The sequence below is a fragment of the Zingiber officinale genome, chromosome 7A, assembly GCF_018446385.1.
Source record: "Zingiber officinale cultivar Zhangliang chromosome 7A, Zo_v1.1, whole genome shotgun sequence".
Classification (NCBI taxonomy): Eukaryota; Viridiplantae; Streptophyta; class Magnoliopsida; order Zingiberales; family Zingiberaceae; genus Zingiber; species Zingiber officinale.
Genome location: NC_055998.1, coordinates 131,326,412 through 131,398,500, shown reverse-complemented (window position 1 = coordinate 131,398,500; position 72,089 = coordinate 131,326,412). Strand labels below are relative to the sequence as shown.

Here is a 72,089-nt window from a genome sequence, read left to right as displayed (position 1 = left end):
TGTATCTATAAGGTCTTGTCTGGGGTTCGAATCTCGGCAAAGCAGAGGTATATGTGCTAGTCACTATTCCAAACTCTAGTAGCCACCCGTGATTTACCTCCTCCGTGTTGGCCCTGGGACGGATTGGCGGGGGCGCTGAGGGCGAGCGTATTCGCCTTTTGCCACTATTTATCTATAAGCTCTTAGGGTCGAAACTCGGCATGTTCAAGTATGTCTTCCTCATATGTTGCCACTTATACTAATGGCTAGTAGTCACCCGTGATTTACCTTCTTAGTGTTGGCCTAGGAACGAAATGACGAGGGGGCTGGGGTGAGCGAATCGTCTTTTGCCACATGTACATGTGAAATGTTGTCCCCTTAAGGAGGTACAGTGGTTAAGACATCGGATGTTGTCACTTAAGGTCTTGGGGTCAAAATTCGACACTAGAGGTGAGTGAATCACCTTTTACCATATGTCACATGTACTTATGAAATGTTTGCCCCAAGACAGGGTTAAGTTAGTTACTGCAGGCAGAACTTGCTATAATGAGCAAAAGGTCAATTCTTGACAAAGTTGAATGAATAATCCTCCTTCGTAGTGACTAACCACTGTTTCTCGATTTATCTCCTCATAAATGGTCATAGGATCGACTGTGTAGGGCCGCTGAGATGACATATTCCACCTTTTACTATAATGCACCTATGAAATACTTCTTTGTATGGAGTTGATTACCATCGTAATTTTCATCCTTTCTAACCCCAACGAAGTGATCTCTTACTCTTGTTCTTATGTTACCACATGTGCATATGAAATATTGCCCCCTCGGAGAGGTACCGTGGTTGAGACATCAGATGTTGTCACCTGAGATCTTGGGATCGAAATTCGATACTAGGGATGAGCGAATCAACTTTTACCACATGCCACATGTGCTTATGAAATGTTTGCCTTGAACTGTTGAAGGCATATACAGGGTTTTATAGTCATCGCTCAACTATTGAAGGCGTAGACAAGGGTTTATAGTCGTCGCTCGACTGTTGGTGAAGACTAGGGTTTATAGTCGTCGCTCGACTGTTGGTGAAGACTAGGGTATATAGTCCCCACTTGACTATTGGTGAAACTAGGGTTTATAGCCGCCACTCGATTGCTGGTGAAGACTAGGGTTTATAGTTACCGCTCGACTGTTGGTGAAGACTAGGGTTTATAGTCACTGTTCGACTTTTAACTTAGCCAAACGACACAAGAGTCTAGAACACTTAGGAGTTTTATTCATTGTCTTCCTGCATCCACAAGACCTACACTTACACAAGTACATTCGGATTTAACCATGCACCTCTCACCTGGTCCTATATAACTGGAGACGGTTCGCGCTCCAAGGTCGCTCGAGTTTTCACCCATCCTCATCCTGTAGGCAGTAGGCTCCCGAGCGGTGCTTCTGAATGACTTTAAAAGGTCCTCCCCATGGAACCTCCAATTTGATGACATCGTCGACCAACTTCACTCTTTTTTAAACCAGATCGTTGACCTGAAATGATCTTGGGATCCCCCTGCGATTGTAGTTCTGCTTCATGCATTGTCTGTACGCCATCAACCGGACGACGACCTTGTCCCGGGCTTCGTCCACTAGGTTGAGCTCCATGAGTCTCTGCTTGGCATTTCCATCATTGTAGAGATCCCCAACTTCCACTGGAACCATCGCCTCACCGTCGTACACCAGGTGGAATGGTGTGATGTCGGTCGCCTCTCTTGGTGTGGTACGATGAGCCCACAAGATATTTGGGAGCTTATTGACTGAGCTGCCTCCAACATGATTGAGCCGAGCCTGTAAACCCCTAAGGATTTCCTGGTTGATGACTTCCACCTGGTCGTTGCTCTGAGGATAGACCACTGAGTTGAAAGCCTGCGTAATGTCGTAGCCCTTAGTGCCTCCTTGGGTCCTTGTTTCAAGGAAAATAGGTTGACGCTCATCTTCTAGTAGAGGTGGTTGCTGGCGAAGTGGTGTAAGAATGTCACTCAGAAGTCTTTGAAGCTATGAATCGAGTCGATCGACATTCGTCTAAACTAGCGCTACACTGACCCATAAAGTGTAGTGAGGAAGACCCGATACTTCACCCTATCGGTGTACTGATGAAGTGTGGCTGCGTTATCAAACTGAGCCAGGTGGTCGTCCGGATCGATCGTTCCATTATACTCAGCGATCGTCAGTGCGGTGTAGTGCTTTGGGAGAGGGTCGTCCAAGATTCCTTGAGAAAACTATTAATTGATCCGCTCAGGTGAATCATCACTCCTTGGTGCTTTCCCTTTACGTGCGTACCGAACGAGCACGTCATTCGAGGGGCGCGTCTCTGTATGTGTCGACCAGCTTCTTACTATGCCCCCCAACAGGTACATGATTCGCTCGATCTCCATATCTAGCTGGATGACTCGCTGCTGAGGTCGCGGGCTCCTATAACTAGCGATCGGCTAGCACTTATTGCTGTTGTTGCTCCACTATTTTTGTCGCTCGGGCTTATATCAATGTATCCAGCTCCTTCTTTGTTAAAGTAACAGTGGCAAGTCATCCAGCGTCCTCCATCTTCACGTTTTGGATTCAGGCTATGTTCCCACAGACGACCCCAATATGATTCTGTCTGAAAATCGTAGAGATGGAAAGCTGGGAAAGTGGCTACTGCGTAAGCTAGGGATGTGGCTACTGCGTTGGCTGGATGTAGATCGCGCTCTAATCTACAAGCACAAGAAATGTCAATGCCGAGCTAGGGAAGAGATTCCCGGCGTTGGCCCTCTGACGCTCAAGTCAGTCATCGGCACGAAGAAGAAGACGGAGCAACAATAGCACAAGCGTAAACAGTGAATAATACATACCTCCGTCGGTGTACGGACCCCCTTTTATATAATACCATAGTGGGTGATGTGTGCGCTTGTCAAGGCGTGGACACGTTCTCCCATTGATTGCAGACACGTTCCTCAATTAGTCCTGGCCACATGGTCATGAACATGTTCTCCAATTGGCCATGGGCACGTCCTCTAATTTATCCATCATGCGATCTGCCTATTGTCCATGCCCCGTGTCGCGCGACACCATCTCCCAAAAGTATATCCAAAGACACGTCAGCGTTCTCGTTGATCGACCGAGCGGGATAGCCGCTCGGCCAAGTACTCCTCTGATTGGCCAAGTACTCCTTCGCTCAGAAGGACTCGACTGCTCTTCCATGCGACGACGAGTTTCGATAGTACATTCTTACCTGACCGGAATAATGTTTCGATCATCTCCAGGCTCCTTTGCTCCGTGACGAACTTCTGGTGATCTTGGCTGCATGGGCACTTCGCTTGGCTCACCTCTTTGCCGGTCGAGCAACATATGCCCGGTCGGCCCTTGATGTAGGGCTCCGTTCGGCCGCCCTTCGGTGGGTCTGTCGGTCTTCTGGAGTTGACCATCTTGGCTTTGACCTCCACGTGGACTGCTATCTTCCTCCTTTGACCCACACTTAGTGGGTCTCCTTTATCACCGCATCAAAGAGTGTAGAAAAGTTTTTTAAATATGATTAAATAATCGGATATTTAGGTATGACTATGGAGACAGATGTAATAAAATCTATCTATATCTTATCTAATACTATATATATATATATAAGCTTTATGTTTTATTGAGAAACAAAAAATTTTAGCTCGCTTACTATATAAAAATTTAATTTATTATCCAGTCATCAACATGTATTTAATATTCTTTTCTACAGAAATCTTCATCTACATTTATTTTTTAATGATTTAATAAATATTTTATTAAAAGTTATTTATTAAAAAAGAGAGTGATAATTAGTAATAGGATGATGGTAAAGTATGAATACTCAACCCTCTAACGGGTATAAGATGAAGACGAAAATTAAATACTTGATGGATATGGAGATGAGTATAGGAGTGGATGTAATAGATAGAGATAAGTATATGAAATTCTACCTAAATATGATCCATTGTCATCCACCTAGATGATTGCTATAATAAATTCTAGAGTTAATTTCCAGTAGATACAAAATATCTTATTCGGTATCTAATCTCACTCATGCAAAGGATTATCATGTTAGAACAAATATCCCTATGATAGACGGTTAAGATGATAATTTTATCTTTTGTTTAATACGATTAAATCCATTTTGCTCATGTAGATTAGCACGGTTGATTTCTATATGGGTGATTGATTAAAGTCAATTCTCAATCGCATATAAAATATTTTATTGATATCTGACCTTTCTCAATGTAAAAAATCACTACGGTAGGTCTTACGACAAATATCTCCTATCAAGTGTGACGACAACCTCACTGTTTTTTTATTTTTTGTATATTTTATTTCTGCAATATGATTGAATCCATTTTGAATGCGAAAGCCCTTTAAGTGTTTCTCAAGAGTATTTGTGAGTAACAAACTTATTTAATTATCGATAGGGATGAAATTATCAAATGTGCTTAAGAAGATTCTATAAAAACAACCACAAGGATCAAGTCCTTTTCTGTTTCACACCGATGATCTTTTTCTTAGTTATTTATCATTAATTTCATTGTGTAATAGTATCTTTATCTCAGAGAAAATTCTAGTTTTGCGACATCAAATCTAAATGAAGAAACCAAGAAACAAACCAAATCTATTGTTTTTTTAGACAAAATCTTAACTCATTGCAGCGAGATTAGATTGTAATTTATTGACAAACCATGGTGATTAACAGAGATAGTCCTCTGTTTCAAAGCTCCATAAAGGTCTCCGCGATGCTATCCAGGTGCGGCCATCACACGCCCACACGACCGCACCACCTCCCCCTTCTGACAGGATCTCCGATAGGTACTGTTCGTCGAGCACCCGCATGGCCTTCTTCACGGGCGTTGCGGCAGCATTGGTCTCCACCTCCTCCTTCCTCCTCCCTTTCCTCAGCTACCACGCCACCGTCTCCGCGGCGGGCACCAGGAAAAAAATTTCCCCTTCTCGAGCTCTAGTGGAGTGCACGACGTGCACCATGTCGAGCGCGCCGCACGGCAGGATGCAGGCGATGCAACACCGATAGCTTCCCTCATGGCCTCCAAACAAACAGGAGAAGAAGGCACTGAACTGAAAAAAAAAGACAAACAAACAAACAAAAAGGACTTCACTCTCTACAAGCAACTGACTAAAAGACTCAAGAGCTCAAGCTCGGGCTCGGGTTCAATTCATACTCGTCCTATTAGTAATTACGCATCGACTGAAAGCCCTTTCGAGTAGGTTGGATTGGAACGAAGAGGGTCTTCCTCCTAGTTATACCTCACAAACCCTAAAAAAAGATGGGTCAAGTCGATCGAAAATCACATATTGAGCTTTATGTGATTGATAGAAGCTGAAGAGCCAAACTCAAGTAGAAAAATGGCTGCGGCTCTTTGGGCACATAGATGTGGAGAAAGCAATGCATGAGAGTGATCGCAACTCTGCTCAATGCAATGCATGAGATTTGTGGATCATGAGGAGATTGTTGATTCTCCCTGTCAACATTAACAACCATGGAGACTGATCAAGGTCACTGAAATCACTGACTTGTTTAATGGAGTGCAGAAACAGAGGCCAACCTGCCAAGGACAAATCCTAGTGTATTGTAGTTTAGCTCACATTTTTTTAAAAATTTGTTTGTTCTAGAATAGTGCTCCCAAAATTTGGAGACTTAAATAAAGCCACTCACTCTTTCCTAAGCAGTGGGGTTTATTTTATTTATGCAGATCTTGTAGGTTTAGCAGTTGAGTTAAATTAGTAGGGGGCTATCAGGATGCAGGATTTCTTGGACTATTTTTTTTTTTTATGGTGTAGGAGATGTGTCATTTGTATTTATGGTTGGATCATAATCACGATCCGGTTATAAATTGTTGTGATTCCTTGAGTTCACCGTCCCCATCAAGTTATAATTTTTGTTCGGAGCGGGTATCCGGAGGTCGTCCGGAGGACATCCTCGCTCGACGCCCAATGATCTGGCCACTTATTTGTCACCGGAAGCCTTCGGGCGGACTCCGGCCGCTCACTCCAAATAAAAATTATAATCTGATGGGGACGATGAACCCAGGAAAGGATTGTAATAATTTACGACTAGATCACGATCATATTTTAATCGTAAATACGAATGATACATCTCCTAGATTATAAAAAATGATCTAAAAGATATGTGCTCGACAATCGGAGACATAAATTATCCAAAAAAAAAAAATGTACAGTGATAGAAGGACAGATGTCTCATTCAATTATTTTATTCATCAAAAGTTTTAAATAATATTTTATAAATCAAAAGTTTGATATCAATTATTTTATATTTTTATTTGATATATACATTTTTTTTTTAGTAGGGTAAAAAGAGTATTTTATTTGATTTTTAGCGCCACCTTATTCTAGTGATGGTTATGGTTGATGTCATACTGCGAAGTAATTTTAATAAAATTAGAATGCTTTCAATTAAATTTGAGTAATTTAAATTAAGTTATTAAAATGTATTTTGATATAAAATTTGATGTATAGTAATTTTATTTTATATTATAATTAATATTGAGGTAAAAATTATAAAATACGATACCATAATAAATACATATAGAAAATCAAAGAATATTTGATTAATAATAATAAAATAAAATTTATTTAAATATAAATGAGAATGATAAAATTGAGTAAAATGTATTTAAGTATATATAGGAAGACATAAGAAAATTTATAGAGTTAACTCTATTTAAGTAGATAATAAGTTGATTATTGTGGTTGTTATAGCAATGAGGTGGGTTGTTTTTTTCAAAAAAATTAAAAATAAATAAATAAATAGTAAAACATTTGGTATCATGTTTTTCTAAAATGGAATTTCTACAAAAATGTGTGTCAAAATAAAAAAAAAACAAAAAAAAAGGTATTTTATTGCAATCAGTATCATTTTTTTCTCAAATACAAAATTTATTTTCAAATTTGTTTAAAATAAAAAAAAAATCTCCGACCTGCCGGATTCGAACCAGCGACCTAAGGATTACCTGCGTCAACTACAGTCCTCCGCTCTACCAACTGAGCTAAGGTCGGCTTTGCATAAAAGGTAGTTGTTAAATTATAAGTATTAAAGGTAAAGTCACTAGTAATTTGTTATAAATGATTGTGAAATTGATCTGGCCGGATCAACGTATAACTTTTATGCCACTAAAATCTTTGACAATTATCTCATAACAAAAATATAGTATATTGATCGATTCAGAATTATCGTGATCTTGACATTACTATGACTATAGATATTCAATAATATTTACCCAAATGTATCACTATTGTTTACTATTTTAATTATTAAAATCATTTAATTACATGAGAAAAATTAAATAATTTTAAAATTAATCATTAATAGTGCAACTACAAATTGTGTGATCATAGCAAAATAATATAATTTACTATTATATTACAAATTAGAAAGTGATCCTGTCCGAAAGTCGGGAAAGTAGATACTGGAGACGTGACGCTTCTGTTGACCTCTGATGGACTCTGCGCCTGCCTGCAACACAAGCAACGTAAGTGCCGAATTAGGAAGGGATCTCGGCGATGACCCTCCGACTCTCAAGTTAGCCTCTGGTGAAGCAAGAAGCAATGAAAACTATTGAACAACTGTAGAGATCGCGAGAAAATCATACCTCCGTCGATGCCTGGACTCCCTTTTATATAGAGCTCCTGTAGCGTGTGTGCACGCTTCTTAAAGCGGGCACGTCATCCCAAGCTTTTTGTGAATAGTCATGTCAGTAAAGTGTCCTTAACACAATACCTTAACGAGCCAAGCATATATCTGAAGTGACAGTAGAAGTTTCCGCTGTACGATCTTCTGCCTGATCATGCCGCCCGTCGGCGACACTAACTCCCAAAAGAATGTTGAAGGATATCCCTTGGCGTCAGTTGCTCTCCCGAACGGGATGGTCGCTTGGCTGGAATCTTCGTTGTTTGGTTGATGAATCTACTACTTGGCCGAGCGGGTTAGCCGCTCCGTCGATGCCTGGAATCTTTGTTGCATGTGTCTGGACCGAGCAGGATAGGCGTTTGGTTGTAGTAGCGTTATCTGCGTGTATCTTCGCTCGGCCATGACTCTACTCTGCTGATCTAGTCATTGGTGTAGAGCCAAGCAAGGTGGCTACTTGACATGCTTCCACAGACATTTCGACGTTTATTCCTGTCTTGAGTGTCTAAGCTCAGCCGATGGTCGAGCTAGGGATGATGTTGGATCGGGCCTTTTACATCTTGGCCAGGTGAACCATCGCTCGCCCCACCTGTGATAGGGGTCGTTAACCGTCTTGACTTTGACCTCTATTATAACGAAGACCTTTCCCGAGATGAGCCTCTCATCACCACATTCAGAAAGTATATATAATTTGAAAATCACTAAATGCAAGCATTCATTATCTTTATTAATGCTTCCATACATTGGTGACGAAATTTTGACAACTTAGCTCGCAAGAATTTCTCAAATGGTACAATGTTGAATGAACTCTTTCCCTATCTCCATTGCAATTCTTAATCACCTTCCACTCTTATATCTCCCAACTAATTGAAAAGTTTACGTCCCAATTTGACAATTCCAACCTAACAAATTATTAATCTCATTACTTATCATACAACTTTATCATAATTAATGAGGTATTGGGGTCCAAATTTGGCATGTGGTAAGAAATGGGAGAAGGTATGCTCGAATACCCCGAGGTATTGGGGTCCAAACTCGGCGTGTTCAAGCATACCTCCACCCATATCTTGCCACCTGCACTAATGGCTAGTAGTCATCCGTGTTTTACCTCTTCCGTGTTAACCTAGGGATGAGTTGGGGAGGATGCTTGGGCGAACGAATCACCTTTTGTCACATGCACCTATGAGATCTTACTCGCCTTTTGCCACATGTACCTATGAAATATTATCCTCCCCAGGGCGATGCGGTGGTTGAGACATTGGGCGTTGTCACATGAGGTATTGAGGTCGAAACTTGACATATCCGAGTATGTCTTCCTCATGCCTTAGCTACTTGCACTAATAACTAATAGTCACCCATGATTTACCCCCTTCATGTTGGCATAGGGACAGGTTGACAGGGGCACTAGGAGTAAGCGAATCATTTTTTGCCACATGTCACATGTACCTATGAAATGTTTGCCATGAGGCAGAGTTAAGTTGACTACTGTAGGGCAAAACTTGCTATAATGGGTAAGGATCGATTCTTGACAAACTGAATGAACAATCCTCCCTTATAGTAGTCAACTATTGCTTCTCAATTTATCTCCTCATAAATGGTCGTAGGACCTGTTGGTTGCTACTCGGAAAACCTAGAGGTTCCACTGTACAAAAATTTTGTACAAAGGTCTGAACCTTTTCCTAGCTACCATGTGTTCTTTTAAATTAAATTTTGGATCGCCTGCGGAACTTAACACGTTTGATCCAAAACTTAATCTATTTGTTCTTTAAGGTTTAGACTTGGATCTCCTGCGGAACTTAACACGTTTGATCCAAATCACCTAAGTTATTAATTCCATTAAATATTAATTTCCATAATTGGTTCCCAGTACTGACGTGGCGAGGCACATGACCTTCTTGGATATGGGAACAACCACCACCGACTAGACAAAACCTTTTATGGAAAGCTAATATTTAATTTCCTAAAATAACTTTAGGTCAACCAAAAAGAACAATCAAATCACAAGGAAAAGAAAAATAAAAGAACACAACTTCGAAAAACATATTCGAAATACTAGAATCGTAAGCCTCTTGTATTTGGTATTATTTCCATAAATAACTAGCATGATGCGGAAAGGAAAAATTACTAGTTATACCTTCTAAAAAGACCTCTTGATCTTCTACCGTATTCCTCTTCTAACCTCGGACGTTGTATGGGCAACGATCTTCCGAGATGAGAACCACCAAGCACCTTCTTCTTCCTTGCAAGTTTCGACCACCACAATTCTCCAAGAGAAGTAGAGGTCCGGCCACCACCACCAAGCTCCAAGGGATACAAGAAACAAAACCACCTTTCTCTCCTTCTTCTCCTAGCTAGAACCGGCCACCATCAAGAGCTCCAAGAGAGGTTGCCGCCGGCCATAAGAAGAAGAGAAGAGGAAGAAGCTAGGGCCGGCCACCAAGGAGGAAAAGAGAGGAGAAGAATAATAGAGTTGATCACACGTGAAGACACCTCTACCCCTCTTTTATAATCCTTGGTCTTGACAAATAAGGAAATTTTAATAAAAAATTCCTTAATTCTTTTGTCATAAAAAAGAAAAATTATTTTAATTAAAAAACAATTTTCTTCTTTTAATAATAATGGCCGACCACTTCTAATTCCCCATAACAAGGAAAATTTAATTCACACAAGAATTAAAACTTCCTAATTTGTTTCTAGAAATTTATAAAAATTTCTCTAATAATTTTTATCCCTTCATGATTGGTTAATAAAAAGGAAATTTTATAAATTAAAATTCTTCTTTTAAACATGTGGATAATTTCCAAAAGGAAAGTTATCTCTAAAAATTAAAATCTCTTTTCAATCTACAAATAAGGAAAGATATCAAATCTTTTCTTAATCTTTTGTAGAAACTAATAAAAGAGAATATTTAATTTTTAAACTTCTCTTTTAAATTATTATCATGGTTAAAAAGGAAAGTTTTTCTTAAAAATAAAATCTCCTTTCAATCTACAAATAAGGAAAGATTTCAAATCTTTTCTTAATCTTTTGTAGAAAGCTTTAAAAGGAAAGATTTAATTTTTAAACTCTATTTTAAAACTATGATATCCACATAAGAAATAATTTAAAAAAAATTCTTTTTAATATGATGTGGCCGGCCACCTAAGCTTGGGCTCCAAGCTATTGGTCGGCCACCTTAAGGCCAACCTTTAGGCTTGGCCGGCCCTAAGCTTGAGCTTCAAGCTTAGCTTGGTCGGCCCCTATTGGTTGGGTAAGAAGGTGGGTATGTGGTGGGTATAAATATCTATATACAAGAGGCTACGATAGGGACCGAGAGGAGGAATTGGTTTTGGTCTCCCGATAAAATTAAGCATCCCGTGTCTAACACACAACTTAATTTTATCAATAATAATTCATTCCACTAGAGAACTATTATTGAACTACCGCACCAATCCCAAATTATATTTTTTGGCTCCTTCTTATTATGAGTGTGTTAGTCTCCCTGTGTTTAAGATATCGAATGTCCACTAATTAAGTGAGTTACTGACAACTCATTTAATTAATATCTTAGTCCAAGAGTAGTACCACTCAACCTTATTATCATGTCGGACTAAGTCCACCTGCATGGTTTAACATGACAATCCTTATGAGCTCCTCTTGAGGACATTATCAACCTAGTATCTCTAGGACATAGTTTCCTTTTATAATCAACAACACACACTATAAGTGATACCATTTCCCAACTTATCAGGCTTATTGATTTATCGAACTAAATCTCACCCATTGATAAATTAAAGAAATAAATATCAAATATATGTGCTTGTTATAATATTAGGATTAAGAGCACACACTTCCATAATAACCGAGGTCTTTGTTTCTTTATAAAGTCAGTATAAAAGAAACGACCTCAAATGGTCCTACTCAATACACTCTGAGTGTACTAGTGTAATTATACAGTCAAGATAAACTGATAGCTAATTAACTACGACCTTCCAATGGTTTGTTCCTTTCCATTATGGTCATGAGCTACTGTTTATAATTTATAAGATACTGATAACATGATCCTCTGTGTGTGACACCACACACCATGTTATCTACAATATAAATTAATTGAACAACTACATTTATCATAAATGTAGACATTTGACCAATGTGATTCTTATTTCTAGATAAATGTTTATACCAAAAGCTAGGCTTTTAGTATACACTCTAACAATCTCCCACTTATACTAAAAGACTAAGCTGCTATATCTGCTGTCATACATCTGATTCCTAACCCTTCAACATGTCCATCAAAAACTCTTGCCTTAAGGACCTCGGTGGAAGGATCTATAGGTCATCACCTGATGTAATCTAGGCAGCAACAACTTCTCCTCGTTTATATGATTTCTCGTATTGGGTGGTACTTGCGCTCTATTGTGTTTACTTGCCTTTATAGACTTATGTGGTTTCTTCGAGTTTGCTACTGCACCAATATTATTACAATAAATTGTAATAATCTTTGGACAAGCCAGAAATCATATCTAAGTCTATCTTGAGATTATTGAGTCATTCAGCTTTTATAGCTACCTCAGAGGCTTGCCATATACTAAGCTTCTATGGTGGAGTCCAGAAAAACACCTATGCTTATCACTCTTCCATAGTTATGACTTTACCTCCTAAAGTAAACACAAAACCCCGAGGTTGACTTATTATTGTCCCTATCCGATTGGAAGTCAAAATCCATGCAACCCACAAGGACCAAATTAACTGCCTTGTAAGCTAGCATATAATCTCTAGTGCCTCTAAGGTACTTCAATATATGCTTTACCGCAATCCATGTCCTTGTCCAGGGTTATTTTGATATCTGCCAACTATCTCGTGCATAGCATTCATTAGGCTTCCGACAGCCGAAGCATAAAGAACTGCCTTTATTTCTTTTATCTCCTTTGATGTCTACAAAGACATATCTTTAGATAAAGGTACTCCATCCTGAAAAGGTAAGAAACCTTTCTTGGAGTTTTGCATGCTTTAAAACGAGCAAGGATTTTTCCGATGTATGAAGCTTGGGATAAGTAAAATATTCTGTTCTTGCGATCCCTTATTACTTTGATCTCAAGAATATATTCATTCTCCCAAGTCCTTTATATCGAATTGTTTGGACAACCATACCCTTACTTCTGACAACATTTTGATATTGTTTCCAACTACCAAAAATGTTATCTACGTATAGTACAAGAAATACCACCACGCTTCCATCACACCTTTTGTATACACAAGACTTACCCGGTTACTAAATAAATCCATAGGTCTGAATTACTTTGATAAACCGGATGTTCCAAGACCTTGAAGCTTTGCCTCAGTCCATAGACTGATTCAGCTTTACACAAGATGCTCTTAGCCCTTTGCAATGAACCCTTCTGGTTGCTTTATATGGAAGCTTTCTTCAAGACTTCCATTAAGGAATGCTGTCTTGACATCCACTTGCCAAATAGATAAAAGAATCCGGATAGACTTAAGCATAGCTACCAGTGAAAAAAGTTTCCTTTTTCATCAAGCCTTGCTTTGAAGGTTTCTACCTCCCTGTCTATCCCTCTTTTTTCCTATTATAGACCTTTTACACCCAAAGACTTTTACACCACTTGGTGGTTCTACAAGCTTCCAGATTTTATTAGAATACATATATTCTAATTCTATTATTCATTACTCTTTGCCAAGATGCTGCATATTTATCTTGGAGTGCTTCGTCATATGTCCGGAGATCAGGTTCATGTCCTTCAGGGATCGAGTTCAAAAAACTCTCCCAAAACATGAATCTTTTAAGATTGCTTAACAACCCTCCCACTACGACAAGACATTTTCTGCAATTGTGTGTCATTTGTGATACGTGTTGCAGTTTTCTTGTGGTATCTCATCTTGTACAGTTGGTACTAGATTAGACATGTCTTTTATTATTTCTTTAAGAACAAATTTTCTTATGGGCACATGATTTATTACATAGTCCTTTTCTAAAAATCGATCATTGATGCTAATAATGACCTTCTGATTTTTAAGACTATAAATCTACTTTTGTTTATCTAGGATAACTTACAAACAAGTGAACTCCTATCCAACTTATTATTATCTCTCTTTAACATATGTGCTGGATTACCCGAATCCGAATATGCTTCAAAATAGGCTTACGCCTATTCAGCAATTCTATATGAGTAGAGAGTTCTAGCTTGGAAGGTACTATGTTCACTTTCGTTTTCAGAGTTTTATCCTTAAAATAAATTTGGTAATTTTCTGAATAACTCATCATCTATCTAATTATTCCATAAGAGTCCTTTACCTTCTTTCTACTATACCATTCTGTTGGGGTGTACCAGATGCAGTTAGTTGGGATTGAAAACCAACTACTGATAAGTGACTCCTAAAATCTCTCAAGAGGTACTTGCCACTACGATCTTCCATAGTGACTTTTTACTTTAACATTTCTCCGCATCAACCTTGTACTCTTTGAACTAATCAAAGTACTTAGTCTTGCGGTACATTAAGTAAATTTATTTGTATCTTGAATAGTTGTCTATAAAATAGACAAAATATTCAATACTACCTCTTGTCTGGATAGTCATAGGATCACACAAATCAGAATGAACCGATTTCAACATATCTTTGACTCCATACCCCTTGGACTTAAAAGCTTCTTGGTCATTTTCCTTCCAAGTAAGACTCGCAGGTTGGAAATATTTCCACTACCAATGAACCCAAAAGTTCATTAGCTACCAATGAATCCTACTCAAGTATAACCTAGCTTTTAGATGCCAAAGATATAATTGGTTCATTTCCGAAGGTTGCTTTCTCTTAAAATTAGAAGATGTGTTACTAATTTCCATTTGTTGCATCGTGGGAGTTATTGGATTATAAATTGTCAACCATCATACCAGAATAGATAACTTCCCTATTTTTCTTGATAACAACTTTGTTATCAAAATAGACACAATATCTATAATAGTTTAGAAACTGAAATCAGGTTCTTTCTAAACTTGGTACGTAAAGACAATTACTTAAAATCCAAATTTTATTCTTATCAAAAGATAAACATCTCCCACTGCAACAGCTACCACTATTACAGTAGTGTCCATGTGGATGGTGATTTACCTTTCATTTAGTTGTCGGGTTTCCTGGAACCCTGTAATGAATTGCAGACATGATTAATGACATCTTGTATCTACACTCCAGGTTCTGGTAGATAACACCACTAGACATGTTTCAACTAATGAATTAAATACACCTAAATTGTTCTTAGTTCTAAGAAGACAGTCTACCTTAATGTCCAAGTCCTATTTCCAATCATTACAATTTGGACTACTAAGTCTTTTTCTATAGTATGACTACTAGGGATTGACAAATATCCTAAGAATCACAAAAATATTTGGTCAAGATCAACTCCTTAAAATCTCCATGAATTTTGTGTATACAAAATCGAAGAGGAGATTTTATTCATTAATTTTATTATCTCGTCAACTTTACTTTATGACGAATAAAATTAATAGTTGATCGGTCTTTGATCAAATATTTGGTCAAAACTCTTTGAATTTAAAATAACATTGATTCCTCAAACAATATTATTTAAATTCACCAACACCTCAAATACCGTGAATTTTGTATGCCACGTTAGTGTGGACGTATACAAATTCATCATTTGTAAGAGGAGGGTTTTACCCATTGACTATCTTGTCAATATAACTTTTTGACAAATAAAATTACCTCAAACACCATGAATCTTGTATGCCACGTTAGTGTAGACGTATACAAATTCAAACATTTGTAAGAGGGGTTTATTAATTTTATTATATTGCCAATCTAGTTTTATGAAAAATCAATAGTTGGTTTCCCTTTGGTCACACAAGTGATAGTAGTGACTCCGTTGGGGAGGATACTATTAAATGTGTCTAAGTGTATACCATTACTTGACACTAAGTCCATTAATAAGATTATGCCCCTTCCGTTGAGGAAGATTACACGCTCTTAATTAACTTCCTATAGTCATCCAAAAATGGAAGTCTGTTCTAGTGATCCACAAACAAGCTCATCCGTTATGGAGGAAGGCACTCAGAGCCAACGCGCAAGCTTATTTGCATCACTTACAAACCAGTAATGGAGACCATGAGATTTACTTAAAAATCCCTCTCCCACTTAGTTATTTATAAATGAGGAATTTTAACTATGCTAGCCTACTAAACTTGTAAACTAACATGCACACACAGCACAATATAAAAGCAATAAATAGAAAATCTAATTTTCAACTATTATGGCTTTTATATCTAGTTGTCCTCCGTGTGTTGTCATCCCAAGCTGCTGCCATATTTGGCCACCGCCACCGGGTCTAGTTGTCGCATCCATCTTGCTCCTAGTTCCGCTGCGCCTCTGGTCCTTAGAAGGTTCCATGCTTTGCAAGATTTGATCCGCGACATAAATAGAATTTTACATTTTTGATCCTATATTCCATAAAAGGAATGTACATGTATCTAGATCAAAAATAAAATCCTAATAAAACTAAATACAGCTCCTGCTGTATTTTAATACAATCATGCACACACAATAAAATGCCCTTGACATGTCCAAGGGTCCAATCACACACATAATAACTATAAGCCATAATAGTCGGATCCTGCATCCACAAAGTTAGCACATCCTACTATTAATCTGCCTAAATTATGTATGACATGTGCATAATTAAACTAATACCAAATACACAGAGGCAATGCCCTAGCTCTGATACCAATTGTTGGTTGCTACTCGGAAAACCTAGAGGTTCCACTGTACAAAAATTTTGTACAAAGGTCTAAACCTTTTCCTAGCTACCATGTGTTCTTTTAAATTAAATTTTGGATCACCTGCGGAACTTAACACGTTTGATCCAAAACTTAATCTATTTGTTCTTTAAGGTTTAGACTTGGATCTCCTGCGGAACTTAACACGTTTGATCCAAATCACCTAAGTTATTAATTCCATTAAATATTAATTTCCATAATTGGTTCCCAGTACTGACGTGGCGAGGCACATGGCCTTCTTGGATATGGGAACAACCACCACCGACTAGACAAAACCTTTTATGGAAAGCTAATATTTAATTTCCTAAAATAACTTTAGGCCAACCAAAAGAACAATCAAATCACAAGGAAAAGAAAAATAAAAAACACAACTTGAAAACATATTCAAATACTAGAATCGTAAGCCTCTTGTATTTGGTATTATTTCCATAAATAACTAGCATGATGCGGAAAGGAAAAATTACTAGTTATACCTTCTAAAAGACCTCTTGATCTTCTACCGTATTCCTCTTCTAACCTCGGACGTTGTGTGGGCAACGATCTTCCGAGATGAGAACCACCAAGCACCTTCTTCTTCCTTGCAAGTTTCGCCCACCACAATTCTCCAAGAGAAGTAGAGGTCCGGCCACCACCACCAAGCTCCAAGGGATGCAAGAAACAAAACCACCTTTCTCTCCTTCTTCTCCTAGCTAGAATCGGCCACCATCAAGAGCTCCAAGAGAGGTTCCGGCCATAGAAGAAGAGAAGAGGAAGAAGCTAAGGGCCGGCCACACCAAGGAGGAAAAGAGAGGAAGAATATAATAGAGTTGATCACACTGAAGGCACCTCTACCCCTCTTTTATAATCCTTGGTCTTGACAAATAAGGAAATTTTAATAAAAATTCCTTAATTCTTTTGTCATAAAAAGAAAAATTATTTTAATTAAAAACAATTTTCTTCTTTTAATAATAATGGCCGGCCACTTCTAATTCCCATAACAAGGAAAATTTAATTCACACAAGAATTAAAACCTCCTAATTTGTTTCTAGAAATTTATAAAAATTTCTCCAATAATTTTATCCTTTCATGATTGGTTAATAAAAAGGAAATTTTATAAATTAAAATTCTTCTTTTAAACATGTGGATAATTTCCAAAAGGAAAGTTATCTCTAAAATTAAAATCTCTTTTCAATCTACAAATAAGGAAAGATATCAAATCTTTTCTTAATCTTTGTAGAAACTAATAAAAGAGAATATTTAATTTTAAACTTCTTTAAATTTATTATCATGGTTAAAAAGGAAAGTTTTTCTTAAAAATAAAATCTCCTTTCAATCTACAAATAAGGAAAGATTTCAAATCTTTTCTTAATCTTTTGTAGAAAGCTTTAAAAGGAAAGATTTAATTTTTAAACTCTCTTTTAAAACTATGATATCCACATAAGAAATAATTTTTTAAAAAAAATCCTTTTTAATATGATGTGGCCGGCCACCTAAGCTTGGGCTCCAAGCTATTGGTCGGCCACCTTAAGGCCAACCTTTAGGCTTGGCCGGCCCTAAGCTTGAGCTTCAAGCTTAGCTTGGCCGACCCCTATTGGTTGGGTAAGAAGGTGGGTATGTGGTGGGTATAAATCTCTATATACAAGAGGCTACGATAGGGACCGAGAGGAGGAATTGGTTTTGGTCTCCCGATAAAATTAAGCATCCCGTGTTCGCCCAGAACACACAACTTAATTTTATCAATAATAATTCATTCCACTAGAGAACTATTATTGAACTACCACACCAATCCCAAATTATATTTTTTGGCTCCTTCTTATTATGAGTGTGTTAGTCTCCCTGTGTTTAAGATATCGAATGTCCACTAATTAAGTGAGTTACTGACAACTCATTTAATTAATATCTTAGTCCAAGAGTAGTACCACTCAACCTTATTATCATGTCGGACTAAGTCCACATGCAGGGTTTAACATGACAATCCTTATAAGCTCCTCTTGAGGACATTATCAACCTAGTATCTCTAGGACACAGTTTCCTTTTTTAATCAACAACACACACTATAAGTGATACCATTTCCCAACTTATCGGGCTTATTGATTTATCGAACTAAATCTCACCCATTGATAAATTAAAGAAATAAATATAAAATATATGTGCTTGTTATTATATTAGGATTAAGAGCACACACTTCCATAATAACCGAGGTCTTTGTTTCTTTATAAAGTCAGTATAAAAGAAACGACCTCAAATGGTCCTACTCAATACACTTTGAGTGTACTAGTGTAATTATACAGTCAAGATAAACTGATAGCTAATTACACTACGACCTTCCAATGGTTTGTTCCTTTCCATTATGTGTTGGAGTGTATACTGAAAGCCTAAGCTTTGTAAACATTCATGTTAAATAAAGAATCACATTTAGTCAATTTATCTACATTTGTTTGTAGTTGTTCAATTAATTTATATTGTAGATAACATAGCATGTGGTGTCATATGCAGAAGATAATGTTATCAGTACCTTATAAATTATAAACAGAAGCTCACGACCAAAATGGAAAGGAGCATACCATTAGAAGGTCGTAGTGTAATTAGGTATTAGTTTATCTTGACTATATAATTACACTAGTACACTCAGAGTGATTGAGTAGGACCATTAGAGGTCGTTTCTTTTATACTGACTTTATAAAGGAACAAAGACCTCAGTTATTATGGAAGTGTGTGCTCTTAATCCTAATATAATAACAAGCACGTATGTTTGATATTTATTTCTTTAATTTATCAATGGGTGAGATTTAGTTCGATAAATCAACAAGCCCGATAAATTGGGAAATGATATCACTTATAGTGTGTGTTGTTGATTATAGAAGGAAACTGTGTCCTAGAGATACTAGGTTGATAATGTCCTCAAGAGGAGCTCATAAAGATTGTCATGTTAAACCCTGCAGGTGGACTTAGTCCGACATGATAATAGGTTGAGTGGTACTACTTGGACTAGATATTAATTAAATGAGTTGTCGAACTCACTTAATTAGTGGACATTCGATATCTTAAACAGGAGACTAACACACTCATAATAAGAAGGAGCCCAAAATGTAATTTGGGATTGTGTAGTTCAATGATAGTTCTCTGGTGGAATGAATTATCATTGATAAAATTAAGTTGTGTGTTCGGGGTGAACACGGGATGCTTATTTTAGGAGACCAAAACCAATTCCTCCTCTCGTCCCTATCGTAGCCTCTTATTTATAGAGTTCTATACCCACCTATACCCACCTTCTATGCCCACCCAATAGGGGCCGGTCAAGCTAGCTTGGGAAACAAGCTAGGGCCCAAGCTAGTAGGGCCGGCCAAATTAAATTAAAAAAGAAATTTAATTTTAATTTTTATTATTATGTGGAAGATATAATTTAAAAAGAATTTAAATTAAAATATCTCTCTTGTAAAAGATCTACAAAAGATTGAAGAAAGAGATTAGATCTCTTTCCTTATTTGTAGATTGGAGAGATGTTTTATTTTCTCTTTAAAAATTATTCACATGTTGATAAAATTAAAATTATAGAAATTTCCTTTTATCAACCATGAAGAGATTTTAAAGAGAAATTTTATTTTTTAAAATTTCCGGAAACAAATTAGGAAGTTTTAATTGTTGATTAAAACTTGTCTAATTTTTTCCTTCATTTGATGTGGCCGGCCATTGGTTTTAATTTGGGAAATTTTATTTTATTTTTCTCAATAAAATCATGTCAAGGAAATTGAGGAAATTTTATTGTAATTAAATTTCCTAATTTGCCTAGGCCAAGGAATATAAAAGAAGGGGTGAGGGTGCCTTCATGAGAGACAACCTCTATTATTTTCTCTCCCTCTTTTGTTCCTTGGTGTGGCCGGCCATCCTCTCCCTCTCTTCCTCTTGTGGTGGCCGAACCACTCTCCCTTCCTTGGAGCTCTTGTGGTGGCCGGATACTACTTGGAGAAGAAGAAGAAGAAGGAGAGAAAGCTAGCATCTCTTGGAGCTTGGTTAGTATTTTGGTTTTCTTCTTTGGTGAAGTTCTTCCTTTGTGGCCGAACCTTGCTTGGAGGAGAAGAAGGTGGTTGGTGGTTTCTCATCTCGGTAGATCGTTGCCCACACAACGTCCGAGGTTAGAAGAGGAATACGGTAGAAGATCAAGAGGTTTTTCTACAAGGTATAACTAGTAATTTTTATTTCCGCATCATGCTAGTTATTTATGGAAATAATACCAAATACAAGAGGCTTACGTTCTAGAATTTCGAATATATTTTTTCGATGTTGTGTTCTTTTGTTTTTTCTTTTCCTTGTGATTTGATTGTTCTCTTTGGTTAACCTAAAGTTATTTTAGGAAATTAAATATTAGCTTTCTATAAAAGGTTTTGTCTAGTCGGTGGTGGTTGCTCCCATATCCAAGAAGGTCATGTGCCCCGCCACGTCAGTATTGGGAACCAATTATGGAAATTAATATTTAATGGAATTAATAACTTAAGGAGACTTGGGTCGAACGTGTAAAGTTCCGCAGGAGATCCAAGTCAAAACCTAAAAGAACAAATAGATTAAGTTTTGGATCAAACGTGTTAAGTTCCGCAGGCGATCCAAAATTTAATTTAAAAGAACACATGGTAGCTAGGAAAAGGTTCAGACCTTTGTACAAAATTTTTGTACAGTGGAACCTATAGGTTTTTCGAGTAGCAACCAACATTATGGTCATGAGCTACTGTTTATAATTTATAAGATACTGATAACATGATCCTCTGTGTGTGACACCACACACCATGTTATCTACAATATAAATTAATTGAACAACTACATTTATCATAAATGTAGACATTTGACCAATGTGATTCTTATTTCTAGATAAATGTTTATACCAAAAGCTAGGCTTTTAGTATACACTCTAACAGGACCAACAGTGTAGAGCCGCTGGGATGATAGATTTCCCCTTTTACTATATTGCACCTATGAAATGCTTCTTTATAAGGAGTTGATTTCCATCATAATTTTCATTCTAACTCCAATGAAGCGATCTCTTACTCTTGTTCTTATGCTATCAATAATTTATCATCATGTCTACATTTGTATGTGAGACGAGGGGAGTAACAACTTGTGCGCTTATGAATAAGCTCCACAACTTCTTTGTTTGTATGTCATTCGATGCTATTTCCCTTGTTGCCATTCCTTTTTATCCACCTAGTTTTCGTATAATTTGCGTAAAATGTATTTTGCATTTTTCAGGATATGGTTTATAATGCAAGAAGTGCAAGGCTAGGTGGAATCAATTCCCATGCATGTTGAACTATGTCTAAGATCATTGAGAGTTGGAGTGCCAAAATCTACGATGGTAAATGACAGGGCCGACCCTGACTTTTGGGGGCCCTTGGGCGAAAAGAGAAAAGTGACCTCTATAAAAAAAAATTTACTAACATACAATTTGAATATTATTTAATAGAAAAAACTTAAAAATCAATATATTCATTTAAAATATGATAAACTCCATATAAAATTTATTTCTTCTTCAAAAAGTGCAACACTATAGTTTTTCTAACACCTTATTTTTGATACATAAAATTCTCAAGCTATTTAAATTCAAATTATTATCATCATTTTCTCTCAATTCTTTCTGCTCATTCGTTGTATGATTATGATCATCATTTTCTTTCAATTCTTCCCGCTCATTAATTGCATAATTATTTAATTCTCCTTAATTACTCGATTGATGCTCATTTGTTATATGATTATTTAATTTTTCTGGACTTTTTTCTTGTAATTCATCAACCGAATTTTCAATTGAAGAGTTAGCTTTAAAAAATTTACGAAGAATACCTTTGTGAGTTTTAATAATCTGTTCCACTATTTTTCTTTTGTTTCTTTTCTATTTCCAAGATTGATATTTTTTTAGAAACATGTTTGTATTACAAATTTTAAGTGTAAAAATAAAACACACAAAATCAGCAATAAAGCTAACATTGAAATAAACACAAGCAGTGAAAATAATAGTCAAAGAATAATAAAGCCTGATTTGTGCTTGAAGTAATCAATATAACTTATTCTATGATGATTAAAATTGGGATGATTTATTTAAACTTTTTCAAATCTATAAGAAAAATCATAAAATATTGACTCCAATACAATATTAAAAATTAATATTGAATATTGACAATAAGAAAAAATATAGATAAGTAGGTAACTTACGTTGTAAGTTTATATATTGATGAATGATGATGTTGATGAAACTAAAATTAATAAACTTTTCTAATTTAATTAGCTAGAAGAGATTCAAAGGAGAAGAAAGTAGAAAATTAGCGTTCAAGATTCATACTTTACTCATAAAGAAAGAATTGTACAAAAAATAAAATATTGAAAAGAGAAAAATGATAGTTTATCTTCCTTCTTTTTTTCTTTCTTTTCTTTTTAGATTTTTTTCTTAAATTTTAATAGAAAATATATTTTGTGGGCCTTTATTAAAAAATTCAACAATATATATATATTTTGGACCTTTATTAAAATAATCCAATCAGATATACTTTTTAGATTTTTATTAAAACAATCTAAGTATATATAATATATATTATATATACATGTCAAATTTGGGGGCCTCTAAAAATCGGGGGCTCTTAGTCATGCCTCAGGGTCGACCCTGATAAATGGTAACCGAGTTGGAGTGTCAAGATTATCAAGATTGTCGTATTGGTTTTTGGATTGTGAATCACAAATTCAATTGTAGTTGCGTCTTATTATGTCTTGAGGGTAAAAGCTCAATTCAATTTGCCTTGAGATACTCTAGTTCATACATGTATATAGCAAGCATGCCCATATCATAATCGTGCGTTAAATAAATTACAATGTAATGAGAAAAATGCTTTGATTAAGGAGCCAAAAATAGTTGTTCAAAATTATTAGAGGTTTTTGTAAAAACATTTTGGAGTAAAATTAAGCTCGATTTGGGTTAAATTTAACCGGGCCGGACTTGGGTCGAGATTTGTTTGGGTCTTCAAAACCCTTTTCCTTCACTCTGCTCTCGACTCTTTATCTCGATCCGATCAACCTTCGTCGTCGCCGCCGTCCGCCTGAGAGCTGCGCTTGTGCCAGCGCTGGTCGTCTGAGCCGCTGCACGCCGCCGTTTGTCTAGCCGTCTCCACCTGGCCAATTGCCCGCCGCCCCAAGCTCGTGCATTCTTCGGCAGGAACAGCCATTTTCTTCGTGTTTCAACGCCGGAAGCTATGGCTTGAGACTGTGAGAACGTTTGCTCCTTTCGTGCGAGATCTTGTTTTCTTGCAGCACTACGGGAATTTTGTCAACACAGCATCACTGTAATATGTATATATAGTAGTGTCAAGGGCGTGCCCTTCGTCCACCCACAGTGGCGTGTTCCTCTTTTTCCAGTTAATCACCGCAAAGGTTGGTCCTTTTTTCATCGGTTGGACTCGTAAGGAAGGGTTATTACGTTATTGGCTATTTTTCTTGTAATTGCGTGATGATCAGAGCCTTGATAAATAAACTATTTGTGAAAATGATTTAAGATATTAAATTAATGAATTATTATTAGAGTAATGAGGCTTAATTTTGGGGACTTGGTTTGTTGAATTGTTTCTACCTTTTTGTCAAGAAGCTTGCTGTATTTAGGTTGCTATTTTTACATTTAGCATATGCTGTATTACTTTCAATGAATTGTAAGTAACATGCAGTGCAACCATTTACGAATTACTCCAATGATTTAGGGCTTGGACATCTTTTTGAACCAGAACCATAATTGCACAATCCTTGATCCAAAGACGAACTGTTGCAAGTCCAACACTTACCAAATGGGTTTAGATTTCTTCAGGGATAACACATTTCTTGTCCATGTAGTAGCGAGCACCAGCTCCGTCTCAGTTGCCACATCCTTAACTCATCCCCTCGACAGCCTTAAAACTCTCCTCCAGGTACCATTTCTGTCCTTGTTGCCTTTTATGCTAAATGATACTACCATTAATTTTGATAAATTTTATCCCTCTTTGTTGATCAAGTACATGTAACAGATTGCTGCAGGACCAAGCCAACAATTTAGTCTTTCTCAGGTGGTTGACAGGGTTCAAAAAGTCTCGGGATTATCAGGTACTGCTTGATCTAAATTCCTTATATTTTGAATTTAATCATATTAGATTATGGGCCTCTGATCAAGAAAGGTGGAGGATTGATGGTGCCAAGTATACTTTTTGGTTGAAAATACATTATAATAGTTACACCATATTATTACCTTACACTTATTATGCAAAGAGAATGAAAATTGACGTCTTTTTTTAACCAGATAGAATAAAATTTATATCTAATGGGAAGTAATGGTGGATTTAGGAGTTCATTGATTTACACCTACATCACAAGGACTGGAATAAAGCACCCAATGTAGGTATGAATCATCCAACACTTAATTATTGAAAAGCTTTTGCATGTGGTCAATGGAGGTGTTGACATGTTGGGTGTTGGATACGGGAACAAGGATGCAGATGAAAGCTCTAAGTATCAAGTATTTACACAATATTCATCACCCTTTTTACACCTTGTTGCTTGCCATCTAATGCAAAGTAATTGGATGTTTCATCACATTCAAGTGAATTTTATGGCATGACCAAGACATGATAGGAAACCAATGGGCTAACAAGCAAACTAAGGAAATTGCCTCGGAATGACTTGAACACTACAATTTATATAGACAGACAAATGTATTAGTGCATTATGGGCTTTTAGTTTATCTCTTCCATTATTGCCTATGATTTCCTTATTGGATTCTTATTTTGTTTATTTTTAAAGTGTATTTCTTTTGCCCCCGTTACAGGTTTATACAGTGGTCTTGGATGGTCCATAGTTGGCAATTTATTGGGCTTGGGAGGGCGTTTTGGAACATATGAGATTTTAACTGCTTACTACAAAGGTATCTTACTTAAAGTTTTAAGAAGAATATTTAGCCAGCTAATAACTTGATTATAGTTATGCAAGAATACATGGTATATTTTTTATTTTGCAGTCTCTTGTCTATTGTGCTAACTGAGATATTGCCATACAGGTTAGTAAAGAAATATATATCATATTGTCGATCAAATAGGAATACAACATGTGTATTTATAGACCTTGGATTGACTACCTAAAAATTAGGACCTCGGAAAGAGGAATGGTAAATATGGCTGTCTGTTTGAAGTGGAATCGTTTTAGAAGGTGGTGAAGAATTTAAGAAATATAGTGTAGTCATAAAGATGATAAAATTTTAGAAGTGAGAGTAGTTGCAACAAAATATAGTGTAGTCATAAAGACTCGTATGCTACTGCATGATTCCTTGGGATTGATGAATATTCACTAACTTTGTGACCTATTTAAAGTTCATAATTTGGTAATTATTTCTAGATTTTTACACTTATGAATATTGAGCCTCATAATAAAGCATGCAAGAAACTTTATTTAGTTTGTGGTGCAATTTTCTCTTTTTTCCCATATTTATAACCACAACAAAGAAGTCATGAGACCTAACTATATAAGATCAGCTACAAGGTCTTGTCTCAAAATCGAGCTTTATCGGTTATATAGCTACTAATGTCCATATTTTTAAAGTAACTTTCAATTGTGTTAAATGTTATTTATAGTGTTTTTTATTCTTTGTGCCTTTTATTTTAATTAATTCAACTTGTTTAATTATGGAGTTTAGCTGTTATCTAATGTGTCCATATCATCTTAATCTGCTTTCTCTAATTTATCATCAAATGAAGTACACCTAACTGCTTATGGACAATAGTATTTTCTCTCTCATAATTTAATATATTCATCTTATCATTCTTCCATTATGCTAACCCTGTGCGCGTGTTGTTTCCTAACTTCCATTTACTTTGCCCCATATGAATGACTAACCATAATTTACCCATAAAGCATGTTCATCACTCTTTTCTTTTCTTGTCTCTTTCTGGTTAATCATCTCTTCCTTAAGTGCCATCTTTTGGCATAAATACTGAGCTACTTTAGCTAAATAAATAGTGATATGTTTTCTCTTAGCCATCTGCATTTTGTGTCTCTTGAGTAGTTTGGCCATTAAGATGTCAACATGACTGATAGAATTTCTTTCGTATTTAACTAGCAGGCATCCCTAATTATCTCATTGCAAGATTATGCTTTGGAAATTTTGACAATGTATTACAGTTCAACTAGCCTCGCCTCATACAATATCACTCTAGATGTGGCAGATTATTTCACTGTCGATCACATTTTGTATAATTTCTGGATAATGAATTGAATGCGAATATCAATTGTCGAATGCCGTATGAGTATTCAATTTCCTTTAATGTAAACTCTTATTTTGTGTTGGTTGTTTTTGGCAGATGGAAGAAAGAGCAACCATGTCTACATTCACGAGGCTCTTTTAGCAGGACTAACAGCAGGTGCTGTTGAAGCTGTTGTGTGCACTCCTTTTGAACTTCTTAAACATAGGAGACAGGTCTACTCAGCTTCTTATATAAAAAGCTCTCGTTCTGCAGTGGTTATGCCAAAATCGTCAACCCTTGTTTCAAAACTACTACCAGGCTATACCCCTAATGTCAACGCATGGAATTATACTATTGGTCTCTTGTCCACTCTTCCTACCAATATCAATACCACTCATGGAGATATGCTTGGTGCACTTAAGCAATGCCCATGGTTGCTGACTGGCTCTGGGAGACCTCCACTTGCTTCTGAGGTTAGAGAACCATCTAAAATTGTATCTCTGGAAGGATGGAATGCTTTATGGAAAGGACTTAGACCTGCAATAACTCAAAAATGTGTTTATGGTGGATTTTTCTTTTCTACTTGGCAATTCTTATACTTAGCGATGCTTGATTGGAATTCTCGTGATATGAACCCACCACCCAGGTATGTCAATGGATATCTTTTAAAGATATGCAGAATGTTTTTGACATTTGTCTTAGTTTGTTCATTTGTGTGGCTGGTGTATTAGAAGATCGTGTATAATCAGCTCCTGGGTTTCTGAAAATTAGATTGTGTATATTGGTGTATGTTCTGGTGTCAAGGGTTCATTTTGTGTGACCTAATCATTAAGGTTTTGATCTCGGAGTTGTTTTTGTTGCATCAGGAAAAAAAATCATGCAATATTTTTATTGAATTTTCCATACCTAGGATATGGAATTAACACTTATGTCAACTGGTTGTCCATCCATGTTGAACTAACAGGTTACATAGTTTAAATATGTTGCATTATTATTCTAACTATGTGCTACTGCAAACATCCATTCAGTCAGATTAAGGGCAGCTCGATACTCGAAACTCTCATCAATGCAGATCCCGTGGAAGGGTCATAAAAGACAGATTTGGTTTCTTGTCAGTTGTCATGGATAAATCTAGAGTGGTAGACCTCTTAGAGATCAAGTATTACACTTAAAGCTGACTGAATAAGAGTGTCCAATAGAGTTCCATCTTTACATCTTGTCATAGGTCATATTGGACTCCACACACTTAAATTTATAGTATGAAGTTGTTTATTAAACTGGTGTTTCGCTCATCTGTTCATTCTTTGGTAATTATGGCCCCCATGGTTAGCTAAGATGGTAAGTGGATGATAGATTTATCCAAAGAGCTAAGGGTCAAATCCCGGGGTTAGCAGGGCGTAAATCCGTGCACCGCGGCACAACTCACCCTCCCATCCATCTTACTTCTCAGTCACCGTGATTTACCTCCCTCATGATGGTCCTAGGGCGGGCTGACCGGGGCGTTAGGGGTGAGCGTAATTACCTTTTGCCCAATTCTTTGCTAATTATGGACTCTGTTTGCTTCAACCTCAAGTTTTTGTGGATTCTTCTCCATTTCTTTACAACTCGTATAATATCCAGTCGTTGTAGTTCGATCAGATTGCAAGCACCAATTGGATCTACATTATTCATGCATAAGAAACAAAGGTTAGAATCGGAAGTTGTGAGACAAAGTTTCTTCTTTTTGTAAGTGGAGAAAAAAAGTTCTTAAAAGTTATTTTTTTGTGGAATTTAGCTATTACTATTGTTAGATAAAATAGGACGGCATAACCAAGTCTGTTGCTTGCTTCTATATAAAGATAAGTTATGCCTGTAGGGCACGAATACATAAGTTTTAATCCTATTTTGGATAAAGGAAGACTGTTAGTACGTAGTTCTTAACTTAATGCCTCTTCATCCTACCTTCAATGCACATTGTGTATATCTCTTGCACCTCTAGAAGGAGCTTGCTTATGAACTCCCTTATGTAAACCTGATCTCTCACCTGAGTGCACCCTCATCACTTTTGTTAGAAGAATTGACACAGCTTGAGCATCCTATAGCCCTAGGCAACTATTTTTTATTTGTGTATATAGAGTAGAGAATACAACTTATGTTTCTATAGCCTTAGGCATAACTAATTTTTTAATAGGTCTTGAGATTAGGTTTATTATTCATACTTTATTTATCAGTTGCGAAAGACTAGACTTATACCCATAGTGTGAATTACTTTGAGATGTTCCTCATTGCTGCTAATCTCAACTCATTTCATGTTTTGTTTTCCCTGACAATAGATCAGAGTTAGTAGATTCAGATGGATGTTAAAAATATTTTACTATATACCTTTTTGAAAAAAATTATTTGGAGCAACCTACATATACCATTTGTTTATAGATGAGGAATTTTGGAACAGAGTTGATACCCAGTTTGAAATTATTTTTATTTGCTTATATAGGGTAGAGGACACAACTCATGTATCTATAGACCTAGGCATAACTATTTTTATAGTAACCAGCCATGAGATTAGGCTCATTACTCATACTTTATTTATCAGTTGCAAAAGACTAGACTTATACCTATAGTGTGAATTACTTCGAAATGTTCTTCATTACTGCTAATCTCAACTTGTTTCATGTTTTGTTTTCCCTAACAATATATCAGAGTTAGTAGATTGGTTGCCAAAGATATTTTCCTGAGCACCTTTCTAAAAAGGTTTTTTTTTGGAACAACCTCCATAATGTTTGGAGTAGACTAGAGCATGTAAACTTAAACAACATCTATGATCTTAAGCAAAATTCTCTAATTGGGGTTGTGAAGTTTTGCTAAGAGATCATTCAAGTCGGTTGCAAGTGTTGCAAAGTGGACCATTTTGTCTTTGCTCGGCATAACACCACTGGCAGTATAATTCAGATAGTTGATGTCAATAACATTCTTTTAAAAAGAAGCTATATGTAAGGTCACATGCACAAAAAACTAATTCGAAGGTTGAATTTATTATTGAAGTTTTACAGTGATGCTATTTTATCTAGTGAAAGTTACCTATAATTATGAGGGACGACTTTATCTCAAATAAGATATACAATGAATCTTTTGAAGAAGTTGATACACTTGGTTGGAAACCAATAGAGTTAACTGGAAATTTCCAAATAATAATGTTGTAGAAGATGATTTTGAAGACTATGCTCGTTATCAAATACTTGTGGGCAAAATAATATATCTCACAGTTATCAAACTAGATATATTATCTGTAGTTGTTTTTATGAGTCACTTTATGTAAAAGCTTGAGAAGTGCTGTTAAGGCCCCCAGGGGCTGGATCAGTTGGTAAGTTGGTGGTATGTTTGCAGCATGGAGCGACGGTTCGAGTGTCGCCAGTTGCAATGTGGGATAATATCCCCGTCTGCTGGCTTAAAGCCTCGAATAACCATCAACTTGCCAACCCAGCATTCACCCTGATTTACCTTCCTCCTACAATACCATGGGGCAGGCGTAGGGGGCCGCTGGGCGGTGGAACCCGCCTTTTTTGCAGCTTGAGAAGTGCTGTTAAGAAGCAATTTAAAGAATTTTGCATGTATTAAAGGATCTGTGGGATAGACGTACTGTAGAAGAAGCTTGGACACTTGAGCATTATTTCTTTTACCAATTTTGATTTTGCTGCTTTTGCTACTGATAGACCTCCACTTTTGAATTTTGTACATACGATTAGGGGCAACTTAGTAACATGGAAAAGTCAAAAAAAAAAAAAAAAAAAAGGGAAAAAATTTGGCTTCTAGTGTGATGATCTACTAAAGCACACTATTAAGCTATGACAAATTTGTGAGATAATACAGATTAACTCCTTGATGAGCTGGATTTATAAGTACTGAATCTTCTGATATGAATGTAACTGTGAAGCAAGGGTGTCTACGTTTTAAATAATCTAATATTTTATGAATGCGCTTAACAAATGGAGGTTGTCTGCCATTTTATTTGAGATATTGTTGTGTCCAAGAAGACCAACATGTCATCTACTTGGTGAACAAATTGCCGAAAGTTTTATCAAGTAATTTATTGCAACTCAAGTTCTGTTTCAATGTAACAACTAACAAGTGATAATGTGGTCCAAGGCATAACCTACTTTTGCTGCCTTATTTGTCAATAAAATTAGTTATGCCTAGAGACTATGAATACACAAGCTGTAATTTTATTTTGGATATGAAAAATAAGAGGATACTTGATTCTTAACTACTATCATCCATAATATTCATATAAGGAATGCTTATGTTATTATAGCTTCAGTTTGTTAGTAGCATGATAGTGCATTTTCATTTCATTTTTTCTCTTATGTATTCAGGTCAATTGACGAAATTGATCCTGTATCCCCACTTGCTTCAAGCCTTGCTGCTGGCTTTTCGGGAGCTTTAGCTGCTGCTGCTTCTCATTCATTTGACACTGCTAAAACTCGGTCCCAGAGTATAGTCATACCTAAGGTACAAATTCATTGGACATAAATTTGCTAACAATTTACTTCGGATGTCACTATTCGAGCACTTATAATGTTTGCGCATTACATTATTTGCTATGAAGTTGATGGCAGAATACAAGTCCTACTATGCAGGTAAATTCATAGTTCTAAAAAATTGCTGATAACCATCTTGATTGGCCATGGTGGATTGCATCGTCTGTGTTCAATATGATATTTGCCGATAAATTGAACACATCACTGTAATCCACCCAATACTTGTAGGAAAATCAACAATCCCATACAACTCACTTAAAATCAAGTGTAAATGGATTGACATCAGTTAACAAATAATTGAAAAAAAAATCTGGCATTTAAATAATTACGAACGCTGCTTCAAGCCTTGCTTCTGGCTTTTCTGGAGCTTTAACTGGTGCTGCTTTCTCATTCATTTGATACTGCTAGTATTAATTGCCAAAATACAGCAACCTTGAACAATGGCCATGTTTCTGTCATGTCTTTTTTTTTTAATCATAATTTAGAGAAATTTGATACTCTCGCTAAACCTTATAATTGTCAATCTGCTCAGTAAGCCATATCCATATCTTATTCATTCATTATGTGTACTTAATATGATGGTACAAATATTAAGTTGACTATTTTTTTGGCAGTATATTGCCATGGAAAGAAAGCTCTTGAGATGGGAAGCTCCGGGAAATTGGCTAGAGAGAGTTGCCGGAATGTCTCCTGCTGACAGGAACATTATGTTTCGCGGACTGTGGCCGCGAGTGCTCTGCTGTGGAATTTCATCCTTCGTTTTTGTCGGCAGCTATCTATTAACCGTCGATTATTTGTTATGACCCTACATGAATATGATTGGATCTTGACTTAAGAAACTGCTCTGCATCAGGCAAATCAGCTAGTTTAGTTTGTACGTGGACAGGGAAACAATACCAATACCAAATAAAGATATCTCAGATGGTCAATAGCTCAACCATGAGCAAACGCAGCCATTGTATTTCAGAAATTGCTAGTTTTTCTAAACATTTAATAAATTTGCATTTATTAATATTTTTTTTGTAATATTTCTTTTTCTTGTTGGGAATGACCAGACATCTTTTGAGTAAGAACAAATCCTTTTTAAGTAGCAAGGAGGAATCATCCCTGTGCTAAATTGTATCAACAAAGGTCTCTTTTTCTTTTTTAAATTTTTGTTGGCTACGTTATGATATTGCACTATGGATATCTGCCTATTTGTATTTATGTCATACATATTATAAATTCACATGTTACAAATTTGCAAAAAAGTTAAGTTAAAACGTACCATGGCAATTAGATTTGATTGAAGCATGATAATTTTAGAAGCTTATGCAACAATAATCAAGCTTTATCTCATTAGATATAGATAAAGTTGACTATATAGATTTTTTTTATATTATTAGATACTATTTTTTATTATATATTATTATTTATATTTAAATAAATTTTATTTTATTTTTTATTATTAATTAAGTTTTTTAGATTTTTTTTTTATTTAATGTGCATATTTATTAAAGTTTTATATTGCATAACTGAAATATGTATTGATTGTTAAAATATATGTATGTATAATTTTATACCTATTTTTCATAATTTTTTAGTTTTTATATTTACTTTGACATCCTCGGTAACTTTCATTTTCCACTCACGAGTTTCAGTTATAGTCCAATATGTAACTCTATATAACATGATTTAATTAAAAGTATTTTAATCGTTCAATATTTTTTTAAAAAATTTTCATTTCAATCATCCTATGTATATTTTAAGTAAATTATTTTTTTACAATTTCTTCATTTTTTAAAAATTTATTAAAATTATATTATTACATCTAATATTATTAAATTTAAATTTAATATATTTTATTTTAACTTTAATAAATTTTAAATATTAATATCATCCGTGGTGTTGCTCCGCGAGAAACTCAAGAACAACTTTGCCAATATACTTACAAGGGAATTTTCAAACAGTGATAATACCCTCTCCCCGCTGCTGTGCCCTTTATACAATTCTTTTTGACCTTTCATCTTCCTCCCATATCCACATTTATTACAAAGGAGTTACGAAGGATTAAGTAAATACAAGAGATTAATTATTGAGGCTATAATAAATGTGCATAACGTATTAATAAATGTGTATAACGTATTCTTTGCTTGGTTGCCCATTCGAATTCCTTTCGCATTGATGAGCTTACGCAGAAAAGCTAATGATGAGCTTTCGCATCAATGATGAGCATTTAGTGATGGTGGACCAATAATGAGTATTTAATGTACTTAATCATGTCATCCTGATTGATGATTCTTCATATACCTATACGGGTCATGATGAGTCCGTCCAAGTGGTGAGTCGGGTCATGATGCTCTGGAGAGAACTTGTAAGAGGGGCTTTGATATGTGAGTCGGGTTGAGCCGGATGGAATCGCTCGGATTGTTACTCACCCGAACGGATCTTGACTTTGACTTTAATTTGACTACCACTTCATTTGATATGCTGACCTAGTGATGCCACAGGGCACATCTTATGGAATGCCACATCAATCTGCAAGTAAACTACATCACAATATCATATTTTGGATATGTCCATAAAATGATAGAAATTTAAAATTCATCATTGATATAATATTATTAATACACGAAATATTTTAGACAATCCATCTGTTTTATATACTGCTGGGAATCTTTTTTTATATATATATTTAGTAGCATTATAATTATAATTTGGTAGCATGTGCAATGTAATTTGATAGTTGCTACTGCTGACAATCTTATATTTACAATAATATAATAATAATAAATCAATGTTCTTTGAAAGTTATAGGCAAACAATTATAGCTGAGAGGGTGCAATAAATAGTTAAGAAAATAATAAAAATAGAAAGAATGCAAGCGGACAAGTTACATAAATTTAACATGGCAATCAATCATCCATCTTCAATAAAGTCATTTCAATTACATTTCTTCTTTCATTCTTTGTTCTCAATGATAATTCTACTGTAAGCACAAGGCAAAAAAAGGACACGAAGCAAGCTCCAACGGCGGCCTCAACAGTTGGGGCGGTTGTGAAGGCGGCACACGAGTGCACCGGCCGGTGGCCGTAGCAATGACAAGGAGAACAACGTACAGCCGATCTTTCTACCTTCAACGAATGGCCGTGTGAAAGGAAATTTGCAGGCAGAGTGCCTCCGCTAGTCCACCCAGGATTAATACTGAGGAGGAGATAAATCATGACGATCGAGGAGACAAGTGGATGAAAAAGGAGGGAACTTAGATGATATATCTATTTTTGCGTCCGATGAATTTTCAAATGGACCCATAAATTTTTTGCATGGGTGGGAGTTTTTTTTATAGATCTTACAAATTTTTCAATGGGCCGGAGTTCAAGTCGTTGCTTAGCCCACAAAGTTTTGAATGGACCCAATTAGAGTTAAAAAAAAAAATTAATCAGACGGAGTAAATTAGAAACGTTCCATAAATTAAATTGAATTTAGAACGTCCCATAAATTAAATTGAATTAATCTATTAAATTTGTAAGTCCATTACGTTTATTAAAAAAAGTATTATTTTTTTAATATTCATCAGTTATTTTGATTTATTACATTCCGTCTCAATTTAAAATTTTAAAAATTAATTAAACTGATAAAATTAAATGGGCAGTTACTACTGTATTGTAAATTGCTAAATCGATATTTAAAGAAAAATTCTTAAATTTCTGATTCTACATATTATCATGTGTATTTTAAAATAGATCGATTAATTAGAAAACAATAATAAAATTTGATTGAATAAGAGGTACCATTTAAAAAGTTCGTACAAGGGGAATAAAAGGTTGATTAACCAAGTGAATTTAATAGTTCGGTTTAATTTATTTAAAATTTTATTAGTATGATTATTATTATTATTAAATCTCAGTCATTTTGATTTACGAGGTTCGATCTAAATTTAAAGAATTTAAAAATCAATAAAACGTATAAATTAGTTGTGATTGATTCTGTTTAAAGAAAATTTCTTAAAATCTTGATTATATTCTCAATGACTGATGTTACATATCAGTATGCGTATACTAAAATAAATTGTATAATTAAATACTGGATCGAATTAATTAATTTTTTATTGATTCAATAGATTCAATTTTCATAACAAAGTTTGATCTAAATAAATTAATCGGTCGATGCCATGACCTCAAGCTGCCATCATCGATCGTGCATACTGATGAATTGTAAGAATAGTTAACATTTAAAAAAAAAATTAAGTGATTTGAAATAAAACAAGTTGTTAATATTTTTTAAATAAATTATCTTTATAAACACGAGTTAGCTAGAATGTAAATACCGTGTCACTTTCAAATTTTATATCTCTTGAATATATTATTAGATAATATCTCCTATTGTAATATTGTCGGCTCTTGAAGAAGTATTTTTAGTGAATCATTTTTATTTGAGTTTATAACAATTTACTTGTGAAATAAATAATTGTCCATATATGTCCCTACTCAATTTCAGTGGTAGAAGAACTTTAACCCTACTATTACTACTAAAAAAATAATCTCATGCTCAAAAAAATAAAAATAAAAATAAAAATGATACTTCTTAAATATATGGAGTATATAATTTAATTACCATGAATTTAATTATTAGTTTCTTTGTTAGTTAATTATTAACAAGGGGAGGGAAAAAGTCAACCAAGATGATCTCTTCCTCTCAAATAATATAATTGCTATTATATTTTCATCAAGGTAGAAGCATGTCACTACACTTGTTGTATTAGAACCTTAACATTAAAATAATCTTATGTGTCAATTCTAACTTTAATTAACTAATTAATGATCTTGTTATAAATAACACGATGACATCATGATCGAGCCCATTTTATCAAATAACATCTCTAACAATGTAGTTTTTTCAATGAAACCTCCACCTAAACCACAAAGCTCCATGTTCTTCTTCCAATCGAATTGTAACATTGTATATTTTTATTCCTCGGTTAGGTGCAAGCGTCCACTCGAGATGACTTAGTCCGATCATTTTAAACAACTCAATTGGCCTTGACCACACTAATTTTTCTATATCATGTTTAACAATCTACCAAAAAAAACTTCTAAACTAAGTGAAGAATCTTCTAGTTTATCATCAACTTTTAAGTCGTATTAAACAAGACTATTAATCTACCAATTCTCATACTATCCAAAATATATAGAGTGAAAAAAATATTATATATATATATATAAGAATGATAGATTGTACATCTTTATATGAGCGACGTTAGACATGGATGATTTGACACGATTAAAATTGAATTTTTTAATCTCTTCTCATCTATATGCAACTCTCTTCTCTCTCTCACATGTAAGGTAATGTTGATTTTTACAAATTAGCATTAAGATAGTGTTGACCTTTAAATACTAGCTCTAACATATTAGTTTTAAAGACCAGCACTTGAAACCAACACCAACGTACTGGTGTTGGTTCATATAAACTAGTATCAAGGTGGATAATATTGATTTAGTGGTGTCAGCACATTAAAGCTGATCTTTAAAGACCAGCACCATCTAATTGGTGCTAGTTCGTAGGTTATTACAAATCAACACTACCTTATATGTAGGAGAGAAAATAGAATTACATACAGATGAGAGAGTGATTAAAAAATTTAATTTTGACCGTGTTAGATGGCTCACAACCGCTCATATAAAGGTGTAAATTATCATATAAGAAGAAAGTGAATCTTTGCTATCCAAAGGTTGATTAAGTTAGGATTACAATAATGGTTAAGAGAGTTAATTAATTATTGGTCAATTAACTGCTATTACTTGCTGTCTTCTCTCTTAATTAATGAATATTTATAACTCCAACTACGACCAGCTGCCCTTTAGAAGTAATTAATCCCAAAGACTTTTGATTAAGACAATAAATACTAAAGTTGTAGATGGAAGAAGAAGCTAAGCTTGTTGATGGTGTTCTGATATAAGAGTCCACTAGGTACGACAAACAAACATATCTCATCCATCACGCCTTGAAATTAACAACTCCGATCCGTTTCACCTTTTAAGCAGTTGGTTATCGATTACTTTTGACTAAGAATATGGAACGGCTAGACATTAGGTTTGCGGTGACCATCTGACTGCGAGATCACGGTGACATTTGATGGTGAACTCATGAGAGTCGTTTAGATGCGATCGAGCTCATTGCCAATTGCGGGAGAGGGTTGTTCGTTCAGTTTTTATCGAGAATCAATTCCTATCCATTATAGTAAGTTCTGTTTCATAGTAGCCAACTTAATCTTATCCCGGGGTGGAGACGATCGAGCTCATGGCAATTGCTTTGCCGGCCGGATCTTAGCTTCTGGTTTAATTACATTACATCGTTTGTAAGAAGCCGTTAATTAAGGGATCAAGACAAAGACCTCCCCAACACACGTGATGATCCCCGGGAAACACGTGCCCCCTCATGCTTGCATGCTTTGAACGCATCTCTCCTTCCGTTATTTACGTTATAGACTTGAGTAATTATATTTTATTTATTAGGACTAGTTGAGTCCAAGCTTGTATAAGACACTCAAATATCTACACCATCAATCAAATATTTAAAATTATATAATTAAATATTTTACAATTTAAATATTTATGATGCCACCCTTAAATATTTCAAACTTCATAATTAAACATATCACAAATAAATATTTATGAATCTCACCCCAAAACACGAAAAAAAAAAGAAATCGGGCAAAATTTTTTACCCATGATTTCTAATATTTCAATCTCCACCTCCGGTGAAAATTTGGAATTTAAATATATTTGAAAAAACAAACCCTCTCCAAATATACTCTCTAATCCTACATGATTAGGTTTAATGATGTTTTTTCTCTGAGTAATTGCGTCAAACACCTGTAATGCCGCCGTGGCTGCTCTCTGTCTCCGACGATCGCCTTCGATCTCTTCCGGCAAACCACTGCACCGTTCGCTTCGCGATCGGCAGCCACACCCGCCTCACCTTCTCGTCCTCGACGGTCGCGCCACCGCCGTAGTCCGCTTTGGCCTGCTGCCTAAACCTGGACAGGTTCGTGATCTCCGACATCGATCGGCTGGGCGACGAAATGAGCGCTGCAGCTGCTCTGGAGGTGTTCGACGGAATGTTTGCGAGAGAGGAGGAATGGGCTTTGTGGATTTGGATCGCTTTGATCTCGAGAAGTCTCTTTTTCTCCATCTCTTGCTTGATCTTAATCAGCTTCTCGTCGATCGAAGCTCTTCCCTCGGCGGCGGATGCAGCAGATCCGATTGGCTCCAGATTCCAATCGTTCGAGAGCATCTCCGAGCTCAACGTCATCAGATCGGAGGAGTTGACGTCGCTCCACCGGCTCTTGAATACCACGTCTGAGACGATGATCTTGTGCTTGAATTTGTGGAGGGATTGATCTCCGCCGTCTCCGGTTTCCAGCATTGGCATCTCGGGGTCATTTTGCCCTAATTTGGCGGCGTATCTGTCGGAGGTCTTGCGGAAGCTGAACCTGGCGGAGGCGACGCGGGAGTCGCCATCGCCGTCGATCTCGCGCTCGACGAAGAGATCGAGAGCGTCGCTGGAGTCGGAGGCGAAGAGGAGGCGGGCGCTGGCGGAGCACTGGAACAGCGCGGCGTCCTCTGCTTTGACCTTGACGCGGCAAAGAGGGCAGCTGGAGTGGGATTCCAGCCACCGATCAACGCAGTCGAGGTGGAAGGCGTGCCGGCACTTGGGAAGCAGGCGGAGCTTCTCGGCGTCGGTGAACTTGGAGAGACAGACGGCGCACTCGAGGCCGGCGCGGACTCCGCGCAGCGCGGAGAAGCGGAAGAAGGGGAGCGACTCGATGACGGTGTTGTCGATGCCGGAGGAGCAATGGAGTCCGGGTACGAGGAAGCGCCCGTTTCCAGACTCTTCCGTGGCTAAGAGATCGGAGGAAGATGCGGCGGCAGTGACGGCGGAGGAGTAGGTGTGGCAGAACTTGGCGTAGATAAGGAGGAGAAAGGTGATGGCGAACATAATGGAGAAGATGCCGATCACGATAGCGACGCTGGGGCGGAAAGATGTGCTGGAATTGGGCGGAGACAAGGCGTCGGCATCGGACTGCTGGGCGCCGGTTCTGGCGGCCAGCAAATAGAAGATGACAAAGAGGAAGTAACTAGCCGAGGAGGAGGAGGAGGAGGAGGAGGAGTGGTAGGGGTAGGATAGGGAAGAGAAAGGCATAGCCTTTGGAAGTTCCGATAACCAAAGCCTGGTTTAACGCAAAAGTTCGCCGGAGAACATGGCTGTGTTGCTGGCGAGACAGGGGAAGAACAGTGTCTCGTCTCATCTCTTCTCCTCCTCTTCTTTTAAGCGTGTGTTTTCGGTCTTCACCTCGTGAGGATCCCTGACGAGGAGACCGTACGATTCTCCGTCAAGATTCGCGTGGTGGTTTGATCAAAATTATGCCGGTTCATATTTTGACCCGAACCAATTGAGACCGGTCCAAATGAACAGACAGACACACAAAAAAAAAAAAAAAAGAAGCAATTTGAAATATGCTAAGGGATCAAATTATATGATAAATCGTATCTTGATTATTTTCTAACCAAACAGGAAAGTATACGATAAACGATAATTTTATCATGTTAATACAATGAACTTGAACTTGATATGGTAGAAATAGTGCCTCCGTTGGTTTATTTCCATTATAAATTAAACATATGGAATGACAATCATAATAAGCAACTTTGAGAATTCCCTTAAATATTTTCTTACTGTGTATAGAGAGACTTAAAAAAATTTTTCCCAAATATAAATAAATACATTAATTCAATCTAAATAGTTTTTTTTTCTTTTGACATTGCATACCGAATAAATTAGAATTTCTAATTTTATCATAATTAGTAAGTCAGTTTATAACATTATTCGTTGTGTGAGTAGGGAGGCTGATCGTATTGAGCAAAGATTATGTAAAGATTTGCTAGATTTAGTTAGGACTATATATATATATATACAGAAATGATATGCTGCGGACAAAGCCCGTGCGGACCGTTGCGGACATGCTTTCTGATCGGTCTGGTGACCGATCAGGGAACCTCCTGATCGGTCTGTAGACCAATCAGGAGGTTCCTTGATCGGACTGGTGAGTTCGCATATATATATATATATATATATATATATATATATATATATATATATATATATATATATATATATACACACGATATCCTGCGCGTCCGCACAGTGCATGACTGTGCGCGCGCAGGATATCATTTTTTAGTTTTTTTATTTAACTTTTTTTTTTTAATTTTTGAATTAAAACAAATAATTAAATTATTTTTTAAAAAATTTATTTTTAGGGTTCAGAGTTTGGGTTATAGTATCAAAGTTATTTTTTTTAGATTTTACCTCTAGGGTTTAGACTTTGGGTTATAGTATCAAAGTTATTTAAGGTTCAGGCTTTGGGTTATAGTATCTGATCATGTCCGAACGATGAATCAACGGACGCTGGGCACCTGGCGCTCTCCAAACTACCGACGTAGATCTTCGACCGGTCGTGTGGACCTCCGGTGAACCTGCAAGGAAGTCGGGCCGAGAATGGGTTCCCGGCGACGACCCTCTGACGCTCAAGTCAGTCAAGTGGACAACAAAGAGGTGACTTCGAATATCAAAGAACGCGTACCTCAGGCGAAGTGTGAGACCCTTTATATAGAGCTGTGAAGAGGCTCACGCACACCTACCGAGGCGAATACGTATCCTCTGTCCATACCTCAGTATGGGCTTGTCAGAAGAGCTTACCTGACACCATACTGCTACAGTCCGAGCACATCTCTGATGGGACAGTGGAACCCTCTGTCGTAAGATCCTGCGTATGGCCTGGTCGTTGAACATACTCGCTGTCAGAAGATGTTCCCTTGTCCTTTTGTCTCTTCTTACCCCATGCTGAGTGTTCGGCCGGTCGGCAGTCCCCTCACGTCCGGCCGATCGTATGTGCTGGTCCGCTCGGGAGATTCCCGGTCGTGTGCTCTGCTGACTGTTCACAGTAATGCTACTTTATGCCTTCGGCCGAGTGGGCTCCCCGATCGGCCAGGCGACCCTGTTCCCCATGAGCGTTGGAGACCCGACTCCCCGTCGAGTTGTTTTTGATTCTGCTAAGACCCCGTTCGACCGACCGGTCTCCCCTTTTCCGGTCGGCCGTTTGACCCTTTGACTTCACGTGGCATTGACTCCCCTCAGAAAGGGGGGGTCCCTGTTCTTACCGCCGGATCACTTGCCTCCCCTTCAAGTCTAGTCGAAGGAGGCGATTAGTCCGACTGACTGGACGATTGTTTCGCCGAGTGGCTCATCCAAGAAACCATCCTCCGCTCTGCCGATGTGGTGCTAACTACGGCCGCAGTCAACGCCACCATCCCTTGGATCTCCTCGGAATTCGCGCCAATCTCCGTCATTAAGGCCAAGCACGCGCTCTGTGCCTCGATAAGGCGCTCATTAAATGCTTTCCCGTGGTGGAATGCCACGTGGCATTGCTGTCGTCATCATACGACGGCGGCGTCACAGGCGACGAGACCGAAGCGATTTGAAATGGACGACCCGATGCGTGCTTCGGTTCTCCGACCTGAATCCGACGGTGGAGGCCGCTCGGGCTCAACCCTATAAAGCCTTCGCTTTCTTCGCCTTCGCCGCATTCCTGCTCTCGCGTGCCCAGAAGCTTCGGCGTTTCAGTGCTCCGGCGACTTCGATTCTCCCTTTCCGGTGATCCCGCGTTCTTCGTCGATCCTCCTTCTTCTCTGTAAGGCCTTTTTTCTGTTCTATCTCTGGTTCTTCTGTCTTCTTTGCATTTCTTTCCCGAGTTTCGATCCTCGGGGCATCGTTTCGCTTGCTGTCTTCTTTCTCCTATCTTCTACCTTTTTTTGCCTTTTTTTATTTCGTCCGTTCGGACAATGACCCATTCCTCTCAGTCCCAAGACCAAGCTCTCGGCCCGTGGTATGTTACCATGGAGTCACGCTTCGATCGGCGTGACGCCGATAATCTGATAAATAACTTTGACATCCTTTCCGACCTCGAAATTATCTTACCCACTCTCTCCGCTCGGCCACACAAACCGTCGCGCGGAGCCTTTTGTGTTTTCCACGACCAGTTCACTACCGGTCTACGACTTCGAATACATCCCTTTATCATTGACGTTTGCAATTTTTTCGGCATTCCGCTCGGAAGCCTAGTACCCAACACTTTTCGCCTGCTATGCGGCGTTGTCGTCATATTCAAAATCCATAACATTCCCCTCCGACCGGAGGTTTTCTACTATTTCTACTACCCTAAACAGTCTGAGCCGGGCATTTACATGTTCCAGGCTCGGCCAAACTTAGTTTTCTTCAATAAACTACCCTCTTCCAATAAGCATTGGAAAGAATTCTACATTTATATTCGCCTTCCCGAGCGGGCCCCCTTCCTAACGAAGTGGCAGATCGGACCACCAACTTCACCAGAGCTCAAAAGGTTCAAAATCCGACCGGACTATCTTCATGCCGCCAACATGCTGGCCGGTCTGAGGTTTGACATCAACAAATTCCTGCCTGAAGGGGTGATGTATATATTCGGTCTGAGTCCGACCAGGACCCCCCTTCCGAGCGGCTTCGGTAAGAATTTCACTTTGTGCATTCGTTTTAATTGCTAACTGATTTTCTCTGTTTTCCTTTGCAGCGAACATCGTCATGGAGTTGGTGATGGCTGGAATCTTGAAAAAGAAGGCGGCGGCGCTCGAGGCCGCGGCGGCCAAAGAGATGGAGCAATTGGGCATTCAGCCGGTCGGCTCCAACGAAGGTGAAAGCGAGACCAATGCTGGGGAGTCGGCCGCCCAGGCTTCTCTCCCGGAGCCAGCGGCTGGCGCAACTGCCAGTCATGAGCCTTCCGCTCGGGAGGAGGGCTTGGCTAGAGAGGAAGAGCGCCCCCTCCGACAAAAGAGACGCCGCACGGAGACACCCCTCCGCTCGCCTACATCTGTGGTCCATCCATTCGAGCGGGCCACCGCCGCTTCTCGTGGCAAAGCACAAGTGGTGGAGGCGATTTCGTCCGATCGGACGCCCTCCCAACTAGACCCGTCTGCGGACCCCCTTGAGGCCGTTCCTATCAGCGCCCTTCCACCTGCTCCCCGCAAAGTCCAACGTTCGGCGATTTTGTCGTAGTTTTCGGCGCCGGCCTCCGATCCATCCCCGGCGTCCGTCCAGACGACACCCGGTCGGCGCCGCACCGTCCGGGTTTCCCTGCATCTCCCCACCGAGGAATTAATGCCCGAAGCCGATCGACCAACTACGCTCGAGCACCTGATCACAATGAAAGGGCCCTTAGCTGAAATGTGAGCCGACGCTCGAGCGCGCGTCGCAATGATTCCCCTAAGTAACTTGGCCAACAGCCACATGCAACAGGCCACGGGGGTAAGTTTGTTTTCTCTAGTCATTTACGCATTCTCTCCGACCGGCTTCTAACAACTTTGCTCATGACAGAGATGGGTGGAGGAGGTCGCCGTTTGCAATCTTCCGGCGATGGTGGATGCAGAATTAAAGAAGCTGAAAGCTCCGGGCAGCCCTTCCGGCTCACAAGGTCCATCCTACACCGAGCTGCAAAAAGAACTCAAAAAGACCCAAGATTTACTGGAGGCCGAGCGGAAGAAGTCGGTCGACCAGGCGCACAATCTGGCTGAACTTGATCGCCTGAACAAATCACTGGATCGCAAGATAAGTCTGGTCACCGAGCGGAAGAAAACGGCTATCTCCGATCTGGAGAAGAAGAACGTAGAGGCTCGGGGGCTGGAGCAAAAAGTAAAGGAGTTGATGGAGCAACTGGCCAACGAGAAGATTGCCCGATCGGATGAGGTGGCGAAGCTCGAGACTGCTTTACAAGAACACCAGGCAGTCGTCGATGCTTCCCGAGCGACACTTAAAGAATATCAAGAGGTCGAGCCAAGTCAGGTCGCCACCCTGAGACAAAATTACATCCGCTCGGCCGAATTTTCGGAGAAAGTTTGCGAGCGGATGTACATGACCTTTGAACTTGCCATGAATGCCACGACGGAATATTTGAAGTCCAAAGGGCAACTTCCCGATTCCGCCGTTATCCCCGCTCAGGACCAGGCAATACTCCTCAACAACATCCCGAAGGATCTCTACGAGTATTTAGAATAGGAAATATATGTGTAATTCGGCCGCTCGGCCAAAGACTCTCACTTTTTTTGTAATTCGGTCGCTCGACCTCAATTTCTATAATGCTGTCCTTTTACTTGCTTTCTCTTTTGCTACTCAATATGAGTGTTATCCTGCTCGGCTTTTATCACACCTCTTGTGTTCAAAAAGGATTTTTCATGAAGTATTTTGCGTAGCTATTCCGCTCGGCTGAATATGTCTTGCTTCGACAGAAGAAGTTGTTTGCTGGATGTTGAAGTACCTTTGGGTACTTGGCTGAGCGGAGCGTATAAGCGGTCGAACGGTATTGACGGCGAGTACTGTTGGGTACTTGCTCACAGTCCTCTTTATTGCCTTCGTCCGGCCGGAGGGTTTATAGTCGCCGGCTCGACTCTCGATTTGTAATGTCGGAGCTCGACGGTCTTCCGCTCGGAGGGTTTATAGTCGTCGGCCCGACTCTCGATATTTAACGTCGGAGCTCGACGGTCTTCCGCTCGAAGGGTTTATAATCGCCCGCTTGACTCTCGATTTTTAACGTCGGAGATTGACGGTCTTCCGCTCGGAGGGTTTATAGTCGCCGGCTCGACTCTTGATTTTTAACGTCGGAGCTCGACGGTCTTCCGCTCGGAGGGTTTATAGTCGTCGGCTCGACTCTCGATTTTTAACGTCGGAGCTCGATGGTCTTCCGCTCGGAGGTTTTATAGTCGCCGGCCCGACTCTCGATATTTAACGTCGGAGCTCAACGGTCTTCCGCTCGGAGGGTTATAGTCGCCAGCTCGACTCTCGATTTTTAACGTCGTAGCTCGACGGTCTTCCGCTCGGAGGGTTTATAGTCGTCGGCTCGACTCTCGATTTTTAACGTCGGAGTTCGATGGTCTTCCACTCGGAGGGTTTATAGTCGCCGGCCCGACTCTCGATATTTAACGTCGGAGCTCGACGGTCTTCCGCTCGGAGGGTTTATAGTCGCCGGCTCGACTCTCGATTTTTAACGTCGGAGCTCGACGGTCTTCCGCTCGGAGGGTTTATAGTCGCCGGGTCGACTCTCGATTTTTAACGTCGGAGCTCGACAGTCTTCCGCTTGGAAGATTTATAGTCGCCGGCCCGACTCTCGATATTTAACGTCGGAGCTCGACGGCCTTTAAGGCTTATTTTAACACTGCCGTTCGGCTAGATATTTGTCATCTTATATCAGTTTGCTTCCTGCATTAAAAGGACATAGGCGACCAAAAAACATATATAAAATTACATCAGCGCACCTCTCACCCAGCTCGGTACGGCTGGAGATGATTCGCGCTCCATGGTCGATCCAGCCGCCGTCCGTCTTCATCTTCCAAATAATAAGCACCCGAGCGGAGTTTCTCGATGACTTTGAAGGGGCCCGCCCAAGGAGCCTCCAGCTTGCCAATGTCGCCGACTGTCTTTACTTTCTTCCAGACAAGGTCGCCAACTTGGAATGTTCTAGGGATCACGCGCCGGTTGTAGTTCTGCTTCATTCTTTGCAGGTACGCCATCAGCCGGACGGACGCCTTGGCTCGCTCTTCGTCGACCAAATCCAGTTCCATGTTCCTCCGCTCGGCATTATCATCATCATAATTCTGGATCCGGACGGACTCGACGCCGACTTCGACCGGAATAATCGTTTCGCCGCCGTACACCAAATGAAATGGCGTGACGCCCATCCCTTCCTTTGGGGCCGTGCGGATAGCCCATAAAACGCCCGGCAGCTCGTCCACCTAGCTTCCTCCTATATGGTCAAGTCGGGCCCGAAGAATTCTAAGGATTTCTCTGTTGGTTACTTCCGCTTGGCCGTTGCTTTGGGGATACGCTACGGAAGTAAAGTGTTGTTCAATGCCATAACTCTTGCACCAGTCTTCGAGCTGTTTCCCAGCGAACTGTCGTCCGTTATCAGACACGAGCCGGCGAGAGATGCCGAAACGACAGATTATATGCTGCCAGATAAACTTCTTGACCATCTGCTCGGTGATCTTGGCTAGTGGGTCGGCTTCCACCCATTTGGAAAAATAGTCAACCGCCACCAGTAGAAACTTGCGCTGATCGGTCGCCATAGGGAACAGACCCACTATATCCATTCCCCATTGATCGAACGGACATGAGATTGTAGATGCTTTCATTTCTTCCTCCGGTCGGTGGGAGACGTGATACTTCTGACAGGAAAGACACGTCGTGACGGTCCGAGCGGCGTCTTCTTGTAGGGTTGGCCAGAAGTATCCGGCCAACAGGATCTTCTTTGCCAGCGATCGACCGCCTGGATGCCCTCCGCACGATCCTTGATGCACTTCTTGGAGGATGTACGCTGCGTCTTCCGAGCTCACACATTTCAAAAGCGGGCGGGAGAAAGCCTTCTTGTAGAGTTGGTCTCCAATGAGTGTGAACCGACCGGCTCTCCTCCTCAGCAGCTGGGCAGCCTCCTGATCGGACGGTGTCGCACCCGAGCGTAGAAACTCTACGATGACTGTCCTCCAATAGCTCGGGAATACGAGGCCCTCCATCCGATCGATGTGCGCCACCAAGGATACTTGCTCAATTGGCTGCTGGATGACGACCGACGTTATTGAACTTGCGAGTTTGGCTAACTCATCTGCCGCCTGGTTTTCCGCTCGGGGTATCTTCTGGATAATTACTTCTCTAAAATTGACTTTGAGCTTTTCGAAGGTTTCAGCGTAGAGTTTGAGCCGAACGTTGTTAATCTTAAAAGTGCCCGAGAGCTGCAGAGCGGCCAGCTGAGAATCTAAATGAAGCGTTACCCGACCGGCTCCCACATGCCGGGTGGCCTGCAGGCCGGCTATAAGGGCCTCATACTCCGCTTCGTTATTTGTAGCTCTATAATTCAGCCGGATGGATAAGTGCTTCTTTTCTTCTTGAGGAGAGAGTAATAACACACCAATCCCGCTCCCGAGCCGAGTGGACGATCCGTCCACAAATATTTTCCACATGGCTTCGGGCTCTGGCCTCTGTACTTCAGTGATAAAATCTTTCAAGGACTGCGCCTTTATCGCCGAGCGGGGTTGATACTGAATATCAAATTCGCTCAACTCCGTTGTCCATTTGATGAGCCGTCCGGACACTTTTGGGTTCAACAGCACTCTTCCCAAAGGGCTATTCGTCCGGACGATGATAGTATGCGCTAAGAAATAAGGGCGAAGTCTCCGAGCGGCGAGGACCAAGGAAAAAGCTAGTTTCTCGAGCCCAGTGTAGCGAGATTCTGCGTCCTTTAAAATATGACTTAAGAAATACACGGGTTCTTCTCCGCTCACCCTCACTAATGCCGAGCCTACTGCTTGCTCAGTTGAAGATAAGTAAATACAGAGCGGCTCACCCGTAGCTGGCTTGGCTAACACGGGTAAAGAGTTCAGATATATCTTCAGTTCTTCGAACGCCCGATCGCACTCTTCATCCCAATGAAACTTGGTAGCCCTGCGCAAGATTTTGAAAAACAGGAGACTCTGATCGGCCGTCTTCGAGATGAATCTGGACAATGCTGTTATCCGACTGGTCAAGCGCTGTACTTCCCTCAGATTTCTTGGGGGTGACATTCTTGTAATGCTTTCACCTTTCTGGGATTTGCCTCAATGCCCCGCTCGGTCACTATGTAGCCCAAGAAACGCCCGTCTTTTGCTCCGAACAGACACTTCTGAGGTTCAACTTAACTCCATACTTCCTCAGCGTTCGGAAAGTCTCCTCCATGTCTTTAAAGAGATCGACCGCTCGGACGGACTTGATGAGAATATCATCGACGTACACTTCCAGATTGCGCCCGATCTGCTCCTTGAACACTTTGTTCATCAGTCTCTGATAGGTTGCCCCCGCATTCTTCAGTCCGAACGACATCACATTATAGCAGTATGTGCCGTCGGTTGTAACGAAGCTAACCTTCTCTTGATCTTCTCGAGCGAGCGGCACTTGATGGTAGCCCTGATAGGCGTCGAGCATGCATATCAACTCGCAGCCGGCTGTGGAGTCCACCAGTTGATCGATCCGGGGTAGAGGATAAAAATCCTTAGGGCATGCTTTATTGAGATCCCGGAAATCGATGCAAACTCTCCACTTGTTGTCCGGCTTGGAGACTAGTACCACGTTTGCCAGCCAGCTCGGGAACTAAACCTCGCGTATGTGGCCGGCCTCCAGAAGCTTCTCAACCTCCGCTCGGATTATGGCATTTTGCTCGGCACTGAAGTCCCTCTTCCTTTGCTTCACTGGCCGAGCGTCCGGTCGGACATGGAGCTCGTGCTGCGCTATACTTGGTGAAATTCCGGGCAGCTCGTGCGTCGACCAAACGAAGACATCACAGTTTCTCTGGAGGCATTTGATCACTTCCTCTTTCTAGCTCGCCTCCAGATCGGCCGCAATGAATGTGGTGGCCTCCGATCGGGTCGGGTGAATCTGCACTTCCTCTTTTTCTTCATAAACCAAAGAGGGTAGTTTTTCGGTTATAGCGTTCACCTCGATCCGTGGCGTCTTCCGGGCGACATTAGCTTCAGCTCGGACCATCTCGACGTAGCACCGCCGAGCCGCCAGCTGGTCTCCTCGTACTTCTCCCACTTTATCTTCCACCGGGAACTTGATTTTCTGGTGGAAGGTAGAGACGGCCGCTCGGAACTCGCTGAGCGCCGGTCACCCCAAAATGACGTTGTATGCTGAAGGAGAGTCGACCACGACGAAGTTGGCAGTCCGCGTCCTTCTGAGTGGCTCTTCTCCCAGCGAAATGGCCTGTCGAACTTGTCTGACCGGAAGAACTTCATTGCCCGTAAACCCGTAGAGGGGGGTTGTCATGGGCAGTAGCTCGGCTCGATCAATTTGCAGTTGGTCGAACGCCTTTTTGAATATGATGTTGACCGAGCTTCTTGTATCGATGAAAACGCGGTGAATAGTGTAGTTAGCTATTACTGCTTTGATGAGGAGAGCGTTGTCATGTGGCACTTCGATTCCCTCCAAATCCCTGGGCCCGAAACTGATTTCGGGACCGCTCGCCCGTTCTTGGCTGCAACCGACCGCATGGATCTGAAGCTGTCTGACGCTCGCCTTCCTTGCTCTGTTGGAGTCGCCTCCGGTCGGCCCGCCAGCAATGATGTTGATTTCGCCTCGGGAAGTCCTAGGATGCTCCCTAGACCTCAGGGGATTGTCCTCACGCCTCGGAGTATGATGCCGCTCGGGAGTCTGTCTCTGTCGCCGGTCGGATACCATCCGATCGGCTTCATGATGTCTCTGTCGCCTGTCGGATGATGGCGATCGACGACGTCCACTCCGGGGAACGGGATGAGCGATCAGAGGAAGGCTTCGGCAATCTCTTGTGTTATGCGTGTCGGTCCGATGGAATGAGCAGAACATGGGGGTCCATACCTTTTTCTTTGGTTTGGGAAGCTCGGCAGCTACCTCTTGGACATGGGACCTCGTATGGTGAGAGCGGACTGCTTCGGCCCGCGGTCCTCTGGGCGGCTCCTGGCGAGTGACAGCCTTCCGCTCGGCAGGGGCTGGCCGCTCAGTTGGAACCTCTTTTCTTCGGGCCGCCTAAGCTTCCTCCACGTTGATGTATTCATTGGCCCGGTGTAACATATGATCGTAGTCTCGGGGCGGCTTCCGAATGAGCGAGCGGAAGAAGTCACCGTCCACGAGGCCTTGCGTAAATGCGTTTATCATTGTCTCTGAGGTGGCCGTTGGAATGTCCATGGCCACCTGGTTGAATCGCTGGATATAAGCTCTGAGCGGCTCTCTGGGCTCTTGCTTGATGGAGAACAAGCTGACACTTGTCTTCTGATAACGCCGACTGCTTGCAAAGTGGTGGAGGAAGGCCGTGCGGAAGTCTTTGAAACTGGTGATGGATCCGTCCAGCAGCCTCCGAAACCACCGTTGAGCCGATCCCGAGAGGGTGGTAAGGAAAACGCGACACTTCACTCCATCGGTGTATTGATGAAGGGTAGTTGTGTTGTCGAACTTACCCAAATGATCGTCTGGGTCGGTGGTTCCGTTGTATTCACCGATCGTCGGGGCACATAGTGCTTTGGCAGAGGGTCCCGCAGGATGACCTCTGAGAATTGACGGTTGATCTGCTCGGGGGAGGCGTCCGCTCGGGCGGCCTTGCCTTTTCTGTTGTCTCGTATTAGTACTTCATCTGATGAAGATCCTCAATCACGATTAACTGCTGCGGCTTCAAGAGGCGTGCGGAATAGGGCCCGATGAAATGGAACCGTGGCATGCGGTGCTTCCGCTCGGCCCCCTGATGCTGATGTCGCTTGCTGCTCAATCCGCTCGGCTTGTGACTTCTGCCTTTGTTGTTCCACAAGCTTAGCTGTTCTTGTCTCGATCAGAGCGTCGAGCTCCTCTGTGGAGAGCATCACCGAATGCGGTCGTCCAGCTTCATTCATTGCTTCCGATCGGATGCAGGAGCGTTCCCACAGACGGCGCCAAATTGATCCTGTCCAAACGATGAATCAACGGACGCTGGACACGTGGCGCTCTCCAAACTGCCGACGTAGATCTTCGACCGGTCATGTGTGTTGGTGCAACCTTAGGTCAAGGTTGACCTGGTTGACCCGACTCGAGGTGACTTTGTTAGAGTGTATACTAAAAGCCTAGCTTTTGGTATAAACTTTTATCTAGAAATAAGAATCACATTGGTCAAATGTCTACATTTATGATAAATGTAGTTGTTCAATTAATTTATATTGTAGATAACATGGTGTGTGGTGTCACACACAGAAGATCATGTTATCAGTACCTTATAAATTATAAACAGTAGCTCACGACCATAATGGAAAGGAACAAACCATTGGAAGGTCGTAGTGTAATTAGGTATTAGTTTATCTTAACTATATAATTACACTAGTACACTTAGAGTGTATTGAGTAGGACCATTAGAGGTTGTTTCTTTTATACTGACTTTATAAAGAAACAAAGACCTCAGTTATTATGGAAGTGTGTGCTCTTAATCCTAATATAATAACAAGCACATATATTTGATATTTATTTCTTTAATTTATCAATGGGTGAGATTTAGTTTGATGAATCAATAAGCCCGATAAGTTGGGAAATAATATCACTTATAGTGTGTGTTGTTGATTATAGAAGGAAACTGTGTCCTAGTGATCTAGGTTGAGAATGTCCCCAAGAGGAGCTCATAAGGATTGTCATGTTAAACCCTGCGGTGGACTTAGTCCGACATGGCGATGAAGTTGAGTGGTACTACTCTTGGAGCTAGATATTAATTAAGTGAGTTGTCAGTAACTTACTTAATTAGTGGACATTGTTATCTTAAACACAGGGAGACTAACACACTCATAATAAGAAGGAGCCCAAAATGTAATTTGGGATTGGTGCGATAGTTCAATAATAGTTCTTTAGTGGAATGAATTATTATTGATGAAATTAAGTTGTGTGTTGGGGCGAACACGGGATTAATTTCATCGGGAGACCAAAACCAATTCCTCCTCTCGGTCCCTATCGTAGCCTCTAGTATATAGAGATTTATACCCACCACATACCCACCTTCTTACCCATCCAATGGGGCCGGCCAAGCTAGCTTGGAACCCAAGCTAGGGCCGCCAAGTCCAAGTGGATGAGCCATGTAGGTGGCGGCCAAAGCTTGGGTCCCAAGCTTGGGTGGCCGACCACTAGAATATTAAAAAGGATTTTTATTAAAATTATTTCTTATGTGGATATCATGATTTTAAAAGAGAGTTTAAATATTAAAAATTTCCTTTTATAACTTTCTACAAAAGATTAAGAGAAGAGATTAATCTCTTTCCTTATTTGTAGATTAAAAGGATGATTTTAATTTTGGTAAAACTTTCCTTATTTGTAAATCATCTACATGTTTAAAGAGAGTTTAAAATTTGAAATCTTTCCTTATTTGTTGATTAAAGGAGGATTTTAAATTTTAAGAAAACTTTCAATTTTAATCATGTTCATGATTTAAAAGAGTTTAAAATTAAATATTCTCTTTTATAAGTTTCTACAAAAGATTAAGAAAAGATTTGATATCTTTCCTTATTTGTAGATTAAAAGAGATTTTAATTTTTAAAGATAACTTTCTTTTTATTCACATGTTTAAAAGAAATATTTTAATTTATAAAATTTCCTTTTTATTAACCACCATGAAGGGAAAAATTATTTGAGAAATTTTTATAAATTTCGAAGCAAATTAGGAAGTTTTAATTCTTGTGTGAATTAAAATTTCCTTGATTTAATGGTGGCCGGCCATTGTATTTGTAAAAGGAAATTATTTTTAATTAAATAAAATTTTCTTTTCATGGCAAAATAATTAAGGAAGTTTTAATTAAATTTCCTTATTTGCCAAGACCAAGGATTATAAAAGAGGGGTAGAGAAGGCTTCATGGGAACAACTCTATTCTTTCTTCCTCTCTTTTCCTTGGTGGTGGCCTAGCTTCTTTCTCTTCTCTTCTTCTTGTGGCCGGAGCAATCCTCTTGGAGCTCTTGATGGTGGCCGGATCTAGCTAGGAGAAGAAAGAGAGAAAGGAGGTTTTGTTTCTTGCATCCCTTGGAGCTTGGTGGTGGTGGCCGGACCTCTACTTCTCTTGGAGAATTTTGGTGGCCGAAACCTAGAAGGAAGAAGAAGGTGCTTGGTGGTTCTCATCTCGGAATATCGTTGCCCACACAACGTTCGAGGTTAGAAGAGGAATACGGTAGAAGATCAAGAGGTCTTTCTAGAAGGTATAACTAGTAATTTTTCTTTTCGCATCATACTAGTTATTTTTGGAAATAATACTAAATACAAGAGGCATACGATTCTAGAGTTTCGAATTTGTTTTCGATGTTGTGTTCTTTTGTTTTTTTTTCCTTGTGATTTGATTGCTCTTTTCGGTTAACCTAAAGTTATTTTAGGAAATTAAATATTAGCTTTCCATAAAAGGTTTTGTCTAGTCAGTGGTGGTTGCTCCCATATCCAAGAAGGTCATGTGCCTCGCCACGTCAGTACTGGGAACCAATTATGGAAATTAATATTTAATGGAATTAATAACTTAAGGTGATTTGGGTCGAATGTGTTAAGTTCCGCAGGAGACCCAAGTCAAAACCTAAAAGAACGACTAGATTAAGTTTTGGATCAAACGTGTTAAGTTCTGCAGGCGATCCAAAATTTAATTTAAAAGAACACATGGTAGCTAGAAAAAGGTTCAGACCTTTGTACAAAATTTTTGTACAGTGGAACCTCTAGGCTTTCCGAGTAGCAAACAACAATTGGTATCAGAGCTAGGGATTTGCCTCTGTGTATTTGGTATTAGTTTAATTATGCACACGTCATACATAATTTAGGCAGGTTAGTAGTAGGATGTGCTAACTTTGTGGATGTAGGATCCAACTATTATGGCTTATAGTTATTATGTGTGTGATTGGACCCTTGGACATGTCAAGGGCATTTTATTGTGTGTGCATGATTGTATTATAAAATACAGCAGGAGTTTAGTTTTATTAGATTTTATTTTTGATCTAGATACATGTACATTCCTTCGAGGAATATAGGATCGAAAAATGTAAAAATTCTATATATGTCATGAATCGAATCTTGCAAGGCGTGGAACTTTTGAGGACCAGCAGCGGAACAAGGAGCAAGATGGATGCGACAACTAGACCCGATGGCGGTGGCCAAAGATGGCAGCACTAGGGTTGGTGACACACGGAGGACAACAATAGATAAAGCCATAATTGTTGAAAATTAGATTTTCTATTTATTGCTTTATATTATATTGTGTGTGCATGTTAGTATACATAGACTAGTATAGTTAAAATTCCTCGTTTATAAATAACTAAGTGGGAGGGATTTTAAATAAATCCCATGGTCTCCATTCTTGGTTTGTAAGTGATGCAAACAAGCTTGCGTTGGCTCGAGTGCCTTCCTCCATAACGGATGAGATTGCTTGTGGATCACTAGAACGGACTTCCAATTTTGGATGATGTGGGAAGTTAATTAGGCGTGTGATCTTCCCAACGGAAGGGCATAATCTTATTAATGGACTTAGTGTCAAGTAATGGTATACACTTAGGCATGTCTAATAGTATCCTCCCCATCAGAGTCACTGCTATTATTTGTGTGACCGAAGAAAACCAACTATTAATTTGTCAAATAAAAAGGTTGATAAGATAATAAAATTAAAAACCCCTCTTACAAATGTTTGATTTTGTATACGTCCACACTAACGTGACATACAAAATTCACGGTGTTTGAGGTAATTTTATTTGTCATAAAGATTTATTGACAAGATAATTAATGGGTAAAACCCTCCTCTTACAAATGTTTAAATTTTGTATACGTCCACACTAACGTGGCATGCAAAATTCACGGTGTTTGAGGTGTTGGTGAATTTAAATAATATTGTTTGAGGAATCAATGTTATTTTAAATTCAAAGTTTTGACCAAATATTTGATCAAAGACGGATCAACTATTAATTTTATTCGTCATAAAGTAAAGTTGACGAGATAATAAAATTAATGAATAAAATCTCCTCTTGATTTTGTATATACAAAATTCATGGAGATTTTAAGGAGTTGATCTTGACCAAATATTTTGTGATTCTTAGGATGTTTGTCAATCCTAGTAGTCATACTATAGAAAAGACTTAGTAGTCTCAATTGTAATGATTGGAAATAGGACTTGGACATTAAGGTAGACTGTCTTCTTAGAACTAAGAACAATTTAGGTGTATTTAATTCATTAGTTGAAACATGTCTAGTGGTGTTATCTACCAGAACCTGGAGTGTAGATACAAGATGTCATTAGTCATGTCTGCAATTCAGGGTTCCAGGAAACCCGACAACTAAATGAAAGGTAAATCACCGTCCACATGAGCACTACTGTAAAAGTGGTAGTTGTTGCAGTGGGAGATGTTTATCCTTTGATAAGAATAAAATATGGATTTTAAGTAATTGTCTTTACGTACCAAGTTTAGAAAGAACCTGATTTCAGTTTCTAAACTATTATAGATATTGTGTCTATTTTGATAACAAAGATGTTATCAAGAAAAATAAGGAAATTATCTATTCTGGTATGATGGTTGACAATTTATAATCCAATAACTCCCACGATGCAACAAATGGAAATTAGTAACACATCTTCTAATTTTAAGAGAAAGCAACCTTCAGAAAAGAACCAATTATATCTTTGGCGTCTAAAAGCTAGGTTATACTTGAGTAGGATTCATTGGTAGCTGATGAACTTTTGGGTTCATTGGTAGTGGAAATCTTTCCAACCTGCGAGTCTTACTTAGAAAGAAAATAACCAAGAAGCTTTTAAGGGGTATGGAGTCAAATATATGTTGAAATTGGTTCATTCTGATTTGTGTGATCCTATGACTATCCAGACAAGAGGTAGTATTGAATATTTTGTCTATTTTATAGACAACTATTCAAGATGCAAATAAATTTACTTAATGTGTCGCAAGACTAAGTACTTTGATTAGTTCAAAGAGTATAAGGTTAATGCGGAGAAATGTTAAAGTAAAAGTCACTATGGTAAGATCGTAGTGGAAAGTACCTCTTGGGAGAATTTAGGAGTCACTTATCAGAAGTTGGATTTCAATCCCAACTAACTGCATCTGGTACACCCCAACAGAATGATGTAGTAGAAAGAAGGTATAGGACTCTTATGGAATAATTAGATAGGTGATGAGTTATTCAGAAAATTACCAAATTTGTTTTAAGGATATGCTCTGGAAACGGAAGTGAACGTAGTACCTTCCAAAGTCATAACTCTCTACTCATATAGAGTTGCTGAATAGGCGTAAGCCTATTTTGAAGCATATTCGGATTCGGGTAATCCAACACATATGAGAGATAATGATAAGTTGGATAGGAGTTCACTTGTTTGTAAGTTATCCTAGATAAACAAAAGTAGGTTTATAGTCTTAAAAATCAGAAGGTCATTGTTAGCATCAATGGTTTTTTAGAAAAGGACTATATAATGAACCACGTGCTCATAAGTAAATTTGTTCTTAAGGAAATAATAAAAGACATGTCTAATCTAGTACCAACTGTACAAGATGAGATACCACAAGGAAAACTGCAACACGTATCACAAATGATACACAATTAAAAAAATGTCTTGTCGTAGTGGGAGGGTTGTTAAGCAACCTTAAAAGATTCATGTTTTGGAAGAGTTTTGGACTCGATCCCTGAAGGACATGAACGATCTCCGGACATGTGTGAAGCACTCCAGATAAATATCGACATCTTGGCAAAGAGTAATGAATAATAGAATTAGAATATATGTATTCTAATAAAATCTGGAAGCTTGTAAAATCACCAAGTGGTGTAAAAGCCTTTGGGTGTAAAAGGTCTATAATAGGAAAAGAAGGATAGACAGGAAGGTAGAAACTTTCAAGGCAAGGCTTGATGAAAAAGGAAACTTTTTCACTGGTAGCCATGCTTAAGTCTATCCGGATTCTTTTATCTATTTGGCAAGTGGATGTCAAGACAACATTCCTTAATGGAAGTCTTGAAGAAAGCATCCATATAAAGCAACCAGAAGGGTTCATTGCAAAGGGCTAAGAGCATCTTGTGTGCAAGCTCAATCAGTCTATGGACTGAGGCAAAGCTTCAAGGTCTTAGAACATCCGGTTTATTAAAGTCTATGGATTTATTTAGTAACCGGATAAGTCTTGTGTATACAAAAGGCGTGATAGAAACGTGGTGGTATTTCTTGTACTATACGTAGATAACATTTTTGGTAGTTGGAAACAATATCAAAGTGTTGTCAGAAGTAAGGGTATGGTCGTCCAAACAATTCGATATGAAGGAATGTAAATATTCTTGAGATCAAAGTAATAAGGGATCGCAAGAAAAGAATATTTTACTTATCCCAAGCTTCATACATCGAAAAAATCTTTGCTCGTTTTAAGCATACAAAACTCCAAGAAAGGTTTCTTACCTTTTCAGGATAGAGTAACTTTATCTAAAGAAACTCCAAGAAAGCCTAGCTTTTGGTATAAACTTTTATCTAGAAATAAGAATCACATTGGTCAAATGTCTACATTTATGATAAATGTAGTTGTTCAATTAATTTATATTGTAGATAACATGGTGTGTGGTGTCACACACAGAAGATCATGTTATCAGTACCTTATAAATTATAAACAGTAGCTCACGACCATAATGGAAAGGAACAAACCATTGGAAGGTCGTAGTGTAATTAGGTATTAGTTTATCTTAACTATATAATTACACTAGTACACTTAGAGTGTATTGAGTAGGACCATTAGAGGTTGTTTCTTTTATACTGACTTTATAAAGAAACAAAGACCTCAGTTATTATGGAAGTGTGTGCTCTTAATCCTAATATAATAACAAGCACATATATTTGATATTTATTTCTTTAATTTATCAATGGGTGAGATTTAGTTTGATGAATCAATAAGCCCGATAAGTTGGGAAATAATATCACTTATAGTGTGTGTTGTTGATTATAGAAGGAAACTGTGTCCTAGTGATCTAGGTTGAGAATGTCCCCAAGAGGAGCTCATAAGGATTGTCATGTTAAACCCTGCAGGTGGACTTAGTCCGACATGACGATGAAGTTGAGTGGTACTACTCTTGGGGCTAGATATTAATTAAGTGAGTTGTCAGTAACTTACTTAATTAGTGGACATTTGTTATCTTAAACACAGGGAGACTAACACACTCATAATAAGAAGGAGCCCAAAATGTAATTTGGGATTGGTGCGGTAGTTCAAAAATAGTTCTTTAGTGGAATGAATTATTGATGAAATTAAGTTGTGTGTTAAGGGCAACACGGGATGCTTAATCGGGAGACCAAAACCAATTCCTCCTCTCGGTCCTATCGTAGCCTCTAGTATATAGAGATTTATACCCACCGCACCACCTTCTTACCCATTCAATGGGGCCGGCCAAGCTAGCTTGGAACCCAAGCTAGGGCGGCCAAGTCAAAGTGGATGAGCCATGTAGGTGACCGGCCAAAGCTTGGGTCCCAAGCTTAGGTGGCCGACCACTAGAATATTAAAAAGGATTTTTATTAAAATTATTTCTTATGTGGATATCATGATTTTAAAAGAGAGTTTAAAAATTAAAAATTTCCTTTTATAACTTTCTACAAAAGATTAAGAGAAGAGATTAATCTCTTTCCTTATTTGTAGTTTAAAAGGATGGTTTTAATTTTTGGTAAAAACTTTCCTTATTTGTAAATCATCTACATGTTTAAAAGAGAGTTTAAAATTTGAAATCTTTCCTTATTTGTTGATTAAAGGAGGATTTTAAATTTTAAGAAAACTTTCAATTTTAATCATGTTCATGATTTAAAAGAGAGTTTAAAATTAAATATTCTCTTTTATAAGTTTCTACAAAAGATTAAGAAAAGATTTGATATCTTTCCTTATTTGTAGATTAAAAGAGATTTTAATTTTTTAGAGATAACTTTCTTTTTATCCACATGTTTAAAGAAATATTTTAATTTATAAAATTTCCTTTTTATTAACCACCATGAAGGGAAAAATTATTTGAGAAATTTTTATAAATTTCCGAAAGCAAATTAGGAAGTTTTAATTCTTGTGTGAATTAAAATTTCCTTGATTTGTGGAATGGTGTGGCCGGCCATTGTATTTGTAAAAGGAAATTATTTTAATTAAATAAATTTTCTTTTCATGGCAAAATAATTAAGGAAGTTTTAATTAAATTTCCTTATTTGCCAAGACCAAGGATTATAAAAGAGGGGGTAGAGAAGGCTTCATGGGAACAACTCTATTCTATTCTTCCTCTCTTTTCTTCCTTGGTGTGACCGGCCCCTATTCTCTCTTCTCTCTTCTTGTGGCCGAGACTTCCTCTTCTCTTGATGGTGGCGGTTCTAGCTAGGAGAAGAAAGAGAAAAGGAGGTTTGTTTCTTGCATCCCTTGGAGCTTGGTGGTAGTCGGACCTCTTCTTCTTTGGAGAATTTTGGTGGCCGAAACCTAGAAGGAAGAAGAAGGTGCTTGGTGGTTCTCATCTCGGAAGATCGTTGCCCACACAACGTTCGAGGTTAGAAGAGGAATACGGTAGAAGATCAAGAGGTCTTTCTAGAAGGTATAACTAGTATTTTTTCTTTCCGCATCATACTAGTTATTTTTGGAAATAATACTAAATACAAGAGGCATACGATTCTAGAGTTTCGAATTTGTTTTCGATATAGTGTTCTTTTGTTTTTCTTTCCCTTGTGATTTGATTGTTCTTTTTGGTTAACCTAAGTTATTTTAGGAAATTAAATATTAGCTTTCCATAAAAGGTTTTGTCTAGTCGGTGGTGGTTGCTCCCATATCCAAGAAGGCTGTGTGCCTCGCCACCAATTATGGAAATTAATATTTATTGGAATTAATAACTTAAGGTGATTTGGGTCGAATGTGTTAAGTTCCGCAGGAGACCCAAGTCAAAACCTAAAAGAACGACTAGATTAAGTTTTGGATCAAACGTGTTAAGTTCTGCAGGCGATCCAAAATTTAATTTAAAAGAACACATGGTAGCTAGGAAAAGGTTCAGACCTTTGTACAAAATTTTTGTACAGTGGAACCTCTAGGCTTTCCGAGTAGCAACCAACAGACTTGACTCGAGTTGTATTTTGATGTTTGACTTGGGAAGATTGTCGGTGCAACCTTAGGTCAAGGTTGACCTAGTTGAGTTGCATGTCGATGTTTGACGAGAAGAGAGTTGTATTCTTGATGTTTGACAAGAATAGGTGTTTGTGAGATTGTAGGTGCAACCTTAGGTCAAGGTTGACCTGGTTGACCTGATTCGCGAAAAGTCCAAGTATGGAGACTTGGCACTGGAAAAGTCCAAGTACGGAGACTTGGCACGGGGAAAAGCCCAAGCAGGTAGCTTGGCACGCGGAAAGTCCAAGTATGGAGACTTGGCAGTGGGAAAGTCCTAACTGGGATGTTAGGCAATTGGAAAGTCCTGGTGAGTGAAGCCAGGCAGTGAGAAAGTCCTAACTGGGATGTTAGGCAGTGTGGAAAGTCCTGGTGAGTGAAGCCAGGCAGTGGGAAAGTCCTAACTGGGATGTTAGGCAGTTGGAAAGTCCTGGTGAGTGAAGCCAGGCAGTGAGAAAGTCCTAATTGGGATGTTAGGCAGTGTGAAAACCCTAGTGAGTGAAGCTAGGTGAAAGTCCTGGTGAGTGAAGCCGGGCAAGGGAAAATCCAGATGGATCAAGGATGATCGGACATCTGGTGTTGAGAAGGTCAAGTAGGTCAAGGGAGTGACCGGATACTTGACACGAAGAGAAAAGTCCAAGTGGGTCAAAGGGATTGACCGGACACTTGGTGAGGAGTCTTAGCAGGTCAAGGGAGTGACCGGATGGTTTGGGCAAAAACCAAGCTCTGGATCGGTCTGCAGACCGATCCAGCGATACGTTTGTGTATCTGATCGGTCTGGTGACCAATCAGATAACAAACAAATGTGGGCTTCCGATCGGTGCGGGACCGATCGGCATGAGCTGATCGGTCCCGGGACGATCGGGGATGGGATCGGTCCGGAGACCGATCGAGTGCCTGAGAGAGTTGGGCAACTCTGTGAAGCCTTCGATCGATCCGGGACCGATAGAACCTGATCGGTCCCCACGGCCGATCAGGCAAGGCCCAGACCGATCAGGCTTCAGCTTGATCGGTCCACGTCCTAGCCGTTGCGTAGCAACGGCTAGTTTCTTCGCTGTCTTCTTCGCAGGTATAAAGGGGTCGAGAGCTGCTGCTGCACACAGACTTCTTCTTCTTCCTTCCTGTTGCGAAGTGCTGTTGTGCTTGAGCTTTGTTGAGCTCCTCCTTGTCGAAGCTTCGCGTGAGCTTCATTCCACGACTGGATCAGCTGCTGCTGCTGAGGTGCTTGTTGCATCTGTCCGTGAAGTTGCTACTTCATCCGGGACCCCAGTCGACGAGAAGGCAAGCTACTGTGTTTACATTCCTGTTGTATTTTGTTCTTGCTATTCTCTTGTACTCTTAGCTTGCTGTTGCAAGTGATTGTGGCGAGGTTTCTCCACCCACAAGGAGTTTGATTTAGCCGGTTTTCCGGGGACTCATCCACCGACGGATTGATAGGCTTCGTCCACCTTACGGACACGCCGAGGAGTAGGAGTTTCATCTCCGAACCTCGTTACATCCTTGCGTAGAGGTTTGATTTCTTCTCCTGTTTTCTTTCTGCATTTAGTTTCCGCTGCGCTAACCCTAGTTTGTAGAAAGAAACGAAATTGGGGGTCGCTATTCACACCCCTCTCTAGCCGTATGAAGAGATCCTAACAATGTGGACCTCGAGCAAGGAAGTCGGCCGGAATGGGTTCGGCGACGACCTCCGACGCTTAAGTCGAGCAGTGGATGAAAGAGGTGGCTTCAATATCAAAGAAGCACCTCGCGTGAGGCCCTTTATATGAGTGAAGAAGCTCACGCACACCTACCGAGGTGAATACGTGTCCTCTGTCCATACCTCGGTATGAGCTTGTCGAAAAGCTTACGACACCATCACGCTAGCCCGAGCACATCTCTGATGGGACAGCGGAACCCTCTGTCGTAAGATCCTGCGTATGGCCTGGTCGTTGAACATACTCGCTGTCAGAAGATCTTCCCTTGTCCTTTTGTCTCTTTTTACCCCATGCCGAGCGTCCGGCCGGTCGGCAGTCCCCTCACGTCCGGCCGGTCGTATGTGCTGGTCCGCTCGGGAGATTCCTGGTCGTGTGCTCTACTGACTGTTCACAGTAATGTTACTTTATGCCTTCGGCCGAGTGGGCTTCCCGATCGGCCAGGCGACCCTGTTCCCCATGAGCGTTGGAGACCCGACTCCCCGTCGGGTTGTTTTTTATTCTGCTGAGACCCCGTTCGGCCGACCGGTCTCCCCTTTTCCGGTCGGCCGTTTGACCCTTTGACTTCACGTGGCGTTGACTACCCTCAGAAAGGGGGGGTCCCTGTTCTTACCGCCGGATCAGTATCAAAGCTATTTTTTTTTTAGATTTTACCTCTAGGGTTCAGGCTTTGGGTTATAGTATCAAAACTTTTTTTTTTTTTAGATTTTATCGCTAGGGTTCAGACTTTGTGTTATATTATCAAAACTATTCTTTTTTTAGATTTTATCTTTGGGGTTCAGGCTTCCCAATTAGATTATAGTGTTTGGTTTTAAAAAAAATTAAAATAAAATTAATTTAAGTATTTATTGAGTATTGTAATATGTTGAGGGGATATATTAATGTATTAGAAATTTATATAAAGAAATGTTAATTTTTTTAATTTAAAATATTAAAAAAATCAAAAAATGGAAAAAAAAAAACTGTTGATATCCTGTGCGACGGGATATCACGGATATCACGGTTATATATATATATATATATATATATATATATATATATATATATAGGATTTGTTTTGATTGAATTTGGGACGTCTAGAATTCATCCAGACACTCGTGTGTGAACTGGTCCAGATACCTGGAATGAATCCATATATCTGGATTCTTCTCTCTATATTTTTTATTTTAAGATATATTATATATATTTAAGATTTAAAATTTTAAAATTTAAGAGTTGAGTTATAATAAATTTGAGCCAATAAGATTTTTTCTCTAGAGTTTAGGCTTCTCTCTTGGGTTATAGTATTTAAAATGAAAAATTTTAGAGATTCACAGGGTATATTATATGTATTTAGGGATTAAAATTTTATAATTTAGGGGTTTAGTTATAATGGATTTAAGATAATAAGCTTTTTCTTTTAGGGTTTAGTTTTGCTTTTGAATTATAGTATTCAAGATAAAAAATTTTAGGTATTCATGAGTTATAATATATGTATTTAAAATGTTTGGTTTAAAATTTAAAGAATTTTTTATTTTTATTTTAAAAAATAAAATAAAATAAACCAGAAGAATTGAGGCGTTAGATTAAATTTAGACGTCTCACCAAAGAGTTTTAAAAAACAAAAATAAAAAAGAATCGAGCTGGATTATTTTTCAGGTGTCTTTTATATATATATATATATATCCTAATTATTTATCATTCAATTTCCATATAACAAATATGAGATATTGGATTGTTGGACAGTCTATTATAAGAACTTTTAGATTTATCTTAATGGCTAATAATAAGTTTTTATAAGATTAAATTGGTAGTTTTCAAAATTAATCGGTCCAAAGTTAAATGCATATTGCTAGTTAAAATATGTTTTTAAAATCAAACTAGTTGAGTTACTAGAACACTCCATGGGTTAGCCAACTTGGGCCAAAAAATTTATGCATAATAACTGTCTTTTGTGGGCTTAGACCGGCCCAAGTCCATATAGACAAACAATTTGAGCATGGACTTGTATGGTCGTGGCAAAGGCCCAAGTCCATCGAAAATAGGAACCTTTTGCTTCATGTAATGTAAGCTCTCAAAATATACTAGCAATACATAGACAAATACTTAAGAAAATATATAAAAACGTTTAGAGTGATGCATGAAACCTAATCATTTCTATCTAGTCATTTTGAAATAAAAGATTTTGATAAAATATCCTTTGTTATAAGAATCTAGATATGTTGTGATTGTTCAAGAGACATTTTTGAACTATCACAAAGGACCTATATTAAAAAGATGTTTATGAAATATGACATGTAAAACTATGCATCTGGTAACACATCTGTGTCTAGAGGTGACAGATTCAATTTGCAACAGTGTCCACAACTTGAACTTGAAATAAAGTAGATGAAATAATTCTCTTATGCGTCTGTTGTGGGAAGTCTCATGTATACACAGGTTTGTACACTACAAAAATACCCGTAATTAACGACGGGCGTAGCGACGGAATTTATATTCCGTCGGTGTTATCCGACAGAATTTAATTCTGTCGGTATATACCGACGGAATATATATCCGTCGGTAATTACCGACGGAATATAATTTCCGTCGGTAATTACCGACGGAAATTATATTCCGTCGGGAATACGAACGATAGGCAACGGATCTGGAAGATCCGAGTTAGCGGTTTTCATAAATTACCGACGGACCTAGAATTCAGTCGGGAAACACCGACTGAATTTGATTTCCGTCGGTGAGTTTTCGCCCGCATCCGCTAATTTTAAACCCGCAAAAAATTCTATACTGATAAGTTTCACTGCTTACCGACGGAATAATAATTCCGTCGGTAATTACCGACGGAATTAATTATTCAGTCGGTAATTACCGACGGAATTAACTATTCCGTCGGTAATTACCGACGGAATTGTAATCAGTCGGCAATTACCGACGGAATTATAATTCCGTCGGTAATTTAGTATTAGGGCACCAAATCGGCCGCTTTCCTATTCGCGCGATCTGCTTCCTCCTCCTCTCTCGGCGATTTCCGTCCACGATCGGCGATTTCCCAGCGCGTCCTCTCCTCCCGTTCACCGGCATCTGCAACCAGCAGTCAGGTATGCTCCGTGCCCCTCTCTCTCTCCGTTTTCACACAGCTGGCGGCCGTCGCGGCGACGCCCGCTGGAGGGGGCGGCGGCGCGCGCTGGCGGCGAAGCCCGCTAGCTGCGACACGTGGCGGCTGCTGCGGCGCGTGGAGGTGGCTAGCCCAGGGGCTGTGGCACGCTGTCAGCGGTGTCGCTGGCGGCGCCACGGCATATGCGGTGGCTCGCGGCCAGCTAGCCGCCGCGGCCTGCTCGCGGCCAGCTGGCCGGCGCGGGCAGCTCGCTGGCCGCTGGCCGGCGCGGACAGCTCGCGGCAAGCCACCCACCGCAGGCAAGTCCTCGCGGCAGGCCACCCACCGCAGGCAGGTCCTCGCGGCAGCCAGTTGCAGCAGCCCAGATTCCCTTGTTTGCGGCATCCCAGCGGTCGCAGGCACCTGCTGACTGCCTAATCGCGGCCAGCCAAGTGAAGTTGATAAAGTTAGTGTTAACTGTTAAGCACTTTGTTCATTCTCCTCCATATCTAAATTATCCTGCTATTGAACAAACCAAGTGAAATTGATGCAAACTTGATATGTACACAAAAGCTTGTATTCTCTTTTAATGTTATAATTAGAAAAAGTTGTCTTGTAGCAAATCTTCAGCTGCACTACGATATATCATTTGATTCTACTTATGTAATGGATCACTGGATCACTAGCTCTCTTCCTTGGTTCTAGTGTTTTATTGTAACCTGCCCTTATTTCTTTCTTTAGTTGTATAAAGTTCTAATGCTTGGAAAGAAAATGTTGCTTAAACTTTCACTTTGAATTTGGATATATGATATGTTAGTTGTTCAACAACAATAAGAAGTCCCTTCGTATTGGTTTTGAACGAAACGGGCATTACTTTATAGTTTGCATTTCGGAGATATATTAGTTTCATTTATTTGCTTTAGTGTAGAGGAGATTTATTGTAATATGATACGATGATTGTGAGATGAAATTGTGCGCATTTAAAATTATTTCAAGTGATATAAGTTTAATAATGTTTCAAATTATATTCTCTTTAGGTTATAACAATGTATATGAACAAAGCTTGGATGTACAATCGATTAGATAATGGGTTTATTAGAGAGGATTTTATTGCTGAAGTTGACCAGTTTGTGACCTTTGCTAAAAGTCATCCAGAATGTATGAATGGTGCCGAGTTACGGTGCCCCTGCAATCATAAAAAATGTCAAAATGGAGCATTTCGTGATGAGGATACTGTAAAAATGCACATATGTAGAAATGGTTTTGTGCCAAATTACTACAATTGGTACTGTCACGGAGAGACTTATTTATATGAACCAATTGGGCCTTCTGCTGGTTCATCTTCTGGGACTACTGTTACCGCTCCTGAAACATCAAATAATATTGATATTTCAATGCAATCAATGGTTCAAGATGCGATGAATGCAGTTGATTATTCAAATATAGATGAAATACCAACCCCTGAATATCAGCAACTATATGAAATGTTACAGGCTAGTGAAAGAGAAGTGTGGGAAGGTATTCCTTCTGGTCATTCTCAACTATTAGCTACTGCAAGGTTATTGAATATGAAAGCAGAACATCATTTCTCAGAAAGGTGTTACGATGACATTTGTCAATTGATGTCAGAGTTGCTCCCTGCTGATAACATAATGACTGATAGCTTCTATGATACAAAGAAATTGATCAGAGGTTTAGGTTTGCCTGTACAGAAGATTGATTGTTGTATAAACAATTGCATGATATTTTGGAATGAAGATAGTGATTTGAATGAATGTAAAATATGTACTCACCCGCGTTTTAAGCATCGTACTCGCATACCAGGGAAGAAAAAGAAAAATATTGCTTGGAAGGTGATGTATTATTTTCCATTAACTGCTAGACTGCAACGCTTGTATGCATCTGCAGCTACAGCTGGCCACATGTTGTGGCATCATGAGCATGAGCATGAGCATGATGGAGGTATAATGTGTCATCCCTGTGATTCTCCTGCATGGAAACATCTTGATACTGTGTTTCCCTCTTTTGCAATGGAACCACGTAATGTGAGATTGGGACTTTCTGCAGATGGATTTCAACCATTTGGCCAGTCGGGACAACAATATTCATCTTGGAACCACGTAATGTGATAGCACTATTGTATCAAGATACATACTTCCAAGTTTTTGCTATGTCTTGTGTATTTTCAAATTTCAAATACCAAATGCATGCTGAAAATAAATCTGACACTACCATGAGCATTTGCATACATCTTGCTTTCCACTAATGCTTGAATATGATTAATTGTTTCCTTATCTCTTATAAGATAGAGTAGTCATAACAATTTCATATTCTTATTAGGTTTTAGATTCTTAACAAATTTAGATATTTATCTTAAATTGTATTACATTTTGCAGGAGTTCGTATTGATACAATCACCACCGTACTATCATTGGATATCTACAATATAATCCAGGTATTTTATTACATGCAAAATTACTTATATATTACAATTCTTGAGGTATATATTACATTTATATCGATTCAGTCTGATTATAATCTTTTATATTTGACTTTTACAGGATTATATTTGGATATATGTGTAGGTGATGTATCATTGTAAGTTTGGATATTTTGTATTTGATGTTAACTTGTTAGTACTTTTGGATATTTTTGATTGTCAATATGTTTTGGATATTTGGAATTTTGGAGATATGGGCACTTGTTACTATGTTTTGTATTGTTTTTGACAGTTTTATTATTTGTTTGTGAGCATATTGTATGTTGTGTTGGTTGTGTATTGTATGGATTGTTATTATATATTATTTGAGTTTGTGTTACCATCGTTTGTGATGGTTTGTATTGTATAAAATTTGTATGTATGATAATTGGAAAATGCAGAGCAGACATTTCAAAACTTACTGGATATTTCCGACGGAATTTATATTCCGTCGGAATTCACCGACGGAAATATTCATTCCGTCGGCAATTTATCGAATCGTAACACGTAGTTACGATACAATCACCGACGGAATTATGAATTTCGTCGGTATCCACCGACGGAATTATGAATTCCGTCGGTATCCACCGACGGAAAATACTATTCCGTCGAAAAATATCGAATTTTGAATAGAAATTTTACGATGCATCACCGACGGAATTCATAATTCCGTCGGCAATTAACCGACGGAGTTCATAATTCCGTCGGCAATTAACCGACGGAGTTTGAACTTCCGTCGGTGATTTCCGACGGAATAACAATCCGTCGGTAAACTCCGTTACCCGCCGTTGGCCCTTTCTCCGACGGAAAACCTTTCTGTCGGTAATAATTACCGACGGAGTTTATAATTCCGTCGGTAATTTCCGACCGAATATATTTTCCGTCGGTAAATTTACCACCGACCCAATTCTTTCCGATAGATAAATCTCCGTCGGTATTCCGTCGGAAAAGGCATTTACCGACGGAATACCGACGGAATATTCAGTCGTTATTGGCAACTATTTTTGTAGTGGTATACGACCATATATAGTGTTCATAGTGGGGATGTTAGGTAGATATGTAAGTAACCCATGAGCACCGCACTGGAAAGCGATAAAGAGAGTGATGCGATATTTCCAAAGAACTAAAAGAGACATGTTCACGTATCAGAGATTAGATTACCTGGAGATGATTGGGTATTAAAACTTCGATTTTGTTGAATGTTTGGAAAGCAAAAGGTTTACTTTAGGCTATATGTCCATGCTCACTAAAGGAGCTATATCTTGGAAGAGCGTTAAGCAGATACTAGTAGCCACTTCTACTATGGAGAAAGAGTTGATAAAATACTGCGAAGCATCCATTCACGAGATTTGTTTATGGAACTTTATCACAGCATTATAGATCGCTCATGGCATTGATAAACCATTAAAAACCATCTGTTATACTAAGGTCGCAGAATTTTACACTAATAACAATCGTAGTTCGTCAATGTCCAAATATATCGATATCAAATTTCTGGGGGTTAAAGAAGAAGTTTAAAATCATCAAGTGATGATAGAACACATCATCATAGATTCCATATTGACAAATTCACTGACCAAGGGATTAATGTCTAAGGTGCTTCATGCACATGTTGTGGATATGAGTCTTTTTTATGGAAGGAGAACTCATCCAGTAGGAGTTTGTATTTATCTTATTGTTCTATGTTAATAAAGATAAATATTTTGTTTTGATTATTGTATATACTTAAATTTCAAAATTAAAAAGTATTTATACATTTGTTTGACACTCTAAATAAAGTATCATAATTTACTACTGATGTTTAACATTTGATGTTTGTAAATATGATATAGATTTCTTTTGAAATTATAAGACTTGGATTATAATTTGCTATTGCAATTTAGCATAAAGTATTTGTAAATATAATCAGACCTTTTTCGTTCACTTTAGAACCAGTTGGAAATTGACATGTACTAATCACATTTCACATAATTTTCAAACTGCACATCCATGTCTTAATCATGTCATTAATGACATTAATATTATGATTACTATTGGGATTGATTATAGCCATATATAGTAGTTATTACCTCTTTAGTACTATACCAATGAAGTTAATGAATATGATTATTTACAAAGGTATTCTGGACCCATAAAGTTTGATATTAACTAAAGTTATACTCATATATCATATACATATTGTTAGGACCTTCGGATGGCTAGAGAGGGGGGGTGTGAATAGCCGACCTCAAATTATCGTTTCTTCCTACAATTTAAGTTAGCGCAGCGGAAATACAATGTAGAAACGAAAGTAGAGAAGATCAAACCTCAAACACGATGATGTAACGAGGTTCGGAGATGATACTCCTACTCCTCGGCGTGTCCGTAAGGTGGACGAAGCCTATCAATCCGTCGGTGGATGAGACCCCGGAAAACCGGCTAATAGAAACTCCTTCTGGGTGGAGAAACCTCGCCACAAACTTCTTGCAACAGCAAGATAGGAGTACAAAGATACAACACAATACAAAGGCAGTAAGAATGTAAAAACACAGCTTGCCTTCTCGTCGACTGGATGAAGCATCAACTTCACGAAACACCTACAACAGCAGGAACCAGCCGAAGGAAGCTTCCACGAAGCTTCAGGAAAATGAGAGCTCAGCAAAGCTCTGATAGCAGTAAGATCAGAAAGAAAAGAGAGGCAGTAGTAAATCCTGTAGCCCTCGACCTGTTATATAACCTGCGAAGAAGAAGACACATAAACTAGCCGTTGTGTCGCAACGGCTAGGGCCTGGACCGATCAGGCACACTCCTGATCGGTCCAGGAGTGTTCTGATCGGTCTTGGGGACCGATCAGGACCTAGGCTGATCGGTCCCCAGACCGATCAGCCATCTTACAAAACCGCACTGATCGGACTCTGATCGGTCTGTGTACCGATCAGGCCTTAGGCTGATCGGTCCCCAGACCGATCAGCCAACTCTCTGTGAGAGTTGGCCTCGTCTCTGATCGGTCTCCAGACCGATCAGTAACTCTCACAGAAAGCTACTGATCGGTTATTGATCGTGTTAGAGTGTATACTAAAAGCCTAGCTTTTGGTATAAACATTTATCTAGAAATAAGAATCACATTGGTCAAATGTCTACATTTATGATAAATGTAGTTGTTCAATTAATTTATATTGTAGATAACATAGTGTGTGGTGTCACACACAGAGGATCATGTTATCAGTATCTTATAAATTATAAACAGTAGCTCATGACCATAATTGAAATGAACAAACCATTGGAAGATCGTAGTGTAATTAGGTATCAGTTTATCTTGACTGTATAATTACACTAGTACACTCAGAGTGTATTGAGTAGGACCATTTGAGGTCGTTTCTTTTATACTGACTTTATAAAGAAACAAAGACCTCGGTTATTATGGAAGTGTGTGCTCTTAATCCTAATATAATAACAAGCACATATATTTGATATTTATTTCTTTAAGTTATCAATGGGTGAGATTTAGTTCGATAAATCAATAAGCCCGATAAGTTGGGAAATGGTATCACTTATAGTGTGTGTTGTTGATTATAAAAGGAAACTGTGTCCTAGAGATACTAGGTTGATAATGTCCTCAAGAGGAGCTCATAAGGATTGTCATGTTAAACCCTACAGGTGGACTTAGTCCGACATGATAATAAGGTTGAGTGGTACTACTCTTGGACTAAGATATTAATTAAATGAGTTGTCAGTAACTCACTTAATTAGTGGACATTCGATATCTTAAACACAGGGAGACTAACACACTCATAATAAGAAGGAGCCCAAAAATGTAATTTGGGATTGGTGCGGTAGTTCAATAATAGTTCTCTAGTGGAATGAATTATTATTGATAAAATTAAGTTGTGTGTTCGGGGCGAACACGGGATGCTTAATTTTATCAGGAGACCAAAACCAATTCCTCCTCTCGGTCCCTATCGTAGCCTCTTGTATATAGAGATTTATACCCACCACATACCCACCTTCTTACCCAACCAATAGGGGCCGGCCAAGCTAAGCTTGAAGCTCAAGCTTAGGGTCAGCCAAGCCTTAGCCAATAGCTTGGAGCCCAAGCTTAGGTGGCCGGCCACATCATATTAAAAAGGATTTTTTAAATTATTTCTTATGTGGATATCATAGTTTTAAAGAGAGTTTAAAATTAAATCTTTCCTTTTAAAGCTTTCTACAAAAGATTAAGAAAAGATTTGAAATCTTTCCTTATTTGTAGATTGAAAGGAGATTTTATTTTTAAGAAAACTTTCCTTTTAACCATGATAATAATTTAAAAGAGAGTTTAAAAATTAAATATTCTCTTTTATTAGTTTCTACAAAAGATTAAGAAAAGATTTGATATCTTTCCTTATTTGTAGATTGAAAAGAGATTTTAATTTTTAGAGATAACTTTCCTTTGGAAATTATCCACATGTTTAAAAGAAGAATTTTAATTTATAAAATTTTCTTTTATTAACCAATCATGAAGGGATAAAATTATTGAGAAATTTTTATAAATTTATAGAAACAAATTAGGAAGTTTTAATTCTTGTGTGAATTAAATTTTCCTTGTTTTGGGGAATTAGAAGTGGCCGGCCATTATTATTAAAAGAAGAAAATTGTTTTTTAATTAAAATAATTTTTATTTTTTATGACAAAAGAATTAAGGAATTTTTTATTAAAATTTCCTTATTTGTCAAGACCAAGGATTATAAAAGAGGGGGTAGAGGTGCCTTCACGGGTGATCAACTCGATTATTCTTCTCCTCTCTTTTCCTCCTTGGTGGCCGGCCCTAGCTTCTTCCTCTTATCTTCTTCTTATGGCCAGCGGCAACTTCTCTTGGAGCTCTTGATGGTGGCCGGTTCTAGCTAGGAGAAGAAGGAGAGAAAGGTGGTTTTGTTTCTTGCATCCCTTGGAGCTTGGTGGTGGTGGTCGGACCTCTACTTCTCTTGGAGAATTGTGGTGGCCGAAACTTGCAAGGAAGAAGAAGGTGCTTGGTGGT

General features: G+C 38.9%; 2 protein-coding genes and 1 non-coding gene across 5 annotated transcripts; 1 reads left to right on the top strand and 2 right to left on the bottom strand.

Moving 5' to 3' along the window:
- Positions 1-6,943: 6,943 nt before the first annotated feature.
- On the bottom strand, positions 6,944-7,028 carry TRNAY-GUA. The gene is given in 2 exon segments: positions 6,944-6,979; positions 6,992-7,028. It is a non-coding gene; the product is annotated as a tRNA-Tyr (tRNA).
- Positions 7,029-23,383: 16,355 nt separating this feature from the next.
- Positions 23,384-32,315, top strand: LOC122002595 (S-adenosylmethionine mitochondrial carrier protein-like). Of its 3 annotated transcripts, XM_042557818.1 has the most exons (8): positions 23,384-23,810; positions 24,131-24,334; positions 24,431-24,506; positions 25,225-25,320; positions 26,750-26,809; positions 26,906-27,278; positions 30,982-31,117; positions 31,761-32,315. In XM_042557818.1, the coding sequence occupies exons 2-8, from the start codon at positions 24,215-24,217 to the stop codon at positions 31,947-31,949; spliced, it is 1,050 nt and encodes a 349-aa protein (XP_042413752.1). In that variant the 5' UTR covers positions 23,384-23,810; positions 24,131-24,214; the 3' UTR covers positions 31,950-32,315. The 3 variants fall into 3 exon arrangements, with proteins under 3 accessions (XP_042413752.1, XP_042413751.1, XP_042413750.1); XM_042557817.1 differs by having other exon boundaries at positions 23,384-23,645; positions 26,750-27,278; XM_042557816.1 differs by having other exon boundaries at positions 26,750-27,278.
- A 5,437-nt stretch (positions 32,316-37,752) lies between these two features.
- LOC122000505 (E3 ubiquitin-protein ligase ATL42-like) lies at positions 37,753-39,423 on the bottom strand. The gene has a single exon (XM_042554890.1). It carries the CDS (start codon positions 39,328-39,330, stop codon positions 37,993-37,995), a length of 1,338 nt encoding a protein of 445 aa, XP_042410824.1. The 5' UTR covers positions 39,331-39,423; the 3' UTR covers positions 37,753-37,992.
- Between the last annotated feature and the right edge of the window lie 32,666 nt (positions 39,424-72,089).

Bases quoted from the DNA above. Each gene is read 5' to 3' on its own strand.
- LOC122002595 (XM_042557817.1), top strand. From the start codon at position 24,215: ATGGGTTTAGATTTCTTCAGGGATAACACATTTCTTGTCCATGTAGTA. The intron at 24,335-24,430 runs GTACCATTTCTG...TACATGTAACAG, and splicing joins GCCTTAAAACTCTCCTCCAG to ATTGCTGCAGGACCAAGCCA. The intron at 27,279-30,981 runs GTATGTCAATGG...TTATGTATTCAG, and splicing joins GATATGAACCCACCACCCAG to GTCAATTGACGAAATTGATC.
- LOC122000505 (XM_042554890.1), bottom strand. From the start codon at position 39,330: ATGCCTTTCTCTTCCCTATCCTACCCCTACCACTCCTCCTCCTCCTCC.